At 44.0% G+C, this 71915-nt stretch overlaps 1 protein-coding gene across 1 annotated transcript; it reads left to right on the top strand.

The window, feature by feature from the left end:
• Window positions 1–19987: 19987 nt before the first annotated feature.
• LOC102270519 (integrin alpha-M) lies at window positions 19988–58660 on the top strand. Its single transcript, XM_005886967.3, has 30 exons — window positions 19988–20122; window positions 22630–22735; window positions 25786–25889; window positions 26402–26472; window positions 26619–26736; window positions 27404–27534; window positions 27954–28099; window positions 29086–29239; window positions 30253–30403; window positions 31836–31909; window positions 34004–34133; window positions 34658–34800; window positions 42583–42723; window positions 42815–43024; window positions 47491–47621; window positions 47704–47867; window positions 50409–50563; window positions 50650–50781; window positions 51013–51086; window positions 51300–51441; window positions 51537–51659; window positions 53050–53129; window positions 54212–54295; window positions 54622–54697; window positions 55748–55855; window positions 56037–56120; window positions 56275–56388; window positions 56477–56578; window positions 56805–56915; window positions 57551–58660. The coding sequence occupies exons 1-30, from the start codon at window positions 20095–20097 to the stop codon at window positions 57620–57622; spliced, it is 3459 nt and encodes a 1152-aa protein (XP_005887029.1). The 5' UTR covers window positions 19988–20094; the 3' UTR covers window positions 57623–58660.
• Window positions 58661–71915: the final 13255 nt, after the last annotated feature.

Raw genomic sequence — 71915 nt, 5'->3', positions numbered from 1 at the left:
CTAAGCCTGAGGAAGATAAAAAGTTTTTTGAACAGTGGAGCTTTTAAAACAGACTGCGTGCACAATATGCAGAGCGTGCTCCTTGGAGAAAACCCCCTCAGGGGGGTCTCATCCAGGCTAAGAGAAAAGCGGAATGGTAATGGGATTTAGCAATAATATTAACCCCTGATGTGCTGGTTGCTCCGATTCCAATGGGAGTGGCTGGCCCCCTACCTGAGGGCATTGTAGGACTTGTGCTAGGGCATAGCTCGCTTTCTTTTCAAGGAATTTCGGTGGTGCATGGTGTAGTAGATTCTGATTATATTGAGAAATTAAAGTTTTTGATCTCACCGCCTACTAAAACTGTGCAAATTAATAAAGGTCAAAGAGTAACACAGCTTTTGCTTTTACCTTACTATCAGACAAGAAAAACCTTGACTTCTCAAGCTAAGAGCCACAGAACATTTAGATCTAGTGATCTAGCCTTTTGGGTGCAGGAAATTACAGCTCCAAGGCCTTTAAAAGATCTTTTAATTCAAGAAAGTAAAATGTCAGGGCTACTAGACACAGGAACAGACGTCTCTTAACATTTCTGGGAAAGACTGACCCAGCTCCTGGCCAACACATACTACTGAAAATGAGTTGGTGGAATTAGAGAAACTGGTATGTGGGGTGGGAATGCTGTAGAGAAAAAGGTGAGGGAGAGTTTAAAACCTTGAAGAGTAGTGAGTTCCCCGTTGCTGGAAATAGTCAAGCAAAGATTAGATGGTTGCTTGTCATCTAAAAAGCTACAGATCAGATTTAGGTTACAAAATGATAACTGGAGAAGCTTATAAAGATGTGCAACACCTCTTTACTTGCTTCTCATATCTAGGTCTGCCAAAAGTTTTAAAAACTGATAATGCCACTTTGAAGCTGCGGAGAGATTGTTTACTAACTTTAAATGATTTCCAAAAATTATTAGAGGACATTAATTGGATACGCCCACATTTAAAACTGACTACTGCAGATTTAAAGCCTTTGTTTGATTGCTTAAAAAGCGATCCTAATTCCAGTTCTAAGAAAAAGTTGACTAATGAGACAGAGTCGGCTCTTGTTAAAGTAGATGAGACTTTAAATGATCAGTTAATTAGGATTAATATTACCAAAAGATGAGATTAAATTATTCTTGCCACAAAACATACACCTACAAGGTGCTTGTGACAAAAAGGCCCATTGGTTCCATCTACCAGTGACCTCAAGAAAAATAGTTTTATCTTATCCCAGCTTGGTGGCACAATTAATTATAAAAGGACGAAAAAAGAAGTGTGGAACTTTTTAGAAAAGAAGTAGCAAATATAATAATTCCATTCAATAAGGATCAACTACAAGTCTTTTACAAAATAGTAATGATTGGCAAGTTGCCCTGATAGATTTCAGGGGTCAAATTTTGTTTCATTTGCCCTCAAGCCCCCACAGTAGTTAAAAGTTCAAAAATGTTGGATTGGCAGTTTGAGGATACCTGTGGAACTTTCCAACCCTATGTAGTTCCCATGTTCCCCTTTACCCTATGGGGGAGGGACGTGCTGTCTCAAATAGGAGATACTCAGAGAAAGGTTTTCTCAATTTCTTAGTTATCAACAGGCGGTACAATTAACAATACTTTATATATTGTTATAAATACATAATATAAATATATTTGCCAAATTACAGTTTGCCTAATTAGGTATGGGTATAAATAAAATATAATAAAGGTATACCTAATTCTATTTATAGATCTATACTTAATCATTTTGTATATAAATTAATGTGTATACTATATATGCATATTATATATATACTGTATAATTAAATATATATTGCAGTAATGTAATGTGTGTGTGGCTGATATTAATTGGTATAGATTGATGTGCTGTGATGATATATGTTCTATATACTGTATAATTATATATGTGTGACATGTATTATTGCAGTGCATTGGTTTGTGTTGGTTGGTATTAGCTGTGTACATGTTGTATTGCTGTAATATATATATTAATTATAAAGATTAATTGAAGTATATTGATTTATATATATTATATGTCAATAAGTTTATACTTGTTGCCATCTATAAATACATATATAAATACATTTTGCATTTAGGTATATCTGTATATCAAAATGAGATAAGGAGGTTATACATTTATTATTTAAATTTATAGAGACCTAAACTAAACATTAGACCTAAATTAACATATCTCTAAATTTGTGTTGTTAAAATGTAAATTTTAAAAATTTAAAAAATTAAATTGACAACTGCTTACAATTCCTTTGCCATAAAACCCCCATAGGTGTAATTGGGGTAGCCAGACAAAAAATTGGTTTTATGGTAAAACGGCCCCCTAGAGTGGGTCCATCTTCCCGCTCAAACTAAAAAAGTAGCGGCTTCTTATCCAGGATTGATAGCTACTTTGATATTAAAGGAAAAAAGTGGAGCATTGAATTATTTGGTAAAGAGCTATCAGAAATTGTAATTCCATATAATAAGGAACAACTTGATGCCCTTCTGGTGTTTGATGAAAATTGGCAGATTGCTATAGGAGACTATTTTGGTCAAATTTTTGCATCATTTACCTTCACATGTTTTGCTGTGTCCAAACATCCAGTTATTTTTCCCGTCAGATGCAAATAGCCTCCTATTCCAAATGCTCAGATAGCCTTTACTGACGGGTCAGCAAACAGTAAAGCCTCCATAGTTACTAAAAATCACCAAAAGGTTTTAGAAACACAGGAAACCAGCTCAAAGAGCTGAAATAACAGCAGTCATAGAGGCTTTTGCTATGTTTGCAGATGAGGAATTTAACCTTTATTCTTATTCTCAATATGTAGTCAAGCTGTTTCCACACATTGAAACTGCGGTTTTGCCTGAAAATAAAACTATCGTATTTCATTTGTTAACTAAATTACAGCAACAAATTTGGAAAAGAAATAAAATATTTTTCAACGGACACATTCGGGCTCATTCCGGATTGCCCAGCCCTTTAAATGCCTTTAATGATTTGGCTGACTCACTAACCAGAAATACAGTGGCTACTGTGATTGAGGAGGCCAGAGCCTCTCATTTACTTCATCAACGAAATGCTCCTGCCTTAAGATATCAATTCCAAATTCCCAGAGAGACTGCTCGAGAGATTGTGCGTTCTTGCTTATATTGCCCCACTGTTTATAATAGTCTACCTATGGGAGTTAATCCTCGTTGTCTCAAACCTAACGTACTCTGGCAAATGAATGTAACTCATGTTTCTTCATTTGGAGAACTGTCCTTTGTTCATATAACTGTAGATACCTTTTCTCACGTTATTATTGCAACTGCTCGTACTGGAGAGGCAGTTAAAGATGTGATACAACATCTCTTTACTTGTTTTTCATATTTGGGCCTGCCAAAAGCTCTGAAAACTGACAATGCTCCTGCTTACACTTCTAAGTCTTTTCAGGAATTTTGTGTAAAGTTTCAAATTAAACATAATATAGGCATCCCTTATAATCCACAGGGACAAGCCATTGTGGAAAGAGCACATCAAACATTAAAAATACAAATTCAAAAAATTAAAGGAAGGGGAATTTAAGTATAGTTTTCCCCATCAAATCTTGCAACATGCTCTTTTCGTAATAAATATTTTAAATACTGATTCAGCTGGAACTACTGCAATGCTTCGTCATTGGTGCCCGGAGCACTTGAATGCAAAACCATTAGTCAAATGGAAGGATCTCCTCTCAGGACAGTGGAAGGCTCCTGACTCATTATTAACTAGCGGTCAAGGACGCGCTTGCATTTTTCCACAGGATGCAGATTCTCCAATTTAGATCCGGGACAGGCTGATTCGCCATGTTGCAGTCCCCCAGACATCCGGTCCCCCCATTGCTTCGATCACAAAAGAGGAGCCCGCCAGAAGGGGAGGCAAGATAAACATCGAGATCCCGGGGAGACCAATGGGGCTGCTGCAGCGCGAACTCCAACCAGAAAATACTTCTACTTATTCTGTTTTGGCTTGTCTACCCTCTCCTTATAATGTACATATGACTTTCACTGGTGGACCCAATGTAGTGACTTGTGAACAATGTATGCTCTCATCTTGTTTAAACCCTCAATATAATGTTTGCTCCTTTGTAGTGTTACAATGTCCACCTTATCTTATGATGTAACCACTTATTGATATGTTAATTTTGGTCTTGCTGTATTACAACAACTACAGGATTTAATGCGATCGCGATGGTTTGTGGGCTTGCTTATCCTGGGAATAGCAGCTTTAATAACCACAATTGCTTCTGTTACTGCGGCAGCAATATCATTGACTCAACAAGTGCATACTGCCCAATATATTGATACCATGTCTAAAAATGTTTCACTAACTCTAGCAACACAGGAGGCTATAGATAGAAAGTTGGAGATGAGGGTAGATGCCTTGGAGGAGGCAATAATGCATATTGGGACTGAGTTACAGGCTTTAAAAGTGAAAATGGCTCTGTCTTGCCACGCTGATTACTGGTGGATATGTGTGATATCTTTAAAGGTTAAAGAGACAGATTATGAATGGGAAAAAATCAAAAATCATATCTCAGGTGTTTGGAACAGCTCTGACATTGGCCTGGACTTAGGGAAACTTCGTAATCAAATACAGACCCTGGAACACTCTCGACTGGATTTTACCGCCGCTGGAGCAGCTAATGACTTTTTTCACACCTTCTCTAACTTTATTTATGGAAAAAACATTCTGTCTAATCTTCTCATATGCATTCTTCCTTGTATTGTCAGGATTCTTCGGCAGAACATTCAGAAGCTGGCGACTGAGCTGCATCTGGCTGTTTTAAGAAATCAAAAAGGGGGAGATGTCAGGAGCAGGAGCTCCGCCCGTGGCAAAGGTCATGAGGAAGGAGGCTTGGCATACGCAAAGGCGGGATCGAGCCTCAGGAGTCCCCCTGGAAATTCTTGAGCATCTACCCCCAAAACAAGAGTCTGCCTACTTTCTGCTTTGTGCTCTCACCTACACCTCTGACTTTAGGGGGGGCTGTCCCCCACTACCTCTCTCTGAAAACAGAGTTAACTTACAGCTCCAGTTAATAAAGTTCCTGGGTGTGATAGTGTTTCAACCTACAAACTCCTTTGAAAGTCCTCCAGCCTGCCTGAATAGGTTTTTCCGGCCACATGTGATTGCTCAGAGCCTCCCAACTGTGAGAGGCATGAGATGTTCTAAACTGTCTAAATACAGATTCCTTTGAGCAGTTAAAAGATTGATTAGAAATTGTATTGGTGAAGGGTTTTTCACTTCTTGGGTCAATGTTTGCTGCTAAGTTTCCATATCCCTTACCTGCTGTGTCCCTGGCAGTGTATTGATTAATATAATTGGTGTAAGTAGTCGCTTTCATGTTTGTAATCTTGGATCCTTGAGTTAATTCTTTTTCTTGTTATAGCCCACCACACCTTTGCCCTATAGGAATGCAACTTTAATGCTTTTGGAGGGTGGCACCTGACTAATCACCTTTAGAGAAAAATAAGTTTTCTGAAGAAAGGGTCTTAAAATGTTAACAGGCCTCCGGGCCAGAAGATGATGCAAATCACCTAAACTTTTGCATATGATGTTTGCAGAAGAAAGCCTGGCTTACTGCATGACTCTACCCCTTCCCCCATTATCCTCTATGCACAACTTAAGGTATAAAAACTACTTTGAAAAATAAAGTGCGGACCTTGTTCACCGAAACTTGGTCTCCCCATGTCATTCTTTCTCTCACCTTCTGGCTGAATTATTCAGCCTCTTTTCTCCACTGAATTTCTTCACTGAGCTATTCTTATTTAACCACTCTTTATATCCTTAATTAATGTTTAATTAAGCAATTGTTTCCTGATCCTTGCCAATGCCGTCTCCCCTTTGAAACCCCTGGATCCACTGGGGCTGGACCCCGGCACCTGGTGGCTCAGATGGTAAAGAATCAGCCTGCAATGTGGGAGACCTGGGTTTGATCCCTGGGTTGGGAAGATCCCCTGGAAGAGGGCATGGCAACTCACTTCAGTAATCTTGCCTGGAGAATGCCATCAACAGAGGAATCTGGTAGCTACAGTCCATGGGGTTGCAGAGTTGGACGTGACTGAGCGACTAGGCACAGCATAGAGCAGTTGAACCTCATCCTCAGCTAATACAGTTACCATATATCAGTCACACCCTACCTGCCACGCACTGTGCGAAGCTTTTCACATACATTATTTAGCTTAATCTTAAATTTTTTTTTTTTTTTTGGTTGTTGTTGTTAAGCAGTGCATCAGTTAGGGCATTTGGGGCAAAAATAACAGAAACAGACTTGGCTAACAATTAGAGACTGGAATTTTCTGCAAGGAAATAGAATGGCTTAAAGAATGTAAGAGTGGGCTGAAAGACAGACTCGGAGGACAGAAACCATGACTTTGGAAGTCCTGACAAGAGAGAAATAAAGCAAATGTTAGTTTTCTACCCTTGCATCATTGTGCTTAGAATTCAAATTAAGAGTAGAGTCCACTTGACCTAACTTTGGGCAAGAGGCTACCCATTTAGTTAAGGAAGGGTAAGGCACTCTGGGGGCTTCCCAGGTGGTTCTGACAGTAAAGAATCTGTCCACAGTTGGGGAGACCTGGGTTCGATACCTCAGTTGGGAAGATCCCCTGAAGAAGGGAATGGCAACCCATTCCAGTATTCTTGTCTGGAGAATCCCATGGACAGAGAAGCCTCGAGGGCTACAGTCCATGGGGTTGTGAAGAGTTGGACACACCTGAGCAACTAACACTTGGGAAGTTTCCACAGGCCTAAGCCCACGTGTGAGTGCTCTGAGGCCCACGAGTCACTACTACTGAGTCCCTGGGCAGCAACTACTGAAGCCCATGTGCCTAGAGCCCATGCTCCGCAACAAGAGAAGCCACTGCAGTGAGAAGCCCATGCACGGCAACTAGAGAGCAGCCCCTGTCTGCTGCAACTAGAGAAAACTGGCACACAGCAACAGAGACCCAATGCAACCAAAAATTTTAAAAAATAATAAATAATTTAAATAATGTCCTATGGAGCTTGGAATGAACATACACACAATACTATATATAAGATAGGTAACCAATAAGGTGCTTCCCTTGTGGCTCAGCTGGTAAAGAATCCGCCTGCAATATGGGAGACCTGGGTTCAATCCCTTAGTTGGGACGATCCCCTGGAGAAGGGAAACGTTACCCACTCCAGTATTCTGGCCTGGAGAATTCCATGGCCTGTATAGTCCGTGGGATCGCAAAGAGTTGGACACAACTGAGCGACTTACTTTCACTTTCTTTCAACCAACAAGGACCTACTGTATAGCATAGCGAACTCTACTCTGCTCTGTGATAACCTATATGAGAAAAGAATCTAAAAATAATGAATATGTGTACATGCTTACTGAATCACTTTGCTATACATATGAAACTAACACAGCATTGTAAATCAACTATACTCTACTAAAATTTTAAAAATAAAGTCCTCTAAAGCTACATGAAACATTTGTGCTAAGATGTTATATGACAAAATCACAAAATGTAACCAAACCTATCCTATCATGACAAACTTGTAAACAGTATCTGTGCAGGAAAGCTGATATATTATGGTGCTGGGACTTTGTGTTGTTTTTTCTCATTTTCTTTAATATTGTCACCCTATTGTTTGCATAGTTCACACAACTTGGAGATACAATTATAGTGGCTTCTTAGGTGTTGTTCTTTGGGTTGAGCAATCAGGTATCTTGGGACATAGCTGATGTGATCATGCTACAGAAAAGACCTGTCCTGGGACTTCCCTTTGTGGTCCAGTGGTTAAGAATCCACCTGGCAATGGACAAGATGCAAGTTTGATCCCTGGTCTGGGAATTAATATCCCATACGCCAGGGAGTAATTAAGCCAGCACATCGCAACTAAAACACCTGTGTGCCACAGCTAAAGATCCTGCATGATGCGAGGAAGATTCTTCTTGCCGCAATTAAGATCTGAGGCAGCCAAACAAATAAATATTAAAAAAAAAAAAAGACCTGTCCTTTGGGGTTGGGGAGGTCTTTGCTCTCTGACATTTGCCTCCACTTCCCTGGAAGCCAAAGAAGCCTCATAAAAGAGTTTCTGGTTCTTCTCCAGTGACTCAAGCACAACTTCCTTTCTGACTGATTCCAAGAACTAGTAGTTTTCGCCTTCTGTTTGCTCAGGTCAGGTCCTGAGCCACTTCTGCTTTCAAGGATGGAGGGGGTGGAGAAGTATTTCAGGGACTGTGGCAGTGAACATCTGTCCCTGCCCTGCGATTGACCGGCCAACTATGCTCTCAGTGTGATTTTGGTGGAAATGCTCAAAACTCTCATCAAGCTTACGGTAAGAATTTTTCTCAGAATCTGCCAGACATTTGGCTTCCTGCTTGGACAACTGAGAGAGCAGGTGGAAAAGTCTAGAACTGGGCTTTCAACTGGGCAATAGGCAACTCTGAGGCCAATATACCCTTTATGTGTCATTGGGGCCATGAGAGCTATATCATGATAAACCCAAGACCCAGCAGGTAGAATAATTACAGCTCATATTGACTAAATATTCCCTAGGTACACATTGATATCTATTATCTTATTTAATCATCACAACAACCCTTAGGAGTGAGTACCATTATTACCATCATTTTCCAGTTGAGTGAGGACAATGGAGTCCAGAGAAGAACTTGCTCAAGGTTGCAGGCTTATAGACCTAGAATTTAACTCCCCAGACTAGCCCCAGACATCAAAGGCTCAAACAACTTGTTGAAGATGATGTTCAAGTGGAACTTTCCTTGGCAATTCAGTGTAATGAAAAAAAAATCATTTTTTTTAAACCTTTTTGTAATTCTCATCTCTGTGAGGTTTCCATCTATTCTTTTTTTAAAAATTTACATTTATTTATTTGGCTGCACTGGGTCTTAGTTGCAGCACATGGGATCTTTAGGTGCAGCATGCAAACTCTTAGTTGTGGCATGGGGGATCTAGTTCCCTGACCAGAGATTGGACCTGGGCCCCAGTGGGAGCACAGGCTCTTAGCCGCTGGATGGGTCTCCAGGAAAGTCCCCCCACCAAACACAATATTCTGTTGTTGGTTCTTGCCAGAACCTTCTTGGGAGGGTAGATCCTGTGAGGCCAGTTCCTTTGAAGGTGGTATGTCAGGTAAATTGGAGGGGTTTCGACAGAGGTAAATTGTCTGAGTAGGTGAGGGGAGAGAGATTTGGAGAGACTAGTCTGAGAAGTTGTGTTGGGAAGGGAAGAGGCATGATCCTGGGTGCTTTGTGAGGCAACGGGAGACGGAGACCCTGCTATCTTCATTCTCTTGGGAGCAAAGCCAGAAAAGCTTGGGAGATGAAACAAAGCAAAGAGGATTTGTAAAGTTGAGTATGGAGAGTCATGTGATACCAAACCCACTTGTTTGAAAGAGAATGGAGTGAGTCATGCAGATATCTGGGGGAAAAATTCTCCAATCAGAGGGAACAGCTAGTGTGCGGGTCTTGAGGTGGAAGTGTGTCCGGCGTGCTTGAAGAGCAGCAAGGAGGCCACTGTGGCTGCAGTGGAAGGAGCAAGGGGTCAATGAAAAGGAGAAGAGCTTAGAGTGGTAAGCGGGGGTGGGGGGCGCTGGGACAACAGATGACTCAGGGCCTGGTTGGTAATGGGAAGGACTGGCTTGGGCTACCAGCGAGGTGAGGAGCCTTTGTAAGCTTATGAGCAGAGGAATAATATATGCTTTTTTATATAGTAATAATATATCCTTTTGAAAGGATCTCTCTAGCTGCGATGTTGAAAACTGACTTTGGGGTGTTGGGAGGAAGTAGAGAAGCAGTGGGGCAGAGACAAAGTCTAATGCTACAGTGCAGATGGGATGGTGGTGGCTTCCACTGTTTTGGTAACAGTGAGCTGGTAAAAAAGGGTCATATTTTTGAACATGTTTGAAGGTAGACCTGTAGGATTTCCTTGTGATTTTCAATCTGAGCAACTGGAAGTGGTTATTGAGTAGAGTTCTCAGTCTTCCCCAATCAACCGAGATTGAGAAGAGGCCAGTCAGGAAACTCAGGCGAAGCTTTACTAGGGCTCCTGTGGCCACAGGAGGGATCGAAAACAAGGGACAGTTTTCCCTGCTCACTCCTTGAGGGAGCAGGTGAGCTGGTTTCTTATATGGGATGAGGGTAGGGGTGTGTCCAGGGGTCAGGCCAGAGGGGTCAGGCTTAGGTGTTTTGCCCACCCCTCTGGTGGTGTTGAGTGCGGGGTGCATGTGCAGTACCCTGCTTTCTTTTGCTCCCAACACTTCGTTTTTGCTCCTAGCTCTTCAGAAGTGGCAGTTGGGTTTTTTTTTTTTTTTTTTTCAGTCTTTTGTTCAGAATTTGCCCCAGCCATGCAAGCAGTTATTTTTAGGCCCGTATAGATTCTTCGTATTTTGTTGCTCGAGGGGATGTTTGCACAGGTGGAAGCTTTGCAGCACTGCAGCAAAGGATGCCAGACCCCATCCTATCTAGAAGGACATTGCTGCTGTCAGTTGAAAGTGGGGGAACAGCTCCACCATGGTGCCCCAGCCACCTGGTACTACCACATGGGCCACATAGGCAAAGGCTTGAACCACAGCTCATCTGAGTTTCTGCAGGACATCTGTGATCTTCCTGGAACAGAGGATAAGGAGCTGCTCTGCGGCCACATCTGCCTGCCTTCTTTCCACTCTTGGGCTCTCTCTCAAGCGTCATGACTCATGTCCCAAGTTTTGGCTATGTGTGGGCTTTCTGCCTCACCCACCACCCTCTGCCTGCCAAGAGAGCCCCAGATTAAAACTGCTTTGTCTGTTAGTCTAGGATATAGCCTTCCTTGTTTTTGAAGTATCATCTTTTTTGATGTGTGGGACAACAACCATGGAGTGATTGGTTTTGCTGTCTGAAAGTGTTAGTTGCTCAGTCATGTCCGACTCTTTGCAACTTCATAGACTAAAGACTGCTAGGCTCCTCTGTTCATGAGATTTTCCAGTCAAGAATACTGGAGTGGGTTGCCTTTCCCTTCTCCAGGGGATCTTCCTGACCCATTATCAAATGCAGGTCTCCCGCACTGCAGGCAGATTCTTTACTGTCTGAGCCACCAGGGAAGCCCTAAGTTTGCTGTCTATGTAGGTAATAAACTGTCCGAATCTGACAGTGGCTCACTGTATCTTTACTGGTGGCCTTGGCCTGGCCTAGACTTGTCTTGTTTGCCGGAGGCTGAGATGGGCCCAGATGCAGCAGCATGATCAAGAATGATCAGGAGTTCAGGTCTAGATGTACATGTTTTACGGACTTGTTAGACAGGGGTCAAGCAGTTGGCCACCTGAGTCTGGAGTTCAGGAGAGGTCTGGGATGGAGACAGAAACATAGGAACATTGGCATATGATGATATTTAGAGCCCTGAGCCCACTTAAGGACAGTGTGTGTTAGTCGCTCAGTGGTGTCTGACTCTTTTGCAACTCTATGGACTGTGGCCCCCCAGATTCCTCTGTCCATGGGATTTCCCAGGCAAGAATACTGGAGTGGGTTGCCATTTCCATTTCCTCCTTCAGGGGATCTTCCCCCCTCCCCCCACCCCCCACCAGGGATCGAACCTGTGTCTCTTATGTCTTCTGCATTGGCAGGCAGGTTTTTTACCACTAGTGCCACCTGGGAAGCCCCCAGGGGATTCTTTACTGTCTGCGCCACCAGATGTGGCACTTAAGGACAGATTGTAGGTAAAAAAGAGGCCCAAGGACTGAGCTCTGGACTCCTTCTACAAGGTTGGGGAGAGAAGGAGGGACTGGTCAAAGAACCTGGGGGGAGTGATGGAGGTGAAGGAAGAACAGACAGGGCCCTGGAGGCCAATATGCAAATTAGTTCCTGGAAGGAGTGGTTGTTGTTCAGTCTCTCGACCGTGTCCGACTCTTTGTGACTTCATGGACTGCAACACACCAGGCCTCCCTGTCCTTCACCATCTCCTGGAGCTTGCTCAAACTCATGTCCATTGAGTTGGTGATGCCAGCCAACCATCTCATCCTCTGTTGTCCCCTTCTCTTCCTGCCTTCAGTCTTTCCCAGCATCAGGGTCTTTTCTAATGAGTCAGCTCTTTGCATCAGGTGGCCAAAATATTGCAGCTTCAGCTTCAGCATCAATCCTTCCAATGAATATTCAGGACTGATTTCCTTTAGGATGCACTGGTTGGATCTCCTCGCAGTCCAAGGGACTCTCAAGAGTCTTTTCCAACACCCTAGTTCAAAAGCATCAATTCTTTGGCACTCAGCCTTCTTTTATGGTCCAATTCTCACATTCATGGAGAAGGGAATGGCAAATCACTTCAACATTCTTGCCTTGACATCCCATGAACAGTATGAAAAGGAAGGAGTGGGTGAAGCTCAAAAGCTGCTGCAGAATCCCTTAAGATGAAGATCGCAAACCCACTCCCTGAGTCAATCAGGTATCCTTGGTGTTGAAAACAGTTTTGGTGCAGTGAAAGATGGGGTGGAGCAACCGCTGCATTGGAACCGGTTCAAGGGTGAGTGGGAGGGGCAAACCCAGGCACAGCGAAAAAATACAGACACATGTTTTGGAACCTGTTTTGCAAAAGGGAAGCAAAAAAAAAGAAACAAACTGGGGCAGTGGTTGGTGAGGAAAGTGGGATCAGATAAAGTTTGTTTGCTTTTTTGTTGAGAAACACGGTAGCCTGATGGATATCAGATTTCTATATAAACACCCAATATTCATTCCATTGGTCTTACGTATTTTCTTCCAGAACCAACACCTTTAACTTTTGCTTATCTGATTTTAGGGTAGTACTGTGATAGGGCATGTTTGGCTATGGAACAGAGTTATGTAAATAGGTTATGCTTCATAATTTTCTAGGCTATTCTTGTCTGTTTTCTCTTTGAGGTGAAGTTTATTTATTTAAATTTTTATTTTAAAAAGGAATTTATTTATTTATTTGGCTGCATTGGGTCTTAGTGTTGGCACTCAGGATCTTTGTTGCTTCATGTGGAGTCTTTCATTGCGGCACATGGACTCTAGTTGTCATGAGCAGGCTTAGTGGTTGTGGCTCGATGGCTTAGTTGCCTGGAGGCATGTGGGACCTAGTTCCCCAACCAGTGATTATACTGGCATCTCCTGCATAGCCAGGTGAATCCTTAGTCACTGGACTACCAGGGAAGTCCCTAGGTGAATTTTAGAATTAGCTCATTAATTGATAATAATCCTGTTGGGTGAGGTTACAGTGAATTGCTGAGTAATCTGATGGAGAACTGATATCTTTATAATGTTAAGCCTTATCACCCAGGAATATGGCATCTCTCTCTATTCTGTGTCTTTCAGGAAAGACTAACAGTTAAAAAAATACATATATGGTTTCACCTATTTCGCCTTACTCCTTGGAAGAAAAGTTATGACCAACCTAGATAGCATATTGAAAAGCAGAGACATTACTTTGCCAACAAAGGTCCGTCTAGTCAAGGCTATGGTTTTTCCAGTGGTCATGTATGGATGTGAGAGTTGGACTGTGAAGAAAGCTGAGCGCCAAAGAATTGATGCTTTTGAACTATGGTGTTGGAGAAGACTCTTGAGAGTTCCTTGGACTGCAAGGAGATCCAACCAGTCCATTCTGAAGGAGATCAGCCCTGGAATTTCTTTGGAAGGAATGATGCTAAAGCTGAAACTCCGGTACTTTGGCCACCTCATGTGAAGAGTTGATTCATTGGAAAAGACTCTGATGCTGGGAGGGATTGGGGTAGGAGGAGAAGGGGACGACAGAGGATGAGTTGGCTAGATAGCATCATTGACTCAATGGACGTGGGTCTGAGTGAACTCCGGGAGTTGGTGATGGACAGGGAGGCCTGGCGTGCTGCGATTCATGGGGTCTCAGAGTCGGACACGACTGAGTGACTGAACTGAACTGATTTTGCCTTAGATTTATGCTTAGGTGTTTTATAGCTTTTTGGTGTTACAAATGGTGTCTTTCCTATTATCTTTTCTAATTAGATAATTAATCAGTCTTAGATGAATAAGAAATAAATAAGACTTTTATATGTTGATTTTGCTCAATAAGATTAAGTTCAAGTTATCAGTGAATGGTCCTGGGTTTTCATACTTTCTGCACATGATGACTTTTTTGCCCATTGACTCTTCTTCCTCTTTAGTAGGAAATAGAATTTTGACTGGATGTTCCTCCTGCCAATCGTTTTTGCTCTTGGAGAGGCAAGAAAAGTTTTTTCTCTTTGAAATGGTTTCCACAGAGTTGGGCTGTGGGTTCTGGATACCTCAATTTACTCAGACTCACAGAGAAAATAATTGCATGGGGTTGATATATAATACTGGAATCTTGCATTATATTCACTTGAATAGAAAATAGATGAGCAGTAAAAGAAAAACTTGCCAAATATAGGAAATTCAGATTTCCTTCTAAAAGCTTATTTTAGATCTTTGGCCCATTTTTTGATTGGGTCATTTATTTTTCTAGAGTTGAGCTGTAGGAGTTGCTTGTATATTTTTGAGATTAGTTGTTTGTCGGTTGCTTCATTTGCTATTATTTTCTCCCATTCTGAAGGCTGTCTTTTCACCTTGCTAATAGTTTCCTTTGATGTGCAGAAGCTTTTAAGTTTAATTAGGTCCCATTTGTTTATTTTTGCTTTTATTTCCAATATTCTGGGAGGTGGGTCATAGAGGATCCTGCTGTGATGTATGTCAGAGAGTGTTTTGCCTATGTTCTCCTCTAGGAGTTTTATAGTTTCTGGTCTTACGTTGAGATCTTTAATCCATTTTGAGTTTATTTTTGTGTATGGTGTTAGAAAGTGTTCTAGTTTCATTCTTTTACAAGTGGTTGACCAGATTTTCCAGTACCACTTGTTAAAGAGATTGTCTTTAATCCATTGTATATTCTTGCCTCCTTTGTCAAAGATAAGGTGTCCATATGTGCATGGGAATGCAAACTAGTACAGCCACTATGGAGAACAGTGTGGAGATTCCTTAAAAAACTGGAAAAAGAACTGCCGTATGATCCAGCAATCCCACTGCTGGGCATACACACTGAGGAAACCAGAAGGGAAAGAGACACGTGTACCCCAATGTTCATCGCAGCACTGTTTATAATAGCCAGGACATGGAAACAACCTAGATGTCCATCAGCAGATGAATGGATAAGAAAGCTGTGGTACATATACACAATGGAGTATTACTCAGCCATTAAAAAGAATACATTTGAATCAGTTCTAATGAGGTGGATGAAACTGGAGCCTATTATACAGAGTGAAGTAAGCCAGAAGGACAAACACCAATACAGTATACTAACGCATATATATGGAATTTAGAAAGATGGTAACGATAACCCTGTATACGAGACAGCAAAAAGAGACACTGATGTATAGAACAGGCTTATGGACTCTGTGGGAGAGGGAGAGGGTGGGAAGATTTGGGAGAATGGCATTGAAACATGTGAAATGTCATGTATGAAACGAGATGCCAGTCCAGGTTCAATGCACGATGCTGGATGCTTGGGGTTGGTGCACTGGGACGACCCAGAGGGATGGTATGGGGAGGGAGGAGGGAGGAGGGTTCAGGATGGGGAACACATGTATAATTTTTTAAATTAAAATTGAAAAATAAATAAATAAATAAATTCTAAAAAAATAAATAAAAGAGTTCACCTGAAAAAAAAAAAAAAAAAGCTTATTTTAAGCTCTTTTCAATAAGTGGAACTGGAGGGACATCTCTGGTGGTCCAGTGATCAGGAATCCACTTTCCAATGCAAGAGATGCAAATTCGATGGTTGCTGGTTAGGGAACTAAGATCCCACATGCTGTGGGGCAACTAAGCCCACAGGCAGCAATTATTGAGGCATCAAGCCACAACAAAGACCCAGCACCGCCAAAAAACAAAAACAAAAAAAGGAACTGGAAAATTATTTGTTCATATGGACAAAATGAAATTGGATTTCCTATTTCACCTATGTAAAAAAAATTCAACTCTACACAAAGTAAGAAATTAAGTAACAGAAGTAAAAGAAGTATTTCAGAAGAATATATAGATAAAAAAAGGAACTGGGAAATTTTTTGTTCATCTGGACAAAAATGAAATCAGGCTTCCTATTTCACACTGCACACAAAAAATTCAACTCTACATAAAGTAGGAGATTAAATGACAGAAGTAAAAGAAGTATTTGAGAAGAATATATAGATAAAAAAGAGGAAACAAAATTATTACTAGTGACAAAACTGAAATTGGTTTTCCTATTTCACACTGCCCACAAAAAATTCAACTCTACACAAAGTAAGAAATTAAATAACAGAAGAAGTATATGAGAAGAATATATTGATGAAAATAAGTTTTTCTAACTCTGGAGATTTCTTAAGCAAGTCACAGAAAAGGCTAATAATAAATTTGGTTGCATCAAACATAAGAATTTCTTCACAAGAGAAATGACAGTTATAATTAATAATAACTCATAGTTTGAATGTGAGTATCAGAAGAGATTATGTCTGTGAAAGTGACCTGTGAATCACCAGGCAAACGGTGGTTGTTTTTATTCTATCCCTTGAGTGAATGGAACATCCATTTACTCAAATTATTTCAAGTTTTGAAGCTTTGGTAATTAGATTCCATGATAGGCATTATCAATGGACGGGTTCTTAACATTCACCTTGGTTCCTAATGGTTGTACACAACCTGCTCCTGGGAAGCTTGCAAAGGGCCTGAAGGGTTGTTGGTGAAGGGTTGATGGCTCAGACAGTAAAGAATCTGCCCGCAATGAGGGAGGCCTGGGTTTGATCCCTGGGTGGGAAAGAACCCCTGGAGAAGGGAATGGCAACCCATTCCAGTATTCTTGTCTGGAGAATCCCATGGACAGAGGAGCCTGGTGGACTGTAGTCCATGGGTTTGCAAAGGGTTGGACACAACTGGTACAACTACACTTTGGTAGCTGCTACGGTGCTAAGAGCTGAAGTACACTGAAGTGAAGCACAGGTCTTTGAATAGACTCTAGAGCTCCTAAATAGTTACATTAGCAAGATTCTGCTGGCACAATTGCTATCTCGATGGGGAGGAAGGATTCTTGGTGCTTCCTACTCTTCCCTCTTCCCAGAATTCTCTCCCTGGTCAAATCAATTTCCTAGCGGGAAGACCTCATATGAACCAGAGTGATTAGCAAGACACACAAGAATCTCTGCTCTCTGGAGCTTTTACATTCTAGCTGGGGAGTCAGAGAGTAGATAAACTAAATAAATATATAATTTAATATAGTGATGAATGTTAATGAAAAAACATCTGAGTATCTGTAGCAGATGCTGCAATTGCTCCATTCACATCCCATCAGCGCTTATCATTCTCATGCAAGCTGCCCAGGTTTCTAGCTGCCAGCACCTGCCTGCCGACAGGCTCTCTGTGGCTCCTGGAACCTTCTCTGTCTTGGGGCAGGGCAGGTTGGATGCACTAGAGAAGTAAGGCTTTCCCAGACAGCGGTTCTCCACTAATAGCTGATGTGGGTTGTGGATAAGAATATGGTCCTGTCTCCTCTTAAAAAAAAAAAATGTGTTTTGGCTACATCTCAGGGCATGTGGAATCTTAGTTCCCCAGCCAGGAAGGGAGCCTGAAACCCCTGCATTGAAAGTAAAGTCTTAACCTCTGGACCACAAGGGAAGTCCTGCAATCGCCCCCTTTTCTCAAGTGGATAACTCTGAGGCATGTTCTACTCTGGATTTCAGATTTCCTCAGTATATTAAACTCTGATTGTTCACAGAGGGAACTTGTTTTGTCTCACCACTTTTATGAGTTCTTTTCCCATCCCCATTTCTTCACCAGTGTTTCCTAGATCACCTTTCAAATAAATTACTTGCACTCGAATCCTTGTCTCAGGGTCTGTTTACGGCGGAACCAAGCTAAGATTTTGTCAAGAGTAGGACTAGGGGATGGGTGGGAGGGAATGGATAAAAGCCTATGTCTCTAGATGCCCACCTATGATCACCTGGTCAGGTGCACATCTACATGGGTCATTAAGAAAGGCTCTGGGAGTTGGACAATCTTTATGTGATTTTTCCATTGGCCTTTAAAGTGGTCCCTTGGCCACTGTTCTGGGAAAGGAGGGTCTGTGATGGCCGAGCAACTTCCTGTGGTAATCAGAGTATGAAAGCCTTTCACGAAAAATAAACCCAGCTTATTTATTAAACTATGTCCCCACACCCTTGCTGGTATTTTCTCATCCTGAGCCAATGGCCATATTTGTTTTTCCTCAGCTCCCTTTCCTGCTAAAAAGTTCAGGCATGGTGTCATTTATTTATTGGTGTTTTTCTTTTCTTTCTGATTTTAAACATCATTCTTTTTTTGGTATGAAAGTTTTAAGTACAAAAATATATAGAGAAGAAAATGAAAATCACCCTGTGGCAGATTAAAAGTTGATCACAATTTCTGTAACACATTGAGAGGTGAGATCTGTGCTCCCTCTCTTGGAGGTTGAGGTCCATGACTGCTTGACTAATAGAATATGGTGGAAGTGATTCTGTGACAGTTTCCAGATCAACACCTTAAGAGACTGGAAACTTTCCATTTTTATCTCTTGGAATATTTACCCTTAAAGTCTAACCACTCTGCTGTGAGTAGCCCGAGCCACATAGAGAAGCCACATGGAGGTCCTACAGCTGACAGCCCCGACCAAGCTCCGTGCCTGCAGCCAGCACCAACTTCCAGCCATGGGAGTGATCTATTTTGAAAGTCCAGCCCAGCTGAGCCTTCAAGGACTCCAGCCCCACTCACGATCTGACTGCAGCTATCTGAGATTCCCTAGTGGGAAATACTGGGGCTAGACAATCCACAGCACCATGATACAATGAGAGGATGCTGTTTCAGACTTGTGGTTGCCAATGGGGAGGGGGTAGAGGGAAGGAAATGGACTGGAGCTTCGGGATTAGCAGATGCAAGCTATTCTATGTATGTAAAACTGGGTCACTTTGCTGTTCACCAGAAGCAAATACAACATTGTAAATCAACTATATTTCAATTAAACAAATTTTAAAAAGAGAAGTTGCTGTTTGAAGTTGCTAAGATTTGGAGTAGTTTGCTGTGTGACAATAGAGAAGAACAGACTCATTGTCCTGTGATCAGGCAACAAATGCCGTTAATGTTTTGGTTTTCCTACACACATGAATCTAAAAATTTTTTTTAATGATTTAATTAATTAATTAATTTTTGGCTGTGCTGTGTATGGGCTGTGTATGGGCTTTCTCTGGGCTTCCCTGATAGCTCAGTTGGTAAAGAATCCTCCTGCAATGTGGGAGACCTGGGTTTGATCCCTGGGTTGGGAAGATCCCCTGGAGAAGGAAAAGGCTACCCACTCTAGTATTCTGGCCTAGAGAATTCCATGGACTGTATAGGAGTCCATAGGGTCACAAAAAGTTGGATACAACTGAGCGACTTTCACTTCAGGGACTTTCTCTAGTTGCAGCGCACAACTAGAGATTTATTTATTTGGCTGTGCCGGGTCTTACTTGCAGCACACATTTCCTTAGTTGAGGCATGTGTGATCTAGTCCCCTTACCAGGGATCAAACCTGGCCCCTCTGCATCATTGTATGTGCAGAGTCATAGCCACTGGACCAGCATGAAAGTCCCAAGATAAATTTTTGGAAGTGAAAATTCCTGGGCAAAAGCGTTTGAGACTTTTTTTTTTCAAAGCAAAATAATATTCAAATATCACCGGATGTCCCTGTACCTGAGTTGTCCTTATTGATGGCCACACCTGAAGACAGCTCCTTGGGCAGGAAGGAGGGACATTTTGCAAACTGTGCTTCAGGGAGACACATTCTGGGAGGCAGGTCCTCAGTCTATTCTTTGTTTTTCATAATGTTTTGGCCAACTCTAGAAGCAGGTGGGCAAACAAAGATAACTTTGGGATATTGACCTTGATGGTTTGGGCCAGGGAGCTGGGTAGGGAAGCAGCCCAAGCTGTGCGCACACAGCCTGGAGAGGAAGGTCAGGCGGGACTGAGTGCTCACTGAGCCTCCGCCCTCTTCCTTTGAGTCTGACAGACTTCTGCCTCCTACTTCTCTTTTTCTGTCCTTCCTAGCTTTGGTGGCTTCCTTGAAGTGGCTCAGTGGTGCCTGCAGCCTCACGGTTCCTGCTGCCTCCAGCTATGAATCACAGAATCCTTCTATTAACAGGTGTGCCTGGAGCTGGGGGTCCTCCGGGGAGGTGGAGGGGAGTTTTTGAGTTTGTGAGTGGAGACAAAGGGTCCCGAATACTTAGGAGTGAGACTGGGGAAAGCCAAAGGGGATTGGAGAAAGGTGAAGGGATTCATGAAGTAGAGCTAGCTAGAATGAAATGGGATGACCACAGAAGCTTGGATAAATGACTCAGTTCACAGAGTATGCCCTGGATTTGGTTGGTCCCATCTTCACGGATGAGGAGACTGAGGTGTAGAAAGGTGAAAAGACATATTGAAGAGTACACAGTAGATCTTGGCTTCTCTTCTCAGAGTGATTTTTTCTTGGATTCTACCTCACCTCCTATTTGTCTCCTCTTTTCCAAGGATCCAGATATAAATGTTTGTCGAATGACTGACTGACTGAAATGATTCAAGTTCGTTTTCCTTTCTTTTCTGTGTTTTGTGGCATGTGAGTCAAAGAGGGGAAAGAAATGCTTGTGAGTTGCACAGGGAGGAAATTACCTAGTGGAGTCTTTAGGAACTTACTGTTGGGCAAATCAGTGGAGTGGGAACCTAGGGTGGGGCTCAGAGAGGGGCTGAATGTACCTGTTGATGGAAATAATCAATAAACAAGAAAAGAGGTTTTTTTTTGGTTTGTTTTTTGAGTTAAACTGAGAACTATAGCCCAGGAGACAGCTTCCTGAGAACTTGGAGGAACTGTTCCAGAGAAGCAGGGTTTAGGGCATAGTTTTATATCTTGTCAGAGGAAACCACATCAGACAAGTCAGGGATGCATTCTTTCGAGGTTTCAAAAGACATGAAAGCCAAACAGATCATCAGGTACACAGAAAGCTGGTATGGCCTTGGCACCTGGGAAGGAAGTCTTACCATCAAAGCAGGAACAGCATTGGCGTCCCAGGAAAGGAGGCATTTCATCTTTGTTTTTTTTTAATTTTTTTAAAATTTTCAAATTTTTATTTAGTTTTGGCTTTGCTGGGTCTTCACTGCTGCATGCAGACTTTCTCTAGCTGTGGCAAGCAGGGGCTACTCTTTGGTTGTGGTGCGAGAGCTTCTCATTGTGGTGGTTTCTCTTGAGGCAGAGCACTGGCTCTAGGGCACATGGCTTCTGTGGTTGCAGCGCATGGGCTTAGCTGCCCCGCAGCATGTGGGATCTTTCCGGACCAGGGGTCAAATCTGTGTCTCCTGGATCAAACCTCCTACTGGAAGATCTCCTGGAGGAGGACATAGCAACCTACTCCAGTATCCTTGCAAGAATCCCACGGACATAGGAGCCTGGTGGGCTACAGTCCATGGGATCACAAAGAGTTGGACACGACTCAAGTGACTTAGCATGCACAGAAGCCAGAATGACTTCCCATAGCTCACGATATCAAAATTTCTTCTGTTATACCCGATATTGGTGTCCTAAGGCCAGGAGTCAGCATAACGTAGTCTGGGGCGTAATGTGAGGACTCATCATGTGTTTTTGTACACGGGCAGATGACTGTTTGGAGCCATGAGATCTAGATGAATATTTATAACTGATGACAAGGAACACTAACTTTAAATCTTGCAAAATTCCATCTGTCTCATCAGCAAAATTGTATTAAAAGAACTTTTACTCAATTATTCTGTTTTGAATTTCCTTCATGAAAAACGCATTTTTTCTTTTCTTGAAAGTGAAAGTGTAGTTGCTCAGTTGTGTCCAACTCTTTGTGACCCCTTGGACTGTAGCCAGCCAGGCTCCTCTGTCCATGGAACTTTCCAAGCAAGAATACTTGAGTGGGTTGCCGTTCCCTTCTCCAGGGGATCTTCCTGACCCAGGGATCAAACCCGGGTCTCCCACATTGTGGACAGATTCTTTACTGTCTGAGACACCAGGGAAGCCCCTTCTTTTCTTATATAAATACATACATAATTAGATTCCATTTGCCTCTTGGTCCACAAAGCCTAAAATATTTACTATTGAGCCCTTTATAGAAGGCTTCTCAAGTGGCGCTAGTGGTAAAGAACTTGTTTGTCAGTACAAGGTCCCTGCTTCAGAAAGATCCCTTGAATAAGGACATGGCAACCCACTCCAGTATTCTTGCCTGGAGAATCCCATGGACAGAGGGGCCTGGTGGGCTATAGTCCATGGGGTTACAAAGAACTGGAGGGACTTAGCATGTACCCCTTTATAGAAAGAGTGTGGTGACCTCTGCTCCAGGCTGGGACCTGGGGGGGACCCATCTCCATGTAGGGTTAGGGTGAATCCTGACAGGAATATTCTTGGGGCAAGAGAGCAGGCTGCTTTCTTTTTTAAATCTTTCTTATTTTTTTTTTAATCTTTCTTATTTTTAAATTTTATGTTTTTGGCCAAGTTCTGTGGCATGTGGGATTTTAGTTCTTCAACCGGGGATGGAACCGGTGCCCCTGCCTTGGAAGCTCAGAGTCTTAACCACGGGATCACTAGGGAAGTCCCAGGCTGCTTTCTTAGCTGTTTCCACATCACCTCCTGACTTCCACCCCTTGTTCTCCCTCCAGCCTTGGCCTTATGTCATGGGTTCAACCTGGACACGGAAAAAGCAGTCATCTTCCAAAACAACGCAAGGGGCTTCGGGCAGAGCGTGGTCCAGATTCAGGGATCCCGGTAAGAGCTGCAGGGGCACTCCCTGCCCACACACTTTCCCTCCAAGATTTAACATACCTAGCTAGGACATGGAAGCAACCTAGATGTCCATCAATTGATGAATGGATAAAGAAGATGTGGTAAATGTATACAATGGAATATTACCTAGAGCCTATTATACAGAGTGAAGTAAGTGAGAGGAACACATATCTTATATTAGCACATACATATATGGAATCTAGAGAGACAGTTACTGATGAACTTATTTGCAGGGCAGCGAAGGAGATGAAGACATAAAGAACAGACTTGCGGACACAGTGAGGGAGGCTAGAGTGGGATGATTAAGAGAGTAACGCTGAAACATGTGCATTACCATATGTAAGATAGACAGTGGGGATTTGCTGTGTGACTCAGGGAACTCAAACCAGGGCTCTGTGACCACCTAGAGTGATGGGATGTGCTGGGAGGTGGCAGGGAGGTTAAAGAGGGAGGGGACATATGTATACTTATGGCGGATTCATGTTGATGTATGGCAGAAACCAACAAAATAATATAAAGTAATTATCCTCCAATTAAAAAAAAAGCAACATATGTGAAAAAAATAGAAATTTCCTTGATTTGCTTTTTTTCTTAATTTGTCAGAGTCATAAATTCAAAAGATATGAAAGAGTGTGATAGAAAACCTCTTCCTCCCTCTCATCCCCCAGTTCCCTCCCCAGCAGGGTCCCTGGTAAGTGGTTTCTTGTGTGTTCTTTCAGAGGTGTTATACACTGCATAAACCACATTTTTCTAACATTTTATTGACAATCTGCCACTCCACCCCCTACTTGCCATTTATTACTATTACTATTATTGTGACTATTATTTTCTAATACTTAAATTTTCTATTGGAGTATAGCTGATTTACAATGTTGTGCTGGTTTCAGATGTACAGCAAAGTGGTTTGGTTATACATGTACATATATTCATTATTTTTGAGATTCTTTCCCCATATAGGTTATTACAGAAAATTGAGTAGAGTTCATTGTACTATATACCATAGGTCCCTGTTTTGGTTATCTAATTTATATACAGCAGTGTATGTGTGTTAATAGTAAATTCCTAATTTATCTCTCCTGCTTACATTTCCCCTTTGGTAACATAAGTTTGTTTTTGAAATCAGTGAGTCTGTGTCTGTTTTGTAAGTTCATTTTTATACCTTTTTTTTTTTAACTGGATTCCACATATGAGTGATACTGTATTTTTTTTTCCTGACATACTTCACTTAGTAAAACAATCTGTAGTCATTTATTATTTATGGCAGCTCTGGAGCACAGTAGCAGAACAGGGAGGCTGGGACACAGACACTAGAGCCTGCAAAGCCTAAAATATTTACTTTTACAAAAATAATATTTATGAAAATAATGTCATTTTTCGAGAAAAAATTTGCCAGCTTCTGCTCTAAACTGTCTTCTGCAGTTTTTTAAAAAAATTAGCAGAGCTTGCTGATTTTACTGAGTAAGTATATAAAGAGCTTCCTTGTTCTTTTTTATGCTGACATCATATTCTATTTTTATTATTATCTATTATTTGGAAATACTGTAATTTACTTTTTTGTTACCTTTAAATCTCTTCTGAGCAGACATTGGATTGTTTCCAAACTTTTGCTCTATAAACAATGCTGGCATTTTGTATGTGAGCAAGTATATTTCGGAAGTAAATTCCTAAAACTAGGATCGCTGGATCCAAGGGTACATGTGCATATGTAATTTTAATAGATTTTTCCAGATTACCTTCTATGATGGTGGCAACACTTCGCATTCACACCAGAAATTTGTGCAAACACTTACTTCCCCACCAATTAGCCAACCCAAAGTGTTAGCAAACTTAACGATCTTTGTAAATCAAATAGGGAAGAAATGGTATCTCAATTTAGTTTTAAATTGCATTTCTTCTTTTAAGAGAGATTTATTTCCTTTTCTGTGAACACTTTTTTTCCTCCTTATCTGTGGCCCATTTTTTTTTTTTTTTTTTTCCCTTCTTGATTTGTGGGAGATGTGACTACTGAGGAAATAGTCTGGGTGTTCATCTCCCTCCCCCAGTTGATCATTTATTTTTTGACTTTGTTTTTGGTAGTAGATCACATACAGAAATTTATTTTAAATGCCTGTTGGCGGGACTTCCCTGGCAGTCCAGTGGTTAGGACTCTGAGCTTCTGTGGCAGGGGCACGGGTTTGGCCCTTGGCTGGTGAACTAGGATCTCAAATGCCTTGTAGCATGATCAAAAAAATAAAAATAAAAACAAAAAACTTGTGGGGTTGACTGTATTCATTTAAAAATGACTTCTGGATATATTATGTCCTCCTTAGAGGGACTCTTCTCACTCCAAGATTAAACATTTTCTTATTTAAAAAAATTGGAAAAAAAATTTTGGCTGTGCCATATTGCAGGCAGAATCTTAGTTCCCTGACCAGGAATTGAAGCCATGCCCTCTACAGTGGAAGTGCAGAATTTTAACCACTGCACTGCCAGGGAAGTCCCCAGACATTTTCCTGTTTGGGAACTGTACATGGACTAACTCATTTAATCATGATAATAACTTTGAGGTAGGTACTACTGTTCTCTGTATTTTAGAGGTGAGAACATTGAAGAATAATAAGGTAATTAAATCAGTCCTTCAAGGTCACACAGGAAGTAAGGGTGGGACTAAATTTTTATTTTAGACAGTAAAACTCCAAGGCCTCTATTCCTTTCCACTCTGCAATATTGCATCCTTGCCTGACACAGGAAGAGGGAAGTGCTTTCAAGTTAGGAAAGTAGACTGTCTACCTTCACAATTTAGAAATTCTTGAACTTACTGAAGTGACCCTTGGGACCATAAATTCAAATGACTGGATTACGAGAATATTCACAATAAACAAACAATGGGTAAAAATAAATTCTTCATTTTTTCTTTGCTGAGTCTTCTTCCTGTTGGGGGAGGTGGGGAATCCCTGCAAGGGTGGCTCCCCACTTATCCTCTGAGTGGCAGAACTTCCATCATTGGTCTCCTCCCCAGTTGTCATCGTGTCCTCTTATCCGTTTCCCTCCAGGCTGGTGGTTGGAGCCCCCCAGGAGGTAAAGGCTGCTAATCAAACAGGCGGCCTCTACCACTGTGACTACAGCACGGGCAGGTGTGAGGCCATCCCCCTGCAGGGTGAGTCATCGCTGCCCCGGCCGGGCCCAGGGCTAGGACTCCACCTCTGCACACACCTGGACTTGTCAGGCCTTTGTCCTGGGGTCTGTGGCGGGGGGCTCAGGGGGGCAGCTCTTCGGCCTCTGAGCTGTATGCAATCACTCTCAGGCTCCCCGCTCCTTGTCCCTTTCTATGACCTACGTGCCTCTTTGGATCTGTCAGACCTCAGAATCTGCCAGGTTGAGGTGACCCCTGTCCAACTCTTGTTTAGTCACTAAGTCATGTCCAACTCTTGGAGACCCCATGGACTGTAGCCTGCCAGGCTCCTCTGTCCATGGAATTTCCCAAGCAGGCATACTGGAGTGTGTTGCCATTTAGTCCTCCAGGGGATCTTCCTGACCCAGGGATCAAACCCCAGTCTCCAGCATTGGCAGGCAGACTCTTTACCACTGAGCCGCCAGGGAAGCCCATGGAGCTCTTACAGAGCCCCTTCCATCCCCCAAGGCTGACCATGTGTATATCTGTCCTCTCAGTTCCCCCAGAGGCTGTGAACATGTCCCTGGGCTTGTCTCTTGCATTTGCTGCCAACCCTTTCCGGCTGCTGGTGAGTTGCCTTGGGTCATGGGAGTGTTCCAAGGGAAGGAGTTGAGGGCCCAAGGCTGCTGGGCCTGGGGTCTTGATGGGTGGAGAGGCTGGGTTGAAAGGACAGGGAGCAGAGACAGCCCCTCCCACTGTTTCCCTGCCCCCTAGGCCTGTGGCCCCACAGTGCACCAAATTTGCAAGGAGAACACCTATGCAAATGGCCTCTGCTTCTCGTTTGGATCCAATCTACTCCAGCAACCCAGGAGGATCCCAAGGGCCCTCAGAGGTGGGTACAGAGAAGCAGTGTGAGACTGGAGGGCCCTGGGCAGGACTGGGCTGAGGGACTCATAGTCTGGGGGGTTATTTACAAATCTTGGTGCAGAAGGGTGAGGAAACTGGGTTCCAGTGTTTCTCTTCAATTTTCACTCTTAAATATTCCAGAAGAAAATTATTTATTTTTGGCTGTGCTGGGTCTTCATTGCTGGTCAGTGGTTTTTTCCTAGCTGCAGTGAGTGAGGGCTAGTCTCTAATTGTGGGGCTCAGGCTTCTCATTCTCGCGGATTCTCTTGTTTCGGAGTATGGGCTCTAGCGCACGTGGGCTTAGTAGTCGTGGCGTATGGGCTTGCTTGCCCCACAGCATGTGGAAACTTCCTGCCCCAGGGTTCGAACCCATGTCCCACTGGGAGGTCGGATTCTTAACCACTGGACCACCAGGGAGTCTGCAAATTATTTCTTATTCTTCTATGAGGTAGCTGTGATAACTCCTTTCCCTGCCTTGAGCAGAATGAACTAAAGTTTCCCATGCCACTTTGTCCCATGTTTTTCTTTAGCCAGGTGCATGGTTGTCATCTTGTCTACCTTTCATTCTCATTGCTCAGCAGACAGCTGATTTAAAAAAAAAAAAAATGAACCCGAGTCTCTTGTACTTACAGTTTCTTTTCCTTTTCCCCCAGGGTGCCCTGAGCAAGACAGTGACATTGCCTTTTTGATTGATGGCTCTGGTAGCATCGACCCAGTAGACTTTGAGCGGATGAAGAGGTTTGTCTCAACTGTGATGAGTCAATTCCAAAAGTCCAAAACCTTGGTGAGTGCAAATGGGTAGGTTAGGGAACAGCCTGCCTATAGCGGGTCCTGTCCTACTTCCTGTCCAGATGGTGCCAAATTGCCACTTGATCAGCATTTTCTTTCATGATTTGCTGTCTTGCTCTGACTGGATGCAGCTTCAGCCTTCTTCCAGCCCTCTGTAAAGTAGGCACAGTAATCGATAGGGGTTGGCATGGGACATGAAACCCATATGTCATCTCTGGCTAAGTTCTAGTGCTGAGAAGTGGGAGCTGATGGCCAATCGCTGTCCTCCTGGTGAGGCAGAAGGGCTGGGATGGGGCAGAATTTGGAGGAATTTGGAGCCTGGAGTATTTCAGGATTTATGGAGAACTTTCTGGGAGATAGCTAAGTGGGAGGAGGGGTGCCTGCTCCAGTTTAACACCAGGTGCCTGTTCCCAGTTCTCTCTGATGCAGTACTCGGACGACTTCCAGACTCACTTCACCTTCAATGATTTCAAGAGAAACCCTGTCCCGGAATTACTGGTGGGGCCAATAAGACAGCTGTTTGGGAGGACGCACACGGCCACGGGGATCCGCAAAGTAGTGTAAGCTCTTCCCTCTTTGCTTAGGATGAAAGGAGGAGGTTTTTTTTTTTTTGGCTGAGCTTTGCAGGATAAAGGGGTATTGTTCAGAAAGGGCTGGGGTAGAGGGTATTTCCAGTGGATGGGGCGGTTTGAGTTAGGTGTGGAGAAGGGACTGTGCCTGGTATGTTCATGACATACAAATTGTGAGTAAAGGTGAGAGTAAGGGCTTCTCTGGTGGCTCAGTGGTAAAGAATCCGCCTGCCAATGCAGGAGGCATGGGTTCCATCCCTGGGTCAGGAAGATCCCCTAGAGAAGGAAATGGCAACCCACTCCAGTGTTCTTGCCTAGGAAACCCCTGGACAGAGGAGCCTGGCGGGCTATGGTCTGTGGGGTTGCAAAGAGCTGGACACAACTGAGCGACTAAGCAACAACAACAAGGCAGGGGTTAGGGGGAGAGAGGGCAAGGCTGGAGGGAGTGTAGAAAGATCAGATGAGGCCAGATTAGCAAGGCAACTGAAAAGCCAATGGATCCATTGATGTTTTCAGCAGTGGGGAGATGTACCCATATCTTGTTTTGGAAAGTTCCCTCTGATCTGTATATGTGTGTGTGTGTGTGTGTGTGTGTGTGTGTGTGTGTGTTTAGAGGCAAGGGTAGGGGTTGAGACAAAAGTGCAGGAAGATGAGCTGGACAGCCAGCAGGAGAGGTGTGATGAAGGCATAAATAAGCTATGAACTTTTTAATTTAGAAGGAATAATACTCAATTTAAAAAATCAGCCTATGCCAAAGAATATAAAAGCAATGAAGGCTTCTTTTCCTTCCACTTTCCTGTTCTTCTGCTTCCCTTCCAGATCTTGGGGCATCTACAGCTCAGTGTTTGTCCCAGGGGAGCCCAGGCACCTTCTAGACAGAGTCCAGTTGCATCTGTAACTGCTGTTGTTCCTTCCTGGTATTAGGCGCATCTCTCTGTCTGCTCGAATTTGACTTTTCTCTCCTTTACCCTGGATAGAAGAGAACTGTTTCACAGCAGCAGTGGAGCCCGGAATCATGCCATTAAGATCATGATTGTCATCACAGATGGGGAAAAATATCTCGATCCTTTGGAGTATAGTGATGTCATCCCTGAAGCTGATAGAAAAAAGATCATTCGCTACGTCATTGGGGTAGGAAATGTGGCTCTCTGACTTGATACTTGGTGTGGGTTTCTACTCAAACACACCCTCCCTTGAACTTGCAAGCATCAATAAAGTCAAAATGAGGCCAGGGTAATCTCTGCTAGCACAGATGCACCTGTCTCAGCGAACTACTGTTGCAATGATGCTGTATAACAAATGATCCCAACATTCAGTGGCTTAAAACTGTAAGTGAGTCTGTCGGTCAGGCTGGGCAGTTTTTCTGGTCCCAGCTGGACTCACTCACGTGTCTGTAGTCAGCTGCAGGCTGGTTGGTGGCTCTGCTGATCTTGACTGGGCTCTCTCCATGTCTGAGCGTTGCCATGTTTGTCTCCTGGGGCCGGGGTAACTTGATGCTTCTGTTCCATGTGTCTCTTCCTCCAGTGGGCTAGCCTGGGCATGTTCTCATGGTGAAAGCAGAGGGAAAAAAGAGCAAGTAGAAATGTTGCAAGCATTTTTTCAAGCTTCTGTTTGTATCACATGGGATAACATCCAAGAGCTAAAGCAATACATGTGGCAGAGCCCAGAGACAATGAATGGAGCAGAACACTCTTTCAGGAGGAGGAGGGCACAGCAAAGCTTTGGGGAAAGGGCTTGGATACAGGAAGGGGTAAAGGGTTGGGAGCATCAGTGTCATCAAACTACTACAGTATCTTGCATGACATAGAAAGATGTATTATCTGGGGTCCCTGGCTTGGCAAGTGGGAAACAACTTCATATGAAGGAGAAAGCTCCCTGCCCTCTAAAGAGAGGTCAGTTCCATGCCAGGAGGCATGGCACAGCAAATGGGCCAAAGGCTGAATTTCAGCCCCAATTTCCCCCTTGACAGAATGTAGAGTGTACAACCTGCTCCACCGTACCTGGCAGCCCTGTCCCAGGGGCCTTCTGGTACATTCCTTCCTTGGACAGATATTTTCAAATTCTTTTCCTGTAGAATTTTCTTTGCTGGTGGAGAGTGCTACTTCCAGAAATTGTCTGATTCGACCTCTGTTTTTTGGTGACAGGTGGGAGATGCTTTTAGGAGTAGGAAATCTCGACAGGAGCTCGATACTATTGCATCTAAGCCCCCTGCTGACCACGTGTTCCAGGTGAATAACTTCGAAGCTCTGAAGACCATTCAGAACCAGCTTCAGGAAAAGATCTTTGCGATTGAGGGTAAGCTAAGGTTTTGTAGTCCTAGAGCAGCTCCAAAGGCAGCCCCTTACCCCCAAACACGTATTTCCCTCTAGAAACAAGGACCTCCTAGCCCTTGGCATTCTGACCCTCATCATCAACTCTCTTCTTCCTCCAGTTCTCAACAACTCTGGCCTCTCGCTCCATTTCTTTGAAAGATCTAATTTTGCAAGTCTTGGCTACAGGCTGCAAAATTAGAGGGTAGGGGAGACAAATCCCATATGGTATTTTCCCCAACTTTGGATGTGTTGCCAACATTTGTCTGTTTGATTCACTGCTGTATCTCCAGTGCTTAGAATAATGCCTGGTGCATGAAGCATGTTCAATAAATGTTTGTTGAAGGAAAGAATTTAAAAATTGGGGGAATGTTCACATACAGTCTGAATTTATGGTTTCTCTTGAAAATTTGGAAGATTAGACACCTTGAGGACTGTATACCCACTGGACAAAAAATAGTTGGAACCAAATAGCCACCATCCCTTTAAAAGGGGCATATGCGGCCTTCCCTGGTGGTCTAGTGGTTAAGACTCCATGTTCCCAATCTTGGGAGCCAGGGTTTGATCCCTGGTCAGGGAACTGGATCCTGCATCCATATCTAAGACCCAGTGCAGCTGAATAAATAAAAATAAATATTAAAAAGGGGCCACATGCCAACAATGGTCCATATAGTCAAAGCTATGGTTTTTCTAGTAATCATGTGAGAGTTGGATCATAAAGAAGGCTGACCACCAAAGAATTGATGCTTTTGAATTGTGGTGCTAGAGAAGACTCTTGGGAGTCCCTTAGACAGCAAGGAGATCAAACCAGTCAATCCTAGAGGGAATCAACTCTGAAAATTCACTGAAGGATTGATACTGAAGCTGAAACGCTAATACTTTGACCACCTGAGGCGAAGAGCTGACTCATTGGAAAGACCCTGATGCTGGGGAAGATTGAGGGCAGGAGAAAGGAGTGACAGGGGATAAGATGGTTGGAGGGCATCACAGACTCAATGGACATGAATTTGAGCAAACTCCAGGAGATAGTGAAGGACAGGGAAACCATAAATTGTGGTGCAATTTATGGGGGTGCAAAGAATTGGACACAACTTAGTGACTGAACAACAGCAATATGGCTAGATAAGCAACAAAGATATAAATTATAGCTATTATCTTGTAATAACCTATAAAGGAGTATAATCCACGAAAATACTGAATCACTATGCTGTTCACCTGAAACTGACATTAATACTGTAGATTAACTGTAACTTAAATGAAAAACAAAAGCATAACAGAGGAAATGTAAAAATAAGGGGAGTGGGTTGTATGGCTCTCATCTGAGGCTCCTTTTGTCTGGTTGCTATAGCATTTGAGTTTCCAGCCCCTGTTCTTGGTTCTTCTGCTTTCTTTAATGTAGAGTGTTCTTTTCTTCACAGGTACGCAGACAGGAAGTACCAGTTCCTTTGAGCATGAGATGTCTCAGGAAGGTTTCAGTGCTGCCTTCACCTCCGTAAGTGGCCTTTTGTTTAATTGAAGTTGAGGGGTGAGACAAAGCAGGAGAAGTGGTGCAAAGGTTTGGGGGCTATTCTCTGTGATGGGTACCTGTTGGGAGGTACATCTTTTTTTCTTTTTTAAAAATTGAAGTATGGTTAATTTACAGTGTTGTAGTAATTTCTGGTGTACAGCAAAGTGATTCAGTTCTCTCTCTCATATATATATATATATATATTTATATTCTTTTTCATATTCTTTTCCATTATAGGCTATAATAAGATATTGAATACAGTTCCGTGTGCTATACAGTAGGACCTTGTTGTTCATCTGTTTTATATATAGTAGTGTGTATCTGTAAATCCCGATTTCCTAATTTATCCCTTCTCCCTCTTTCCTCTTTGGTAATCATAAATTGGTTTTCTATGTCTGTGAGTCTGTTTCTGCTTTGGAAACAAGTTCAGTAGTATCAGTTAAAAGCTAATTTCTTTATGTTTGATTGTGCTGGGGCTTCATTGCTGCACACGGGCTTTCTCTACTTGTGGCGAGTGGGGCTACTCTGAAAGCAGGGGCTACTCTCTGGTCGCAGTGCACAGGCTTCTCATGGCAGTGGCTTCTCTCGTTGCAGAGCATGGGCTCTAGGCGCATGGGCTTCAGTACTTGAGGTGCACAGGCTTAGTTGCTCTACAGTATGAGGGACTTCCCCAGACCAGGGATTGAACTTGTGTCCCCTACATTGGCAGGAGGATTCTTAACCACTGCACCACCAGGGAAGTCCCAGATACCTTTTCCAGTTAGTATTTTCATTTCTTTTGGATATTTACCCAGAAGTATGATTGCTGGGATCATAGTAGTTTTAATTTAAAAATTTTGAGGAGCCTCCTTACTCTTTTCCATAGTGGCTGTACCAATTACTTTTCCACCAACTGTGTATAAGTTTTCCTTTTTCTTCACATCCTCAGCAACACTTATTTCTTCTGTTTGTGATGACAGCCATTCCAACAGGTGTGAAGTGATAGCTCATTGTGATTTTGGTTTGCATTTCCTTGATGATTAGTGATGTTGAGCATTTTTTTCATGTACGTCTTAGCCATCTGTATGTCTTCCTTGGAAAAATGTCTTTTCAGATCTTCTTCTCATTTTAAAGTCAGGTTTTAAAACAAACTTTTGAGTTGTATGAGTTCTTTATATATTTCGGTATTAACCCAAATATGGATATATGATATATGATTTGAAAATATTTTCTCCTGCTCTATAGGTTACCTTTTAATTTTGTTGTTGGTTTCCTTTGCTATGCAGAAGCTTTTTAGTTAATGTAGTCTCACTGCTTATTTTGTTTTTGGTGTTAAGTTCAAATAATCATCACCAAGACTGATGTCAAGGAGATTACTACCTATGTTTTCTTCTTGGCGTTTTATGATTTCTGACCTTATGTTCAAGTCTTTTATCCATTTTGAATTGATCTTTATGAATAGTGTAAAATAGTGGCCCAGGTTCATTCTTTTGCATGTGGCTGTCTAATTTTCCCAAAACCATTTATTGAAGAGACTATCCTTTTCCCTCTGTATATTATTCTCTCCTTTGTTGTAAATTCACTAAGTCATGTCCAACTCTTTTGTGACCCCATGGACTTTAGCCTACCAGGCTCCTCTGTCCATGAGATTTCCCAGATAAGAATATGGGAGTGGATTGCCATTTCCTTCTCTAGAGGATCTTCCCAACTCAGGGATTGAACCCATGTCTCCTGCATTGCAGGCAGACTCTTTACCGCTGAGCTGTCAGGGAAGCCCACAATACATAAGTACAACATATGTATGGGTTTATATACATACATATATAAATGGCTCTCTATTCTGTTCCATTGACTTATGTGTCTATTTTTATGACAATATTATACTGTTTTGATTACTATAGCTTTGCCATATAGTTTGAACCCAGGAAGTGTGATGCCTCTAACTTGTTCTTTTTCTCAAAATGCTTTGGTTATTTGGGATCTTTTGTGATTCCATACAAATTTTAGGATTGTTTGTTCTATTTCTGTGAAATATGCCATTGGGATTTTGATGGCACTGAAGCTCTAGATTTCTTAATCTTATTCTACCTTCTTTCCCAGGATGGTCCCTTGCTGGGTGCTGTGGGGAGCTTTGACTGGGCTGGTGGAGCCTTTCTGCATACATCAAATGATAAAATCACCTTCATCAATACAACCAGGATAGATTCAGACATGAATGATGCTTACTTGGGTAAGTAGAGAGGGCAGAGTTACTCTAAAAAGGGGTCAGGATATGGCATAATTCAACCAGTGTAGATGTCCTTGGATCTTTCACAGGCTCTTGGGATAGGTTTAAAGACAGAAATATCAAAACTTCATTTTAATTATGCTAATGAAGAGGAATGGGCTTCCCTGGTGACTCAGAGGTAAAGAATCTGCCAATGCAGGAAACTCGGGTCCAATCCCTGGGTTGGGAAGATCCCCTGGAGAAGAAAATGGCAACCCACTCCAGTATTCTTGCTTGGAGAATCCCATGGACAGAGGAGCCTGGCGGACTACAGTTCATGGAGTCAAAAACAGTTGGATATGACTTAGTGACTAAGCAATAACACCACTACCAACTACAACAAATGAAGAGGAATAGAGTGCTGGGTTCAGTTACCCCAACCTCACAACCATGGGCAGCCCCATTGCCCCTACTCACGGGACAGTCCTGCTGGTGGGGGCAGAGTCTCTGAGGGAAAGCACTTTCTCCTTTTAATTCATCATCTTCAGGTTATGCTGCCGAAGTCACCTTGCGGAACCGGGTGCAACACCTGTTTCTGGGAGCACCTCGATATCAGCACATCGGCCTGGTGGTGATATTCAGACAGAATGCAGGTGTTTGGCAGAAAAACACTGAAATCAAGGGAAGCCAGGTGAGTGCCGAGTGTGTGGGGTATGGATGTACCAACAGAAGTACCCTGGGGACTGAGGGCTTCCAGGATGGGCATCACCAGGTGCCAATGGGGCAGAGTTTTTTTTTTTTTATTAAACTTTTTATTTTGTATTGGAGTATAGCTGATTATCAATATTGTGATAGTTTCAGGTGGACAGCAAAGGGACTCAGCCATACATATAAGGTGTAGCAGAGGTTTGTAAAGCAGATTTCAGAGGACTTTAAGCTAGAGAGCAGTGGGACCAACTTTGGGACAAACTTGCATTTGAGAATATCATGTCCTCACTTTTCTGATAATAGTAAATACCAACACTTGACCTGTCCAGAGCTCCCTACAAGTCTATCTGTACACAAAACTGGCATTTGACCAGTCCATAACCAGGATGAGCTTCCCTGATGGCTCAGACGGTAAAGAATCTGCCTGTAATGCGGGAGACCCAAGTTCGATCCTTGGGGTTGCAAAGAGTGGAACATGACTGAGTGATTAACACTTTCACTTTTTCTAACAAGTAAACCATATTAGTTATTAAAATATTGAAATAATTCTATATCTGTCAATAAATAGCTGCTTTGTTGAGACGTCCTCCCCCTTCTCTCTCCCCACCCCCACCATGCACTCTGGTCCCCTCACCCTGTACTCTTTGAACTTCGCCATAATCTAGCAACTATGACGTCAGATACGACCTGACTCAGAAGACATCTAGGACCCACTTCAGCTAAGCCTGTGGTTGGTGCCTGAGCAGTCCTAGGAATTCAATATTTTGAATATCACCCCTGCAAAAACTGTTTTTAAGAAAGTGTTAGCAACTTGAATTCAGCAATCTATAAAAAGAATAATACATCATGACCAAGTGTGGTTTATCCCAAGAACATAGGGCTTGTTCAACAATGTTGCAGAAATGGGCCAACTGATTCTAAAGTTCATATGAAAATGCAAGAGACTCACAGTAGCCAAAATAATCTTGAAAAAGAAGAATTAAGTTGGAGGAGTCACAGTTTCCAATTTGAGGCTTACTTTAAAGTTACAGTAATCAAGACAGGATGGTACAGCTAAGGACAGACCTATAGATCAATGGAATAGAACTGAGAGTCCAGAAATAAGCCCATATAACTATGGCCAGTTGATTTTCAACAAAGGTATCAAGTTCATTCACTAAGGAAAAAAAGATTTTCAACAAAGATGTTGGGTTAACTGGATATCCACATGCAAATGGATAAATTTGGATCCTTACCTTACAATATACAAAAATTAATTTAAAATGGATCAAAAACCGAAATGTAAGAATAAAAGCTTTGAACCTCTTAGAGGGATTCTTAGGTGAATTTCTGTAACCTTAGATTTGGCAATGAGTTTTTGAACATTCCACCATAAACACAAGCAAATATAAAATAGGTAAGCTGGACTTCATAAAATTAAAAACCTTTGAGCATCAAATAACACTGTAAAGAAAATGAAAAGAATGGGAGAAACTATTTGTAAGTCATATATCTGATAAAGATCTGGTATTTAGAATATATAAAGAACTTTTACAATTCAACGATAAAAAGACAACCTCATTTAAAAAAGGGCAAAGGATTCAGATAGATATTTCTTCAGATAAGCTATACAAATGGCCAATAAGAACATGAAAAGATGCTTGACATTACTAGTCATTGGGGAAATGAAAGTCAAAACCACAACAGAGACAGCACTAGAAAGGCTATTTAAAAAAAAAAAAAAACATGAAAAATAACATATGTGGGTGAGAATGTGGAGAAATTGAGACCTTCGTACTTTGCTGCTGGGAATGTAAAGTAATACAGCTCCTACGGAACACAGTTTGGCGGTTTAGTTAACTTTAGATTTACCATTGCTGTTGCTGTTGAGTTGTTTAGTTGCTCAGTCATGCCTGACTCTTTTGCGACCCCATGGACTGTAGCCTGCCAGGTTTCTCTGTCCATGGGATTTCCCAGGCAAGAATACTGGAGTGGGTTACCATCTCCTTCAGGGGTTCCTCTCAACACAGGGATTGAATCCCCGTCTCCTGCATTGGCAGGTGGATTCTTTACCACCGAGCCACTGGGGAAGCCCCCAGATTTACAATATGACTCAGAAATTTTGCTCCTAGGTGTATACCCTTTCCCAGGATGAAAACAGTTGTTCAAACTAAAGCTTATACATGAATGTTCATAGCAGCATTATTCATAATAGTTAAAATGTGGAAGGAACCTAGATGTTCATCAACTCATGAATAGATAAACAAAATGTGGTGTATCATGTAGTGGAATACTATTTAGCCATAAAAAGTATGAAGTGTTGATACATGCTACAACATGGATAAACTTTGAAAATGTTATGCTAAATTTAAAAACCCAGCCACAAAAGACCACATATTGTATGATTTAATTCACCTGAAATGTCCAGAGTAGATAAATTCATTGAGCCAGAAAGTAGATTAGTGGTTGCCTGGATATAGAGGGAGGGGGGAGCAGATTGGGAGTGACTTTTAACAGGTATAGGGCTTCTTCCTAGGGTGATGAAAATGTTTTGGAATTCGTGGCGATGGTTACATAACATTGTGAATATACTAGAACCCACTAAATTTTATACTTTAAAATGATGAATTTTGTAATGTAAATTTTATCTCAATTTAAAAGAGCCATTCTGGAAAAAAAAATCAATGTAATTCACCATAACAACAGACTAGAGAAGAAAAATGTAATAATCTTAACAGATATGGAAAAGAATTTGACAAAATACATGCTTTCATGATGTTCCCAGCAAATTAGGAATTAAAAGGAACTTCCTTAACCTGAGAAAGAGCATTTAAAACAACAATAATAACAACCTACAACTGCATCTTATTTAAAAGTAAAAGAGAATTTTTTTCCTAATTGGGAACAAGGCAAGAATATCCACTTTCACCACTCCTATTCGATATCATACTGGAAGACACAGCAGTGCAATAAGGCAAGAAAAGAAAAGAAAAAAGAGCATGCAGAATGGAAGGGAAAAAATAAAGCTGTCTCTATTTACCAATGACATGACTGTTTGCCTGGGAAGTCCCAAAAAATCTATTTAAAAAAATTATGTAACTAATAAGTTATTTCAGTAATTTCTCAGGATACAAGATCAACATGTAAAAATCAGCTGTGTTTCTAGGCCTGCAATGAATATTTGGAAATTTAAATTAAAAAAACGGCATCATTTACAGTAGCACCAAAGACCATGAAATGCGTGCGTGCGTGCTAAGTTGCTTGAGTCATGTACGGCTCTTTGAGACCCTGTGGACTGTAGCCCGCCAGGCTCCTCTGTCTATGGGATTCTCCAGGCAAGAATACTGGAGTGGGTTGCCATTTACTTCTCCGCAGGATCTTCCCAACCCAGGGATTGAACCTGTGTCTCTTGAATCTCCTCCACTGGCAGGTGGATTCTTTACTATTAGCACCACCTGGGAAGCCCAGACCATGAAATCCTTAGGTATAAATCTAATAAAATGTGTACAATATCTTTATCCTGAAATGTACAAAACACTGATGAGAGAAATCAAAGACCTAAATAAATGGAAAGATACACTGTGTTCATGGATTGGAAGACTCAATATTGCTAAGATGTTACTTCTCAAACTGATCTATAGATGCAACACAATGCCAATCAAAATTCTAACTTATTTGTAGAATTAATGAGCTGGTTCTAAGATTTATATGAAAAAATCAAAGAAAGTAAATATTCAAAACAGGTTTGAAAAAGATCTTGGGTAAATACTCGTAGGTATTTAGTGGAAGATTCATAGCCTACCTGAATTTTCAGACTTCCTGTAAAAGTTGCAGTAAGCAGAACAGTGTGGCAGGAATATCGGGGAAACAGAATAGGCCTCAAGTAAACTGACATTGCTTGTCAATAAAGACACAAAGGTAATTCAATGGAGAGCTCAGAGGTGCTGAAGCAATTGAACACCCATAGTAAGAAAACAAAACCAAACCTTCTACACGTATCTTGTCAACTGATCCATGTTAAGATTAATTCAAAATAGATTATAGAGCTGAATGTACAATCTGAAACTATTATACTTGTGAAAGAAAACATTAGGAGAAAATTTCTGTGACCTTGCATTAGTCGAAGAATTCTTAGATATAACACTGGAAACATGGCCCATAAAAAAAAAAAAAAAAGATAACTAAGAAAAGTTTTGCTCTGTTTATTAAGAGAATGAGCAGATAAGCTATGGACTGGAAGAAAATATTTGCAAATTTTCCTTCCTTTTTCTTTTTTTTTTCTTTTTTTTGTCTTCCTTTTTAAAAATGACATATTTGAAATAAAATAAAATTACATATCTGACAAAAGACTTATATCCAGAATACATAAAGGAGTCTCAAAACTCAACAACAAGAAGTCAAATAATTCAATTAAAAAATAAGCAGAATATTTGAACAGACACTTAACCAAAGAAGATATGTGAATGGCAAATAAGCACATGAAAGAATGTCCCATATCATTAAATCATCAGATCAGATCAGATCAGTCGCTCAGTCGTGTCCGACTCTTTGCGACCCCAAGAATCGCAGCACTCCAGGCCTCCCTGTCCATCACCAACTCCCGGAGTTCACTGAGACTCACGTCCATCGAGTCAGTGATGCCATCTAACCATCTCATCCTCTGTCGTCCCCTTCTCCTCCTGCCTCCAATCCCCCCCAGCATCAGAGTCTTTTCCAATGAGTCAACTCTTCACATGAGGTGGCCAAAGTACTGGAGTTTCAGCTTTAGCATCATTCCTTCCAAAGAAATCCCAGGGCTGATCTCCTTCAGAATGGACTGGTTGGATCTCCTTGCAGTCCAAGGAACTCTCAAGAGTCTTCTCCAACACCACAGTTCAAAAGCATCAATTCTTCGGCGCTCAGCCTTCTTCACAGTCCAACTCTCACATCCATACATGACCACAGGAAAAACCATAGCCTTGACTAGACGAACCTTTGTTGGCAAAGTAATGTCTCTGCTTTCATAGCTTGAATATGCTATCTAGGTTGGTCATAACTTTCCTTCCAAGGAGTAAGCGTCTTTTAATTTCATGGCTGCAGTCACCATCTGTAGTGATTTTGGAGCCAGAAAAATAAAGTCTGACACTGTTTCCACTGTTTCCCCATCTATTTCCCATGAAGTGGTGGAGTGCAAATTAAAAATATAGTGAGATACAATAGCACACCTATTAATATGATTAACATAAAAAAGAAATGAACTTGCAATATCAAGTACTGGCAAGGATGTGTGGCAACTAAAACACCCATACATTGCTGTCAGAATAGAAAAATGTCATTGGAAAAATGACTACTTTGGAAAAGTTCATCAGTATCTTACAAAGTTCAATATGCAGTTGCCATAACACTCTTAGGTAGTTATCCAGGAGAAATAAAAATAGACATTTACATGAAAACCTATATTTAAATGTTTTTAGTGGCTTTATTCTGGAGAAGGCAATGGCACCCCACTCCAGTACTCTTGCCTGGAAAATCCCATGTACGGAGGAGCCTGGAAGGCTGCAGACCATGGAGTCGCTGAGGGTCAGAGACGACTAAGCAACTTCACTTTCACTTTTCACTTTCATGCATTGGAGGAGGAAATGGCAACCCACTCCAGTGTTCTTGCCTGGAGAATCCCAGGGACGGGGGAGCCTGGTGGGCTGCCGTCTATGGGGTCACACAGACATGACTGAAGTGACTTAGCAGCAGCAGCAGCAGTGGTTTTATTTATAAATGCCCCAAATTGGAATCAACCCGAATATCCCTCAACTGGGAATGGATAAACAAACTGTGGTACATCTGTACAATGGAATACTTGTCAGAAATAAATCAGAACAAATTAATGATACATGCAACAACATGGATGAAGCCCAAATGCTTACTCTAGTTGAAAGAAGCCAGATCTGAAAAGCTACCTATTGTATAATTCCCTTTATATAACATTCTGGAAAAGGCAAAACTATAGGGACAGAAAACAGGTCAGTGGTTGCCAGGGGCTGATGACTGAGGAAAGAGGTTGATTACAGCGAAAGGGAATATTTTGGGGGTGAGGAAACTGTCCTGAATCTTGACCATCGTGGTTAATTACATGACTTTGTGTGTTTGTCAAAACTCATAAAACTGTAGTAAAAAGGTTGAATTTTATTATGTGGAAATTATACCCAATAAACTTGACCTAAAAGCAAAAAAAAAATCCTATTGACTTTATGATGAAGCTTAAATGCCTTTATTGAACTATGGGGGAGGAGGCGGGGGAAGAGGCGGGGGTGGGGTGCGGGGGGCGGGGTGGGGGGGGCTTCCCCGATGGCTCAGCAGTAAAGAATCCTCCTGCAGTGCAAGAAACTCAGGAGACATGGGTTCGATCCCTGAGTGGAGAAGATCCCCTGGAGGAGGGCCTGGCAACCCACTCCAGTATTCTTGCCTGAGAAATCCAGGCAAGAATCTATTAAGATCTCCTGGGGAATTCAGGCAAGAGTGTCCTCTGCATGGAGAGAGGAGCGTGGCGAGCTGCAATCCATACAGTCGCAAAGAGTCGGACACAATTGAAGCGACTTAGCACTCCAGTGTTCTTGCCTGGAGAATCCCAGGGACGGGTAAGCCTGGTGGACTGCCGTCTATGGGGTCACACAGAGTCGGACACGACTGAAGTGACTTAGCAGCAGCAGCAGCAGCATGCACATGCCCGGACTATTAGGAGGCTTCCCTCAGAGGCGTGTGAGGCAGAAATCAGACAGTAGTGAGTCACTGTCTTGATGCTATCTGCACTTTTCCTTCCTTGAACTTGCCCCACAAATTAGAAATTTCCGTATACATCTCCCTTTTATCTGGTACTGTTCTCCCTTCCAACCTCCTGAACTAAAAGCCTTGAAGGCACCATCTCTACTACCCAGCCTCACACTCAGCAAAGAGCAACCCTTTGTTTGTTGAATGAATGAATGAATGAATGAATGACTAAACGGGTGATTTCTATGGATGAAGTCTACCCATTTACAGAGAACATATCTTGATATTTTTTGAACATATTTTAAAATTCTTTTAAAACGTAAACATTATTTCTCAATATCATGCAAAAAAATTCCTGTAACAATAGTTATTTTTCATCCAAGCCAGTTGATTCCCTATTAGCCAGACTGCCAACTTCGATTTACCCTCTAAAGACTTCCAACATATTGAAAGGATATCCTGTGTGGTCTTCCAGGCTTTTCTCTCGATATTTTCTTTTTCTTTTTAATAAAAAAAAATATTTATTTTATTTTTGGCTGCTCTGGGGCTTAGTTGCAGTGCGTGGACTATTTCATAGCCGCTCGAGGACTCTTTGTCGCGGGTGCAGGCTTCTCTCTAGTTGTGGTGTGCAGTAGTTATGGTACTCAGTAGTTATGGTACTCAGGCTCAGTTGTCCTGCAGCATGTGGGACCTTGGTTCCCCAGCCAAGGATGGAACCTGCTTTCTCTGCATTGGCAGGTGGATTCTTAACCACTGGACTATCAGGGAAGCCCCTGTCTGTATTTTCAAATCCAACTTCTTTGCTACCTTAATCATCTCCCTGGAACACGGTTTAGGGTGAATCCTCACCACCGCCCATCAACTCTATAACAGGCTCTTCAGCTGGCAGTACATTCAAACAAGGATTGATCATGAAACAGGGAGAGGATCTCATCCACTCCAAAGGGCCTTCCTCGGCAGGCGTGATTCTACGTCCCAGGGAGAAAACCCCCATGCCCTGTTTTAGGTGGGAAGAGGTATGTGATCTTGGCCTTATCTCTTTCAGATTGGCTCCTACTTTGGGGCCTCCCTCTGCTCCGTGGATGTCAACAGAGATGGCAGCTCCGACCTGGTCCTCATCGGGGCTCCCCATTTTTATGAGCAGATGCGAGGGGGCCAGGTGTCCGTGTGCCCCTTTCCCCGGGGGGTGAGTAGTGATGAGACCCGGGCTGGGTGAGGTCTGGCTGTGGGATGGAGGGGTCGCCTGGGGTGGGCCTGACACTATTTTTGTTCTGCAGAGAGCTAAGTGGCACTGTGATGCTGTCCTGCGAGGGGAGCTGGGCCACCCCTGGGGCCGCTTTGGGGCAGCCCTGACAGCGCTGGGGGATGTGAATGGGGACAGGCTGGTGGATGTGGCCATTGGGGCCCCGGGAGAGCAGGAGAACCAGGGTGCTGTCTACCTGTTCCATGGAACCTCAAAACTGGGCATCAGCCCCTCTCACAGCCAGGTGAGGCCGGATCATCTGTCCCTTTCTAAATCAACATTCCCTCAGCTGCCAGGTCAGTTCTCCCAGAAGCCCTTTTCAGAACCTTCAAAAATAATACACACTTCACAGAAAAGATTCATTCTGCCCACAACTAGAGGAGGTGCACAGGGTCAGCATCACTGCTGCCCCTTTACAGGAGGGAAGATGAAGGCTCAGAGGTAATAAATGGTGAGCCGGGAGTGTTGGATGTAGACATTCTTCTCCTCTGAATCTCAGTCTTCATAGGATGACCAATAGATCTGGTTTGCCCCACATCTGTCCTGGTTTGGGGCTTCCCTGTTGGCTCAAATGGTAAAGAATTTGTCTGCAATGCAGGAGACCCGACTTGGGAAGATCCCCTGGAGGAGGAAATGGCAATCCACTCCAGTATTCTTGCTTGGAGAATTCCATGGACAGAGGAGCCTGGTGGGCTACAGTCCGTGGGGTTGCAAAGAGTCAGACACGACTGAGCAACTAACAGTAACTAACTAACCTGATTTTAGCAGTGGAAGTCTCACAACACAGGAAGCCCTATGGTTGGCCATTCTACCAGGACTGCATGCGTCATGGGTGTGTGACCTGTGTGGCCACTCAGGGCTCCTCTCTCAGAAGGGTGCTGTGCTTAGATTAATGCTCTGCTCCGGCCATCTTGAAATTCTTAACTTTTGAATAAGGAGTCCTACAGTGTTTTCCCCCCATGGGGTCCTGCAAATTGTGTAGCTGATCCTGATGGCTGGTCATTTGAAATGTTGATTGCCACAACTGGTTTCCTCCTGAAGAGGCTCCCTCTTTCCTGCCAGATGAAGACCACTGTCTAAAGAGACCCCCACAGTCTGGCTTTCTCCCTTACAGCCCACTGAGGCCATCCAGTCTTCTGGTCTCTGACTTTTTTCCAGCATTTTTCCCCCAAAATTTTTCTTATGTCCTTTCTCTGTTCCTTCATCACTCCTGCCAAATCCCTCACAAGGTTCAACCCTACTAACATCACCTGAAATTCTTAAAAAATGGGTGCATAGGCCCTGCCAGTACGGGGTCTGATTTAATTGGCCTGAGGTCAGGGCTCCAGGGGCTTCCCAAGTGGCACCAGCAGTAAAGAACCCATCTGCCAATGCAGGAGACATGGGTTTCATCCCTGGGTCGGGAAGATCTCTTGCAAGAGGGCATGGCAAACCACTCCAGTATTCTTGCCTGGAGTATCCCATGGACATAAGGGCCTGGTAGGCTACAGTCCATAGGGTGGCAGAGTCAGACATGACTGAAGCACGTATGTACAGAGCCCCAGGCATCAGTAAAAATTTCCATTTTATTAAGAAAAATTTCAATGTATAGTGAACACCCATGTATTTATAAGCTAAAATCTACTATGAATATTTTACTAGATTTACTTTTTCACATCTCCATCCTTATATTCATCCTTTTCTACTTGTTCATCAGTTCAACACATTTTAAAATGCATTTCAAAGTAATTTGCAACACCAGTCCAACTTCACCCCTAAATGCCTCACCATGTATATCATTAATTAGAATTTAATATTTGCTTACCATTATTTTTAAAATAAAATGTATAGACAGGAAATGCACAGATCTTTGGCCAGTTGATGAATTTTGAAAAATATAACCCACAATCCTGGGAATTCTCTGGCGGTCCAGCGGTTATGACTCAGTGCTTTCACTGCCATGGCCTGGGTTCAATCCCTGATTGGGGAACTAAGACCCTGAAAGCTGTGTGGTGACTAGACAAACAAAAACCAAACAAACAACCCCCAATAATTCTATGAAGGTACATGCCTGTAAAATTCCATGGACAGAGGAGCCTGGCAGGCTACAGTCCATGGGGTTGCAAACAGTCGGACCCAACTGAGCAATTTCACTTACTGTACCGAACATCATGATCACTTTAGAAAGTTCCCACCTGTCCCCTCCCAGTCAATTTCTGACCCCACTCCATCCTAGAGGAAGCTACTGTTCCAATTATTTTCCACCATAGATCAATTTTGCCCATTCTAGTGTATGGACTATGATGCTATGTCAGCCCTAGTATTTTTCACACACTCCTTTGAAAAAAATAATTCTACTTGTTTATCTATGGCTGCACTGAATCTTCATTGCTTTTCCGGTTTTTCTCTAGTTGTGGCCAGCAGGGGTTATTCTCTAGTTGCGATGCTCAGGCTTCTCATTGCAGTGGCTTCTCTTGTTGCAGAGCACAGGCTTCTAGGGCTCGAGGTCGTCAGTAGTCACATGTTCTTTAGTTACAGCCCAGCACTCCTCACATTCTTCCCTCTGTGTCACGGAACCTCTTTCCGCAATTTTATGAATATTATAGTTAAGCCTTTTTCTCATTGGCATCTGTTGTTTCTTTGTGTAAATGGGATTTGAAGGCTGTGGTTTTACTCTATTTTTATTACAACACTTTACATGCTTGTATAAGTTAAAAGATCTAAAGTAAACAGCAAAAGCCCTAGCTCCTTCTGCCCTTTATCTTTACCAGAACTTGGCCTGGAAAGGAAAACAAGGGTAAAGGGAGGGTCCACACATTCACCCACTCTCACCCACACCCCCGTACACCCATCCCCACCCATGCCCACACCCACTCACACCCACACTCAGACGCACCCACAGCCCCCATACACCCACATCCACTCACACCCATACACACACTCCCACTCCACTCACATTCTCCTCTCCCACACCACAGACTTTGGAATTAAAAATAAATGCAAAAACGATCATGCAAGCTTATTGTTCTACTGTTTGTAATTTTTACTTGTTCTTTTTCTATTACTGGAACTGTGGTGCTCAGTATTTCAACAAGCAAGTGTCCTATGGATCTCCCAACTACCATATTATATAATTTCAAAACAAAGCTTCCTCCCAATAGGATATAATAATTTTTTCTCAAAAAAATTTGCAGTATAATATATGTTCAGTGAACACACAAATCTTAAGTGTTGAATTTTCACATCTGTGAACCCAAGTAAGCACCACCCAGATGAAGATATAGCACATTTCCAGCGTCCTGCACTTCCTCATTCTTCTTTCCAGTTGACAACTTCACTTAAAAAATGGCAGTAAAATACACATGACCTAAAACTCACCCCCTTAACCATTTTTAAGTGTACACACTTCAGCGGCATTAAGTACGTGACAAAGTCACTTTTAAAATTTCTTAATATATTTGGCTGTTATCCTTTCAGTTAGACTTTATTTTTTGGGGGGGGGGTCCAAAATCACTGCAGATGGTGACTGCAGCCATGAAATTAAAAGATGTTTGCTCCTTGGAAGAAAACCTATGACCAACCTAGACAGCATATTAAAAAGCAGAGACACTACTTCACCAACAAAGATGTATATAGTCAAAGCTATGATCTTTCCAGTAGTCATGCATGGATGTGAGAATTGGACTATAAAGAAGGCTGAGCACCAAAGAATTGATGCTTTTGAACTGTGGTGTTGGTGAAGACTCTTGAGAGTCCCTTGGACTGGAGATCCAACCAGTCCATCCTAAAGGAAATCAGTCCTGAATATTCATTGGAAGGACTGATGCTGAAGCTGAAACTCCAATACTTTGGCCACCTGATGTGAAGAACTGACTCACTGGAAAAGACCCTGATGCTGGGAAAGATTGAAGGCAGGAGGAGAAGGGAGCAACAGAGGATGAGATGGTTGGATGGCATCACTGACTCTATGGACATGAGTTTGAGTAAGCTTCAGGAGTTGGTGATGGACAGGAAAGCCTGGTGTGTTGCAGTCCATGGGGTTGCAAAGAGTCAGACACGACTGAGTGACTGAACTGAACTGATCCTTTCAGTATTAATTTTCCACATAGATTGAAGAGTCAAAATTGTTCCTAACAGCTTATTATGAAAAGTAACAATTTTCATACCCACACTGTGATTTCCTCTTTGTTTTTCCTCCTCTTGAGGAAACCACTTTCAGCTCTTTCAATGATTCTCTGTACTTGCCAAGGACACAATTATATTGCTGCTGCTTGATTTTTGTTTTTGCGTTGACTTCCTACTATGGAAGGTGAGGACTGAGCTCTCTTTGAGGCCTCTCTTTTCAGATATTCACATGCTTTGCATCCCACCCCCACATTAAATTTATATGATAAATTTGGTTAGGTCAATACAGAGTGTTTGCATTTTCCTGACCACGTAAGAGAGATCCAGCTGAATCAAGAGATTCAGCTGAGTCAAATAGTATACTGTCTCTTCTTTCCTGTGAAGCTTCTTATTTTCTCTGGAAAACCCAGCAATTATGGAAATTTTTTATATCATCTCAAGGTTGTGGTTTAAAGCTGAATAGTTACCCTAATTTTTAAAGAAATTGTGGGAGGTGTGACTTGAGTGGAGCCCAGACAGTCTCTCCTTGGGTCACCCTGGGAGACTGAGTTACTCTCTTCTCTGTTCTTTCCCACCTCTTTCTCGCCTCCTCTTTTCCACCGTCAGCGGATCACAGGCTCACAGATCTCCCCCAAGCTTCAGTATTTTGGGCAGTCACTGAGCGGGGGCCAGGACCTCACAATGGATGGATTGGTAGACTTGGCTGTCGGGGCTCAGGGGCATGTGCTGCTGCTCAGGTGAGAGCATACCAGGTATCTTCTTTTTAAGGAGTGTGTTTGCTGTACGATGGCCCCTGATGGCCCTCTGGCTTCCCCCCAGGTCACAGCCTGTGCTGAAAGTTGAGGCGACGATGGAGTTCACACCCAAGGAAGTGAAGAGGAATGTGTATGAGTGTCGTGACCCAGTGGTAAAAGGCCAGATTGCTGGGCAGGTCAAAGTCTGCCTCCAAGTTCGCAAGAGCACATGGGACCGACTGGGAGAAGGTGAGGCTGAGTGGGTGAATTTCAAGAGGTTAAAATGACTGGGGACATTGATGGGCTCTGATAGCCTTCTTCAAGCTTGGATGGAGTAAGCAGATGGTTCCCCTGCTAGAGCATGGGTGGGGAGGCCCAGAAAACACCACCAAAGAAGTAAGTCTCTGGCACTTCTTTACAGTCTCAGTTCTCTATAGAATGAAGGGCCCCACCCTGTGAACTAACCAGATATATTTTTTTAACTGAGAGGTGGGCAGAGGAGCTTGGCAAGCTCCATAGTCCATGGGGTTGCAAAGAGTTGGACATGACTTAGCAACTAAACAGCAACAATAATTTGTTCAAAGGGGAGACTGAGTTGATGAAGCAAAGCACAAACTCGCAAAGCATTCAGACATGTATTTTATCACAACTAACTTGACTCCCTCCCTTGTCTCTATTCTGAGTGGCATTGTGCTTGGGGTGAGAAAGAGTAACGGTGGTCCTAGAGAGAAACAAGGGGAGGAGATAAAATTAGTTTTCTAGCAATAATCTTACTGGACTGAGGAGATAGCAGTCAGGGTTCGGGGCAAACAAGATGGCTAGAAATTGAGAGTGAAGTCTTGGAGAGGAGAGAATTACAGAGAAGATCCCCCAAAATCTACATGGAAATTCCATACAAAGTCATTGGCTGACTTCTAAGTCATGCATGTCCAGGTCAATACTTCCAGAAACTCAGTGGAAGACAGCAACTGAAGAGCTAATGAGTTGAAAAGAAATCCAGCTGCTGGGGAAGCAGAGATTTGAGTGGGGCATTGAAAAACACCTTGGTCCTTCTATTGGGAAAATGTCCATTGAGACCTGCAAGCAAGAGAAACAACAGACAATAGATATAGACCCACAGATGATTCAAATATTAGAATTATCAAATCAGAATTTAAAATATAACTAAAATTAATATCTTCAAGAATAAAGAGGAAAGGATGGAGAACGTCATAAAAAAAATCTGGATTTCCTAAGAGTTCAATGGAAACAACTAGCACTGAAAAACAAATGGAATGGAATTGAGAATTCAATACATTTAATAGCAGATTAGGAGCAGAACAAACAGATATACATCACTATATATAAAATAGGTAAACAAGGATTTACTGTATGGCACAGATAATTATATTCAATCAATATCTTGTTTAACCTATAATGGAAAAGGAGCTGAAAAATATGTATATGTATAACTGAATCACTTTGCTGTATACTTGAAACTAAAACAACACTGTTAATCAGCTATACTTCAATATAAAATAGAATTTAAAAAAGAAATGGTGGTAAAGACTTTTCTAAAACTGGTGAAAGACATCAAGATTCTCTACCAAGTCAGAGCAAGATAAATATAAAAGGAACCATAAATTGTTACATTATACCAATGCCCACAACACCAGACACTGTACCATCCCAAGGTACAAACTGCTGAAGAGCAAAGACAAAGAGAAAAAAGTGAAAAGCAATATACTTTAAAAATATACTTAATTTTCTGTCTTGTAACAGAATAGGTATTAATTACTGAGCATTTATTATGTGGCAGGCACTATGCTAAATGCTTCATAGGCACAATTTTATTTTCACTGTTGGAAAGAAACAATTATTATCTTCAATTTAAAAATAAGGAGGAACTTCCATGTTTGTCCAGTGGTTAGGGCACTGCACTTCCAATGCAGAAGCCAGGGTTCGATCCCTGGTCAGGGAAGTAGATCCCGCATGCTGCAAAAAGACCCCATGTTGTTGTTCAGTCACTAAGTTGTATCTGACTCTTTGTGACCCCATGAACTGCAGCATGCCAAGCTTCCCTGTCTCTCACCATCTCCCGTAGTTTGCTTAAATTCATGTCCATTGAGTTGGTGATGCCCTCCGAACATCTTATCCTCAGTTGCCCCATTCTCCTCCTGTCCTCAATCTTTCCCAGCATCAGGGTCTTTTCCAATGAGTTGGTTCTTTGCATCAGGTGGCCGAAGTGTGGGAGCTTCAGCTTCAGCATCAGTCCTTCCAATGACTATTCAGGGTTGATTTCCTTTAGGAATGACTGGTTTGATCTCCTTGCAGTCCAAGGGACTGTCAAGAGTCTTCTCCAGCACCACAGTTCAAAAGCATCAGTTCTTCAGTGCTCTGCTTTCTTTGTGGTCCGAGTCTCACATCCATACATGACTACTGGAAAAATCATAGCTTTGGCTAGATGGACCTTTGTCAGCAGAGTGATGTCTCTGCTTTTTAATATGCTTTCTAGGTTTCTTCCAAGGAGCAAGCATCTTTTAATTTCATGGCTGCAGTGATCTTGAAGCCCAGGAAAATAAAATTTGCCACTGTTTCCACAACTATAAGATCCTGTGTGCTGCAATTAAGACCTGGCTCAGCCAAATCAATACAGAAATAATTTTTTAAAATAAGGAATTGAGAGACACAGGGAGGTCAACTAATGTGGCCAAAGTTGGACAGTTGGGGAGCAGAGGAACAGGGCCGCCACCTCTTGCCAGTCTGACTCCAAAGCCAGGCTCCTTACCGCCATTCTTCCCACCCCTTCAGGAGATACCCAGAGCACTATCACCTATGACCTGGCCCTGGACCCAGGTCGCCCCCATTCCGTGGCCATCTTTGATGAGACACAGAACAGCACACGCAGACGTGTAGAGACGCTGAGGCTGAGTCAGAAATGCGAGACCCTGAAGCTCCGGTTACTGGTGAGCAGGGGGTGACCATCCTCCAAGCAGGGGGTGGGCTTGTGAAGCTGAGAAGGCTGGACCACCGACCCCTCACTGTCTCTCAGGATTGTGTGGAGGACTCAGTGACCCCCATTGCTCTGCGCCTCAACTTCTCTCTGGTGGGGGAGCCTGCACACAATTATGGGGGCCTCAGGCCAGTGTTGGCTGTGGATGCTCTGAGACTCTTCACAGCCTCGGTGAGTCGGGAAGATCCCCTGGAGCTGGAAAGGGCAACTCACTCCAGTATTCTTGCCTGGAGAATCCCACAGGCAAGAAGAGCCTGGCGGGCTGCAGTCCATGGGGTCCCAAAGAGTCGGACACGACTGAGCAACTAACACTTTCACTTTATTTTGAGATTTCACTTTGCTGTTTCTTTTTACATCCTGTCCCGATTTCCTTTTGTTTTTCTCATATTCCGTGTTTGGCAGCTTCCCTTTGAGAAGAACTGTGGCAATGACACCGTCTGCCAGGATGACCTTAGCATCACCTTCAGTTTTATGGAGTGAGTTCCCTGTCCTCTTTTTTACCCCCAAAACTGCACCATGACCTGGCACTCTGTTCTCCTCCTGGCCCCCAAGGGAGCCTGGCGCAGAGCAGCTGCTACCGCCTCATCCACTATATTCTCTCTCCCAGTGTCTGCGCCTCCTTCCCTCCAGAGCACATTCGCGGCAGGGAAGCCCCCAGCCTCTCATGGCCTGGCTTCTTCCTTCCACAGCCTGGACACCCTGGTGGTGGGTGGACCCCGGGACTTGAACGTGACGGTGACTGTGAGAAACGAGGGCGAGGACTCCTACAGAACTCAGGTCACCTTCTTCTACCCGTCTGGCTTGTCCTACCGGAGGGTGTCAAGCAGCCAGGTAGCCAAACCCTTCTCAGGCTCCGTCTGACTTTACTTGCCCCATCCCCGTGGCTGCCAGCTGACTTCACCAGCTCTGCCTCCCTTGCCTTCCAGAACCAGCGCTCACAACGGTTCTGGCGCCTGACCTGTGAGTCTGATGTCTCCACCGAAGGGTCTGGAATCTTGAAGAGAACCAGCTGTGGCATAAACCACCCCATTTTCCTAGACAACTCGGAGGTCAGACTGCTGGCTCCTCCTCCCTTTTTCTCCTTTGTTTTCTTCTGAATTCTTCCCTAGTTCTTCTCCTTCTTCCCACACTGCATGGCTTGTGGGATTTTAGTTCCTGGACCAGGTATTGAACTCAGGCCCTTGGCAATGAAAATGTGAAATCTTAACCACTGAACCATCAGGGAATTCCCTTCTCCTTCTTCTTTTTAAAAGTAGATCTTTCTTTCTCTCTCTCTCTCTTTTTTTTTTTTTTGAAAAAAAGTTTTGCTGAGATAAAAATCCATCTACCATTACAATACACCCATTGGGCTTCCCTGGAAGCTCGGACAATAAAGAATCTGCTTGCAATGCAGGAGACCTGGGTTTGATTCCTGGGTTGGGAAGATTCCCTGGAGAAGTGAATGGCAACCCACTCCAGTATTCTTGCCTGGAGAATTCCATGGACAGAGGAGCCTAACAGGCTATATAGTCCATGGTGTCACAAAGAGTCAGACATGACTGAATGACTAACACAAACATTTAAAGTATATGATCCAGGGACTTCTCTGATGGTCAAGTGGTTGAGAATCTGACTTGGAATGTAGGGGACACGGGCTTGATCCTGGGTTAGGGAACTAAGATCCTATGCCACATGCCACTGGGCAATCTAAGCTCAAGTGCCACAATCTAAGCTAGAGAGCCCACACACCCCAAGACCTCATGCAGTCAAAAATGAATAAATAAATAAACTGAGAAAAGTATACAATCCACTGGCTTTTGAAATGTTCACAGAGTTGTGCATTCATCAGCGTGATCAATTTTAGAGTATTATATTTTTAATTTAATGTTTAAAATATTACTTATTTGTTTGGCTGCATTGGGTCTTAGATGCAGGATCTTTCACTGCAGCTCATGAACTCTTTAGTTGTGGTCCACAGGCTCAGTAGTTGTAGCACTCGGGCTTAGTTGCTCCAAGGCATGTGGGATCTTAGTTCCCCGACCAGGTATTGAATTCGAGTCCCCTGCATTGCAAGGCAGATTCTTAACCCCTGGACAGCCTGGGAAGTCCTAGAGTATTTTATAAACCCCCAAAACACCTTACTCCCTTTGGCCATCAGCCTATGTCTTCCCATCTGTCCCAGTTCTAGGCAACCACTAATCTATTTTCTATCTTGAGATTCACCTATTCTGGGTATTTCATATGAATAGAATCATACAATATGATGGCTTCTTTGAGCATCACGCTTTCAAGGGTTACCCATGTTGCAAGATGTATTAATACTCTGATTCTTTTTATTGCTGAATAACACTATGTTGTATGGATGTACCACATTTTATTTACCCATTCTTCAGCTGATGAACATCTGGGATGTTTCTTCTCTCTTCCTTTTGTCACTGTCTCTCCTTTCTCCAACTCCAGATCACCTTTAATGTCACATTTGACGTGAATCCTGATACTTACTTTGGAAACAAGCTACTTCTCAAGGCCAATGTTACCAGGTGAGCTATGCCTGGCTTCCCACCACATCATCAGTTTTGAGGTCCCAGCCCCGTGCTGATGGTGGACCATTGCCCTCTCCCCACTGGTTCTCCCTTCAGCTCATTCATTCACTCAAGAAATGCCAACTGAGCACCCACCCCATGCCAGGCATGTTGCCCAGGGCTGATGGGATAGCAACAGACAAGATGGCTGTGGTTCCTGGCTCATGGAGGTTATAATTTAGTGGCAAGAATGGACAGGAAAGTTGATGATTACCATGAAATAAATGGTGTCCAGTGTTGTTGGGAGTTTGGTGTTCAGAGAGGAAGATTCATTTGGGCTGTGAGTTAGCCAGAAAAAGTGAAAGAAAGTGTTAGTCTTTCAGTCATGTCCGACTGTTTGTGACCCCATGGACTATAGCCCACCAGGCTCCTCTGTCCATGGAATTCTCCAGCCAAGAATACTGGAGCAGGTAGCCATTCCCTTCTCCAGGGGATCTTCCCAACCCAGGGATCAAACCCGGGTCTCCTGCATTGCAGGCAGATTCTTTCCATTTGAGCCACGAGGGAAGCCCAGCAAAGGCACAAATTGAAGGTGGGCATGAATACAGAGAGAAGGAAGTGTGGACCAAGCCATGCTGGGATATGGCAAATGTCAGGCTAAGTTTGAGCTCAGGAGGCAGAGTTGAAGGACTTGGTTAGATATGGCCCATTTCATGTAATGACCGACAGGTGCTATTAAGGAGTTTGCCGTTGAACTTGGGAGGGACAGGATGTGATCACCTTTGCATGCTAGAAAGATCTCTCTCCAGGAGGGCAGGGGATTAGGGCAGGAGTGGTTTTGAGTTCAGGGGACCAGTGAGAAAAAGAAGGTGCTCCAGGCATCCATCCTGCTGAGTTGGGATGGGCCTGAACTCCACGGGGCAGCCCTGGGCTTCCCTACAATCTCTATTTCCTCTGTTGGATTTAAAGGACAGTGTTTAAGATGCTGAGAGCACAGGACTCAATGGTTGGTTGGTGCTAGAGGGTAAAGGAGAAATAGGAGAAGGAAAGGCTGATTCTCAATTCTCAAGAGCTGGTCAGAGCTCTCTGTTTCCCTTCAGTGAGAACAACATGCCGGGGAACAACAAAACTCAATTCCAGCTGGAGCTGCCTGTGAAATACGCTGTGTATATGGTGGTCACCAGGTACTGGCTTCCGGGGCTTTTTGCTCTGCCTTCACCCCTGGGCTGGACATGGCGCATCGAGCATCTGTGCGCGAGTCTGTGCGCGGGTGCTTGTGTGTGTCTGAAGTTATGTGTGCACACGTGTGCATTTGTGTGTGTGTGTTGGGGGCCAAACTGGCACACGATGCGGGTCCCCCGACACGGTCCTCGCACACCGTCGTGCTCTCGCTCTCTCAGTTGCATTTCCTGTGTGCCTGTTCACCCCTTAACACCCTTAGCCCGAGACCCCCTCCCAGAACTCCCCTGATGTTCTGTCACTTCCTGCCCCTTCTTCTTTCTCCCATCAGCCTTGAGGCCTCCACCAAATATCTCAACTTCACAGCCTCAGAGAAGACCATACACGCTATGGAGCATCAGTATCAGGTGGGGAGTGGAGAAGGAGCCTGGGGAGGGAAACCAGGATGACAGGAAAGAACAATGGGGAGGGACTTCCCTGGGGTCCAGTGGTTAAGACTCCGTGCTTTGACTGCATGGGACACAAGTTTGATCCCTAGTCAGGAAACTAAGATCCCACATGCCTCAGGGCAAAAAACCCAAATGTAAATCAGAAGCGGTATTTTAACAGATTCAATAAAGACTTTTTAAAATGTTCCACATCAAAAAGTCTTTTTAAAAAGTTCCACTCTTCCACTTCAGGGCACACGGGTTCGGTCCTTGTCAGGGAACAAAGACCTCACGTGTTGCGTTGTCAAAAAAAAAAAAAAGAATGATGGGAAACATGCATGAGGTGCCTGCTTTGGGCCAGGCTCTCTTCTAAGCTTGCTCTGACTCCTCACACACACACAAGCATGTGCATCACACATGCACACACACACATGTATATACACGGGACTTCCTCGGTGGCTCCGCAGTAAAGAATCTGCCTGCAATGGAGGAGACCAGGTTCAATCCCTGGGTCGGAAAGATCCCCTGGAGGAGGGCACGGCAACCCTCTCCAGTATTCTTGCCTGGAGAATCCCCATGGATAGAAGAGCCTGTCAGGTTACAGTCGATAGGGTCACAGAGAGACTGAAGTGACTGAGCATGCCTGTGTATACACCATGTATGTAATTACTTTTTTCTTCATCTTCCTAATGACTCTGTGATGGAGGCATTGTCGTCTCCCCCAGTTTATAGATGCAGAAACTGGGGCTCAGAGAGGTTAACAGAACACGCCCCTGGTGTCACCCTTAGTAAGTGGAAGAGCTGCTGCTTACAACAGCCTGCTTGGCTCAGGAGTGGAATTTAACCACTACACTCTCCTACCTCTCAGAAAGCATCAGAAGGCAGGGTGCTTGGGTCTGTGAGGCCTTATTCAGTCCTGGGCCCCTTCCCAGGACTCCCCTGATGTTTGGGAGTGGGAAACCTGATTCTAGTTGCTGGTGGGGGTGGAAAAGCCAGAGCCCTGATACCCACCCTTCCCCCATCATGCAGTTCAACAACCTGGGCAGGAAGAAACTGCCCATCAGTGTGGTCTTCTGGATCCCCATCCGGCTGAACAAGGTGCCTGTGTGGTCCCAGCCCCAGGTCACCTTCTCCCAGGTAAGCCCAGACGGCTCTGAGGAGTGGGCCCAGCTCCTCCCTCCACAGCCCCCTGGTCTTTCCTAAAATCGTTTCTGCTTCTTCTGTTGGTTGTGGAGCCATTCCCGACCCTCTCCTGACCTGGAGGGTGGACCTGGGAGCCTCACTTCAATCCCTTCCTCATCGTGTCCCTTTTCCTCAGGACGTGTCCAGTGGATGTAACACCACGGAGGTTGCCCCTCGTCACTCTGACTTCCTGGCGGAGCTTAAGAAGAGCCCGGTGCTGGTGAGACTAAGCCCCGGCCTCAGGGCTGCACGCAGACTATGTGCCACCCCCTCACCGTGCCCAGTACTACCTCTCAACTGAGCAGCCTGGGCTCACAGGGCAAGTCCTGCATCCAGCTTTCCTGCTCACCTATCTCTTCTCCTCCCTTCCCCAGAACTGCTCCGTTGCTGTCTGCCAGAGAATCCAGTGTGCCATCCCATCCTTTGGCATTCAGGAGGAGTTCAAGGTCACCCTCAAGAGCAACTTCTCGTTTGACTGGTACATCAAGGTCTGTGGGGGCCCGAGGCTCGGCTGGGCATGAGTCATGATCCTTCAGGGCCTAGGGGTCCAGTTCCCATCCTCTCTCTCTCCCACAGACTTCACACAACCACCTTCAAGTTGTGAGCAAAGCGGAGATCTTATTTGATGAGTCAGAGTTCACCCTGCTTCCAGGGCAGGATGCGTTTGTGATGGCCCAGGTATGTGTCTGGGACACAGCGCGACCATTAGAGGCAGGAGAGGAGGCTGGGCTTGTGGGGGAGAGAGAAGAATGGGCAGGAGGAGTGAGCGCTGGGCCTGGAGGGGACAGGGGACAGGGAGGGGTTAGTCATGGTGTTCAGGGAGCACACAAGGTCTGACTGGGGAACCCCCAGAAACCCAGAGTCTTTCTCCTCTGATGTACCCCTTCCCCTCTCCCTGCTCCAGACAGGGACCAAGGTGGAGTCCTACGAAGTACATAACCCTATCCCGCTGATCGTGGGCAGCTCGGTAGGGGGGCTTGTGCTCCTGGCCCTCATCTCTGCCGGTCTGTACAAGGTAACTCCCCCGGGACCCTCTCCCTGCCCGCTCCCCTCCCCCACCCCACTGCTTCTCACTCAGCACTGTCAACTCCCACTTCTGCTGCCAGTTGGGTGACCTGGGTGGGGTGTCACAGAACCTCAGTTTCTTCAGCTGTACAATGAGACTAAGTGTAAGTGAAAGTCGCTCAGTCTTGTCCGATTCTTTGCCACCCCATGGATTGTAGCCCACCAGGCTTCTCTGTCCATGGAATTCTCCAGGCAAGAATACTGGAGTGGGTGGCCATTTCCTTCTCCTTCCTGACCCAGGGATTGAACCTGGGTCTCCTGTATTGCAGGCAGATTCTTTACCATCTGAGTCACTAGGGAAACACCCATTTTGTGGAGGTCATTGGCTTCATAACTCTAGAGAACTTAGAATGGTCTCTGGTACAATTGCTATATAAGGAGTAGTCCTGCTTATGCTTTCTCTTTCTTTCCTTTCCCAGTAGCAATGCCCTTCCTGTTCCACTTTCCCCAGGGCTATTCTACACCCTGCCGTGTTTTTTCTTTGCATCTCTTGGTCCCGCAGTCTCCCTGCCTGTCCTGCACGGCTTTCACCCACCCCCTTCCCCCAGCCTGGGTGCCCTCACTCACTCGCTTCTGCCTCCACAGCTCGGCTTCTTCAAACGACAGTACAAGGACATGATGACTGAACCTGGTCCCGAAGTGGATACCCCCCAGTAACAGCTCCTTCCCCACAAGTGGCCTCCCTTGCAGCAGACAGGATGTGATGGGACCAAAGAGTGGGTGCCCAGGCTGCTGGATGGACACCTCTGTTAGGAAATCGGGGCTGTGACGTTTCACTCAGGAGCGACCTGCTTGGGTTGCCATTCTCATCCGTGTGCACAGGCATGGCATGTGTGTGTGTGTGTGTGTGTGTGTGTGCACATGCATGAGTGTGAGTTGTGTGTGTGGCTTAGATTGCTCTTGAACCAAGATAAGTGCCTTCAGCACAAGGTCTGGGGCCAAAGGGGGTTGCTTGGGCTTCCTTGTGTGTGGGTGAAGATGCCACTGGTTCTTCCTTGGGGGCAGAGGTGATGGCAGCTCTTGCGGGTGAACACAAAGGGAAGGCCAACAAATCCTCCCGCGCTTTCCCCTGAAGAAGTAGGACCTACTTTGGTGGGTGAGCCTGCAGGCTGGCAGGAGCCCAAGCAGCTGGGGCTGAGCCCACCGGCAGGAGCCTGTCTGACCATTCCACACTAGAGCTGATATGTTCAGTGCACAATGGTGTACCTCTCTTTGTGTATTCACTTATTTATTATTTTAATGGTACTTTTATTTTTTGAATAGATGAACCTGTCTGTAGTATCAAAGTCAAAAAATGTGTAAAGGTGTATGATGAAAAGGTTCTCCTTTCCACCCTGATCTCCCAGCCATTCAGGTCTCTTGTAAAGGGTAGTCCAGGTTATGTGTTTGGAGGTCTCCTTTGCTAAGATTTTTTTTTTATCTCTTTTTATACAATGATTCTAGGGATATGCAAACACACACACAAATTTTTTACACGAATGGCAGCATGCATTATTTATACTGTTCTACATCTTGCTTTTTTCATGAATATGGCTCTGACATTGTTTTTTTTTGTCAAGATACAAAGTACTTTCTCATTCTTTTATATAGTGGCTCTGTATTCTACTATGTGGGTGGATCCTAAGCCTGGGAGGTATATTGTTTCCAATCTCACAGTGACAAAAATGGTGGATTAATAAATTGAATATATGTGGTTTTTGCGTATGTGTAGGCTAATTTATAGGATACATTCGCAGAAATTTGAGTTCTCTGAGAGGCAATCCCAAGAGAAGAATTTGAGTGAAAGATGCTTATTTAAGAGAGACCCCAGGGAATACCAGTAGGGAAGGAACGTGAGCTGGGAGGGAAAGGCAGGCAGTAAAGGGTGTATTATCAACAGAGGTACCACTACGAGCTTGTCGAGTGTAACTCGGCTGGGGAGGTCTGGGAGATAAAGTAGAACCCCCACCTGACGCTTCTTACCTGTGCAGAGAAGGTACACAGACAGATACACCGTGTTGTTCAGTTGCTACGTTGTGTCTGATTCTTTGCAACCTCATGGGTTGCAGCACACCAGGATTTTTCTGTCCTTCACTGTCTCCCGGAGTTTGCTCAAATTCATGTCCATTGAGTCAGTGATGCCGTCCACCCGTCTCGTCCTCTGTTATCCCCTTCTCTTCCTGCCTTCAATCTTTCCCGGCATCAGGGTCTTTTTCAGTGGTTATACCATGCCGCATAGTTATTGGCTTAGAGTTGCTCTTAGTGGAGAAGGAAGTGTTAATTCCCTGACACTTCCAGCCAGCCCTGAATGGAGGCAGAGCGGGCTCTGGTGGCCAGAGAAAGGGCTGCAGATGCTGCCGGTTGGAAGTCCACCAAGGGAGCATAGCCGTGCCCTGGCACGGCCTGCAGGGATCGGGGCAGGGCACCAATAGCACTTGCTTACCTGAGTGTGTACAGGTGAAGTTTTGTTACCTGTTTCTAGTTAGCCTTCCCTCCTCTGGGGAGTTCTCCTGCTGCCTTTCTCCCAACCTTCGCCAATGCAGCACCTACCACTCTGCCCTTAGCACCCGCCCTACTTGTCATGCCAGTCTTGCTAAGTGGCCATATCTTGGTATTTACTCTGAATTTCACTTTCGAGGAAGCTGAGGCTTTGCAAGATTATCCTAATTGCTTGAGGTCATACGCTAAGTGGGGCTTCCCTGGTGGCTCAGATGGTAAAGAATCTGCCTACCATGTAGAAGACCCAGGTTCGATCCCTGGGTCAGGAAGGTCCCCTGGAGAAGAGAATGGCTACCCACTCCAGCATTCCAGCCTGGAGAATCCCATGGACAGAGGAGCCTGGCAGGTTACAGTCCATGGGGTCACAAAGGGTCAGACAGGATTGAGCAACTAACACTTTCACTTTTGATACAGATAAGGAAGGGGTGGAGGTGGAATTCAAACCTGGCTCAGTCTGGTTCCATAGCTTTTCTCTTTTGCTGTCCTGATGGCCTCAGAGGAATGGCCTGCAGCAGGCGTGAGGGAGGTTAATAAAAATGGCAAGTACATGCAGTTCATTGAGAGACAAGGAAGTTATGGCTTAGATGGACATCTGCTCCGGATGATTTAGGATGGAGGGCAGGTGAGGGAAGATTCCTGGGGGAGGCGACCCCTGACTCAAGTAGGGGCAGGAGCCTTCCAGTCAGAGGGCAGCAGAGTCGGGGCTGGAAGAGTGGGTGGGAGCCTGGGCATATGTGCTTTGTGAGCCAGAGTGAGGAGTTTCAGTTTTATTCAAAATGCAGTAAGATGTCATCGAAGGGTGACCCATAAGACAATGGCCCTTTGTATCTTTGTTGCTATTCAGTCGTTAAATCATGTCTGACTCTTCGCAACCCCATGGACTACAGCCCTCCAGGATTCTTTTTCCATAGGATTTCCCAGGCAAAAATACTGGAGTGGGTTGCCATTTCCTTCTTCAGGGAATCTTCCTGACCCAGGGATTGAACCCACGTCTCCTGCATTGACAGGCAAATTCTTCACCACTGAGCTACCAGGGAAGTCTACCTTGAAATGGTTCTACACAATTTCTTTTCTGACTTCAGAACCCTTAAAATGACTTTCTTCCTCCTTAAATTGAAAGAAAAAAGACCTCAAGATCTCCAGAGTCCTTAACTGACCCAGGAAAGGAGAGGGCCTCTATACCGCCAGGCAGCAGTCCTTGGACAAGCAATCAAGGCTCAAAGTCCACATAGCCTCTTTGTGTTGGAAGCTTGTGTTGATTCAGCCTGCTAGGAGCTTAATGGTGGGTTAAAAAGTAAATTATTTCTAGTGACAAATTACCCTAGCATGACCCCAAAGTTACTAATAAACAGGGCCATAAATCTCTAGTGAAGAAGCAGATAAACCTGGGAAAGTCTGTCCTTGGTTTTACTTTTGGGGATCCCTTGGTTCAGAATAAATCTCTGCAACCTCCAGCCTTCTTTTCTTACTTAGCTGTTGTTTAGTTGCTAAGTCTGACTTTTTGTGACCCCTCTAGTATGCCAGGAGAAGGCAATGGCACCCCACTCCAGTACTCTTGCCTGGTACGCTGGTACGCTGCAGTCCATGGGGTCACAAAGAGTCGGACGTGACTGAGCGACTTCACTTTCACTTTTCACTTTCATGCATTGGAGAAGGAAATGGCAACCCACTCCAGTGTTCTTGCCTGGAGAATCCCAGGGATGGGGGAGCCTGGTGGGCTGCCGTCTATGGGGTCACACAGAGTCGGACACGACTGAAGCGACTTAGCAGCAGCAGCAGCAGTAGTATGCCAGGCTCCTCCGTCCTCCAGTATCTCCCGGAGTTTGCTCAAATTCATGCCCATTGAGTCAGTGATGGCATCTAACCATCTCATCCTTTGTCGCCCCCTTCTCCTCCTGCCCTCAGTCTTTCCCAACATCAAGGTCTTTTCGAACGAGTTGGCTCTCTGCATCAGGTGGCCACAATACGGGAGCTTCAGCTTCAGCATCAGTCCTTCCAAGGAAGGAATATTCAGGGTTGATTTCCTTGAGGATTGACTGATTTATCTCCTTGCAGTCCAAGGGACTCTCAAGAGTCTTCTCCAGCACCACACTTCGAAAGCATCAATTCCTTGTTGCTTAGCCTTCTTTATGGTCCACCTCTCACATACATACATCATTACTGGAAGAAACATAGCTTTGACTATATGGACCTTTGTCAGCAGTGATGTCTCTGCTTTTTAACACGCCATCTAGGTTTGTCATAGCTTTCCTTCCAAGGAGCAAGTGTTTTTTAATTTCATGGCTGTAGTCACTGTCCATGATTTTGTGATTTTGCAGCCCAAGAAAATAAAATCTGTCTCTGCTTCTACATTTTCCCCATCCATTTGCCATGAAGTGATGGGACCAGATACCATGATCTTAGTTTTCTGGATGCTGAGTTTCAAACCAGGTTTTTTACTCTCCTCTTTCACCGTCATCAAGAGGGTATTCATCTTTAGTTCCTCTTCCCTTCCTGCCATTAGAGTAGTATCACCTGCATATCTGAGGTTGTAGATATTTCTCCTGGCAATCTTAATTCTAGCTTGTGATATTAATACTTACAGTTTAGAAAAGAGATTTCTAACTGACAATCCTTGGGGCAAATCCAGCCTTCAGGTTTTATTTAGCACTCATGGTTTTGTTTGTTTTTGATTAGTTCCTGACCTTTTAAAAGGGAGAGGTTTCTCAGGGAAATTCAGATTTATGGTTTCTCTTGGAAAATGGGAAATGTTTGACAAAACAAGGTGACAGCTTGGCAGAGTCACCCTGTCAGCAGGGCAGCTCACTCCATGGACCACTCGTGCCTCTGAGGCCCAGCCTGTTATATTTAAGGGGACCTCTGAGGCCCTGTGTGCACTGGCCTCTGCTTACCTCTATAGCTCACCTGCTCCTGCCCTCCCCTCTCAACCTCATGTTTCTCAGAGGCACCATATTTAGGCTGAGCAACTAGGACCCTTTTGAAAGTGAAGTGTGTTAGTTGCTCAGTCGTGTCTGACTCTTTGCAACCCCATGGACTATAGTCCAACAGGCTCCTCTGTCCATGGAATTCTCCAGGCAAGGATACTAGAGTGTGTTGTCATTCCCTTCTCCAGGGGATCTTTCCAAACCAGAGATTGAACTCAGGTCTCCTGCATTGCAGGCAGATTCTTTACTATCTGAGTCACCAGGCAAGACTTGAAAATGAAAGGGAATGTGATTAGTAATTACATTGGGACTGAGGCCTCAACATGATCTACTGGGACAGATCAGCATGTACCTGTGTTCCCCCATACTCTCTCTCAATCCCAGTCTTTGCCTACACGGCACCAGACTCACTTCATTAGGACAAGATCTGGAACCTGGAACAATTGCTAAATATATGTGTTGAGTAAATGAACGAATAGGCTTGGATTACCCAGCTTTCTGTTCTCAAGCTCTCTACCAGAAGACAGAGCTCTCAAAAAATCTGTTCCCCAGACTTTACTGGTGGTCCAGTGGTTAAGTGGCCTGCCAATGCAGGGGACACGGGTTCCACCCCTGCTGCAGGAAGATTCCACATGCCGCAGGGCAACTAAGCCTGTGTGCTACAACTGCTGAAGCCTGTGTGCCTTAGAGCTTGTGCTCTGCAACAAGAGAAGCCACAGAAATGAGAAGCCCACGCACCACAACTAGGGAATCACCCTGGCTCACTGCAACCAGAGGAAGCCTGCATGCATCAGTGAAGACACAAAACAGCCAAAAGCAAGTAAAACCTGTTTTCCTGCATTCTAATACATTTCTTCAGGCTCGTATAGTATCTGACTATATGCGTGTGCGCATGTGCTTAGTCGCTCAGTCGTGTCCAACTCTTTGCAACCCAATGGGACTACAGCCCACCAGGCTCCTCTGTCCATGGGAATCTCCAGGCAAGAAAACTGGAGTGGGTTGCCATTCCCTTCTCCAGGGGATCTTCCCCAGCAAGGATCAAACTCAGTTGTCCTGCACTGCAGGTGGATTCTTGACCATCTGAGCCACCAGGGAAACCCTACTATATGTGACCACTTCACATTTGCTAAACAGAGAGACTGAATTCACAAATGGACAGTGGGTAGACAGAACTCTGACCCCACAATCTGTAGCAACCAGCTCAAAAAACTCACCCATCATCTAGGGGAACCAGTTCAGGAAGCCAGCCTGCTACCTGTCCATCAGACTAGACAGCCATGCCGTCTCACCTCTGTGGGCTGCAGCCATGGCTGGGAACTGAGAGCTGACCGTGGAGCATCTAGATGGGAGTTGGAATGGTCTCTTGAAGAGAAATCCAGGAGATAAGGCTTATCACCAACACTTCAGACCCAACCCCTCTTACTCAAACCACCTCATTTCTGCTCTTTCTTGTTTCCCAATGACAGGTTTTCATTTCCCCCCCTTTTTTTTCACAGAATTTAGCTATAAATGAAATATGAAGATTTTGTTTTTATTCCAGCGAAATCTCTTGTCAGCTGTGAAAGTTTGAGCAAAGACAATCCTTTTGCTTTCTCTGTTTTTTTTTTTTTTTTGCCAATGCTTGAGTGCCCAGCTTCTTCCTCTTTCTTCACTCATCCTTATCTTTCTGGCACTTTCCTCCTCCACCAGGTGCGTGTTTGCTGTGTCCCCTAACATCCTTCTATTCCTCCACTTAATTGCTGCAGCCTTAACTCAGCCTAAACATATTGCTGTTTTATCCCAAGTTTGCCCCCAAATTCAAGTTAGTCTGCTTCCTGGAAAGGCTGCTTCTGGCTTGTTCAGAGGCAGCTTTCTGATTTTTTCAATTACTGGGCAGGCTTCAGGGGGATCTGGGCTGAGCACTCAGTCCATGGACTTCAAATCTGTGCAGATGCCCCTGGTGTGCACACACCCCCATCCATCCATGGGCAAATTACCTGCCCTTCCATTACCCATCCATCCACACAGCCAACAGTAGGGCCTCCTCCAGTTTTGATGCCCATCCTTGGTGAGACATGGAGAAAGAGCATCTTCTCTTAGTTCCCAGCCAGAGGGCATCACCTTTAATTCTCCACAAAGGAAGACAGACTGGGAACCCTCCCCTCCCCATCAGCTGATAGCAACTGCAGCATCAGAGGGAGGCAGTGCTATTTTCCTCCCACATAGCTGAGCTGCAGCAGTGACTAGGATGAAAGTGAGAGAATGAGTGAAAGTCGCTGAGTCATGTCCGACTCTTTGCGACCCAATGGACTATACGGTCCATGGAATTCTCCAGGCCAGAATATTGGAGTGGGTAGCCTTTCCCTTCTCCAGGGGATCTTCCCAGCCCAGGGATCAAACCCAGGTCCCCTGAATTGCAGGCAGATTCTTTACCAGTTGAGCCACAAGGGAAGCCCAGAATGGGAACTGCTACAAATTCTTTTCAAGGGAACACATTCGCTTTCCCTTACCCAGAATCAGTGCTGCCATTTCTTCTTTTTAATGATTTTTTGATGTGGACCATTTTAAAAATCTCTTTATTGAATTTGTTATAATATTGCTTCTGTTTTGGTTTTTTGGCTACCAAGCATGTGGGATCTTAGCCCCCTGGCCAGTGATCAGACCCGCACCCTCTGCACTGCAAGGTGAGGCTTAACCACTGGAACGCTGGGCAAGGCCCAGCACTGCTTTTCTTTAACTTCGTGCATGCATCAGATATTGATGGGGTACTTCCTTGAAGAGCACAATCCCTACATTGAAGAGGCCTAAAGTCCCCATTTCAGTCCCCGGCCCACCAAATTATTCCTTTTTTTGTTTGTTTTGATCTAAGCTTCTTCTTCTGAGACCCACCAAAGCAGAACTAACCACTTTCTCCAGGTCACTCTGAAGTCTAGCAAAACTTGTATTTGAATGCATCAGACTATTGTCTCCCCTGTAGGGTATGATCTCCCTGAAGGCTGGCTCCCTTTCCTGTGTGTTTTGCTTCCCCAGCAGCCGGCCTGCAGCCTGAATCACATGAGCAGCTCCGATGAATGGGATGAATGGTTGAGTGAAACAATGCTACCAGGCTGGAGGTAGGGGAGAGAGAAGGGAAATGACATTATCAGCAACGTGGGGAAACCTTCAGCATCTTGAAACCTGTCTTCACCTTGTACTAGCTGGGCAAACAGACGCAAATGACTCAGCTTCTCTCTGCCTCACTTCTGCATCTGTGAAATGGAATAATAGCAGCCCCATTCCCCTAGGACTGCTGTGAAGATTCAATGAACTAATAGATGGAAAGTGCTCAGTGGTATAAATAACCCATTGGAAAACTGCACAGAAGACCTAAATAGACATTTTCCCGAAGAAGATATATAAATGGAATACCGGCATGTGGAAAGATAGTCAACATCACTAATAATCAGAAAATGCAAATCAAACCCACAGTGAGATTTCACTTTCCACTTGTCAGAATGGCTGTTACTAAAAAGACAACAATTAAGTGGTGAGGAGGATGTGGAGAAAAGGGAAGCTTCATGCACTGTTTTTGCTGTTATCATCGGTGGTGGGAATGTATATTGACATATGGAAAACAGTATGGAGGTTCCTCAGAAAAGTAAAAACAGAACCACTAGGTGATCCAGAAATTTCACTTCTGGGTATTTATCTGAAGAAAACAAAAACACTAATTAAAAAAATATATGCATCCTTACGTTCATTGAAGCATTATCTACAATAGCCAAGATACGGAAACAATCTGTGTCCACCAACAGATCTATGGATAAAGAAGTGGCATATATATATAATGCCAATGGAATACTACTTAGCCACAAAAATAATGAAATATTGTCATTTGTGACAACACCAATGGACCTAGAAGCTATTATGTTAAGTGGAATAAGTCAAAGACAAATACTTTGTGATTTCACTTGTATGTGGAATCTAAAAAACAAATGAACAAACATAACTAAACAGAAACAGAGTCCTAAATATAGAGGACAAACAGGTGGCTGGCAGAGGGGAAAGAAATGGGAAAGAGAGAAAAATAGGTGAGAAAGGTTAAGAGGTATGAGCTTCCAGTTGCAAACTAAATGAGTCATGGGTATAAAATGTACAGTGTGGGCAATATAATCAATAACCTTATAATATCCTCTCATGGTGACAGATGACAACTAGACTTATCATGGTGATTATTTTGATGTATAGAAATATCAAATCATTATGCTGTGTACCAGGCAGGATAGTATTATAGGTCAATTACACTTCCAAAAACAAACAGATAAACTCAGAAAAAGAGATCAGATTTGTGGCTACTAGAGGCAGGGAGTAGGGGCTGGGGAATCAGATGAAGGTAGTCAAAAGGTACAAACTTTCACATAAGTATTATGGATTTTGTTTTATGGTCCTGCGGCAGGGCATATGAGATCTTAGTTCCCCAAGCAGGGATTGAACCTGTGATGCCTGCATTGGAAATGTGGAGTCTTAACCACTGGACCCAGTCTTAGGGATGTAATGTACAATGTGATAAATATAATTAACACTGCTGTATGTTATAAATGAAAATTGTTGAGAGTAAATCCTAAGAGTTCTCATTACAAGGAAAACATTTTTTCTACATCTTTAATGATGTACGTACATGAGATGATAGATGTTCATTAAGCCTCTAATAGGAAAAGGAGTATGTCAAGGCTGTATATTGTCACCCTGCTTATTTAACTTATATGCAGAGTACATCATGAGAAACGCTGGACTGGAAGAAACACAAGCTGGAATCAAGATTTCCGGGAGAAATATCAATAACCTCAGATATGCAGATGACACCACCCTTTGGCAGAAAGTGAAGAGGAACTCAAAAGCCTCTTGATGAAAGTGAAAGTGGAGAGTGAAAAAGTTGGCTTAAAGCTCAACATTCAGAAAACAAAGATCATGGCATCCGGTCCCATCACTTCATGGGAAATAGATGGGGAAACAGTGGAAACAGTGTCAGACTTTATTTTTCTGGGCTCCAAAATCACTGCAGATGGTGATTGCAGCCATGAAATTAAAAGACACTTACTCCTTGGAAGGAAAGTTATGACCAACCTAGATAGCATATTCAAAAGCAGAGACATTACTTTGCCAACAAAGGTCCATCTAGTCAAGGCTATGGTTTTTCCTGTGGTCATGTATGGATGTTAGAGTTGGACTGTGAAGAAGGCTGAGCGCCGAAGAATTGATGCTTTTGAACTGTGGTGTTGGAGAAGACTCTTGAGAGTCCCTTGGACTGCAAGGAGATCCAACCAGTCCATTCTAAAGGAGATCAGCCCTGGGATTTCTTTGGAACGAATGATACTAAAGCTGAAACTCCAGTACTTTGGCCACCTCATGCGAAGAGTTGACTCACTGGAAAAGACTCTGATGCTGGTGGGGATTGGGGGCAAGAGGAGAAGGGGACGACAGAGGATGAGATGGCTGGATGTCATCACTGACTGGATGGACGTGAGTCTGAGTGAACTCCGGGAGTTGGTGATGGACAGGGAGGCCTGGCGTGCTGCGATTCATGGGGTCGCAAAGAGTCGGACACAACTGAGCGACTGAACTGAACTGAAGCCTCTAACGGTCATCGTTTCATGACGTACATTAGTCAAATCATTACACTGTGTGTCTTAAACTTACACAGTGCTATAGGTCAACTATATATCAATAAAACTGGAAAAAAAGTTCACACTAATAGAAATGTTAGGATTATCACAGTTCCTTTGTTCTGCCATCAAGATGTTATTACCTGGGACTTCCCTGGTGGTTCAGTGGTTAAGAATCCATCTGCCAATGCAGGGCACACGGGTTCTATCCCTGGTCCAGGAAGATTCTGTATGCCGTGGAGCAACTAAGCTTGAGCACCACAACTACTGAGTCCACTCTCTAGAGCCTGAGCTCCGCAACAAGAGAAGCCACACAATGAGAAGCCTGTGTGTACCACAAGGAAGAGTAGACCCCATTCACCGCAACTAGAGAAAGCCCAAGCACAGCAACGGAGACCCAGCGCAGCCCAGATGTTACTACCCTATGCCTGCTTCTCTTTTCCATGTCCTACACTTTGCAGGCATTGGGTAAAATCCTCCATTGATCCCAAATCACCCATCACACCAGAACTCCATGCCCAGGGATCCAGGAGTGTAGGGAGAACCAGAGGCTTTTGAAGAGAAACATCTTCCTGACGGGGCTTCCCAGTTGGCACTAGTGGTGAATCTGCCTGCTAATGCAGGAGACATGGGTTCGATCCCTGGGTCAGGAAGTCCTCTAGAGTAGGAAGTGGCAACCCACTCCAGTATTCTTGCCTGGAAAATTCCACGGACAGAGGAACCTGGTGGGCTTATAGTCTATGGGGTCACAAAGAGCTGGACACGGCTGAGCGATTGAGCATATGCACACACAGACACACCTTCCTGAGTACCTACATGCCCGCGTGTGTTTCTACACTACAGAATTCAAATAAGTTCTGTTTTGAGAAAAGTCAGAGGTAAGGTAGACAGGTGTTCCTTTGAAGACAGAGAAGTGAGATGGATTGTTTGCAGCAAGAGGAAGGGCTGAAATTATGGGAAATCCGGTCAAGCTCTGTGGACAAGCAAAGGGTAGAAACACACAAGAAATCTGAGGGTTTCTGCCCACTAAATTTCTGTTCTCTTATTTCCATGGGGAAAAAAAACAACTCATGCAACAGACTGCAGATTATTCAGTTCCACTTAGCTTGGGCAAACCAGACCTGAATTAAAACAGCTTTTGCCCTAGTTTCTCTAACCCACTCCCCACAACCACCTCCATCCCCCGCCCATACATGGTAGACCAAATGCAGCCCCTCCTACCCTACCATCCTTCTGGAATCTTCTTCAGCCCCTCTGAGCTCAGAGACAGAGCAGAAACTTATGGAGTCAGAAATGTCAGCAGTGGGAAGGCTGGCTGTTCTTCAAACCTCTCCAGACCACCCCTCTGCCCTTGACTGCTTGCCTCAAGTTTGACCAGGACTCTGAACACCCTAGGGGTGCCAAATGGACAAAGCTGGATGTGACTGACTGCACTGAGGAGATGAGTAACTGGGATGTCCGCCCCTTCCTTGTTTATATCATCCCCTTTACTGTCATCCTCTTTTCCGGAAATGTCAAAATCATAAATCACTGAAATGGGGCTTTGAGTTTTAGACACCCTAAGGTCTTGGCTGGAGCCTTATTGGCCTCATCTGTAAAATGGGTGGGTTGAATTAAGGACACATTCTGTTCTAAGTTTTATGATCCAAGTCTTCCTTACCAAAGGCGAGGTACCTTATCTTGACTTTTCTCTGAAGCATCATGGAAGTATGTGAGCAGAGTGAGAGAGGGGATGGAATCTTACTGGTCCAGAATTCTTATCTTATCTGTCCTCACCCATCCAGGGTGAAATCCGTGTCTAAGGAAAGAAAGTGATGGTAAGGCCAGGTTCAAGGTTCTCTGAAGGCTGGTGGCCTCTGTCCATAACACTAGCCCCGAGTCTCCCAGACTTCTGGTTTGAGTTATTTCTGGTTATCTTTTATCATCTTCAGGATCTGGGTTACTTCTCTTTTCTCTTTGTTGGGTTTTTCTGCCACCATTTCCTTCTTGGAATTGAACCCCCACACCCTTGCTCACTTGCTCTCAAATTTCGTTCATGGCAAAAGATTCCAGAGGGCTTCCCTGGTGGCTCAGTGGTAAAGAATCCATGTGCCAATGCTGGAGACTCAGGTTCAGTCCCTAGGTAGGGAAGACCCCATGGAGAAGGAAACAGCTACCCTCTCCAGTATTCTTGCCTGGGAAATCCCATGGACAGAGGAGCCTGGTGGGCTACAGTCTGTGGGGTTGCAAGAGTTGGACACGACTGAGTGAATAAATGACAACAACCCTCACTCACTCACTCTCAAATTTTCTTCATCACCAAGAATTCCAGGGCCCTTCTCCAGCCATATTTTGTCTGAGGTCTCCTCAGGGCTGCACCTCTCTCTGGGTGATATTGCTGCCCCCGGTCCCTCCCCCACTGCCCTGGGACCACTCACTCCAGGGTCACCAACAGCCTCTGTATCCAGATTCAGAGACTTCTTACCTCACTTGACGGCAGCCTGTGATGTTGTTCACACTCCTTCTCTCCAGGCTGCCTTTTCACTGTGTTCTTCTTTCTCTCTCTTTTTTTTCTGAAGATTTTGTTAACATGGACCATTTTAAAAGTCTTTGGAATTTAAGTGCATGTTAGTGACTTACAGACCCTTTTTAACAACAACAACAAAACCCCAAGAACTAATGAGGTAGTAACAGTTCATAAAACAGAACTTACAAAACCACTAATGTACACAGATATTGCATTTTATTCTGATAAAATATCTTTCAACTACAAATTGTCACAGTAAAGGAGAATTTTATTCTTAAACAGGTAAAATGCTTTACATTATTTTTTTACATTTTTCATAACAAACTGATGTTTATTTAAAATGCTATACTTTAATCAAAAAATCTTATTCTTTCCCTTGACTTTAAAAAAATTATTTTAATTGGAGGATAATTGCTTTGCAATGTTGTGATGGTTTTTGCCGTATGTGAGTATGAATCGAACATAGGCGTGCGTGTGTCCCCTCCATCCTGAAACCCCCTCCCACATTTCGCCCCACCCTATTCCTCCAGGTAAAATAAATAAATAAATAAAATAAAAGTCTTCACTGAATTTCTTACAATATTATTTCTGTTTCATTTTGTAAGATTTGTTTATTTATTTATTTATTGGCTGTGCTCGGTCTTCGTTGCTGAGCGGTCTTTTCTCTAGTTGTGGTGCACGCACTTCTCGGGGTGGTGCCTTCTCTCTGGAGTATGCGCGCTCAGTAGCTCAGTACTTGTGGCACATGGGCTTCAGTAGCTGTGGCCCAAGGGGCTCAGGTGCCCTGTGGCATGATCTTCCCAGATCGAACCCGTTGTCCCCTGCATTGGCAGGAGGATTCTTAAACACTGGACCACCAGGAAAGTCCTATTTCTGTTGTTCACATTCTGATCTTTTGGCTGCAAGGCATGTGGCATCTTAGCTCCCTGACCAGGGATTGAATCTGCACCCCTCCATTAAACACTGGACTTCCGGGGAAGTCCCTCTTCTCCTTTTTGGACACTTTCCTTCCCAACCTTCTTGAGCCCTTTGTGGCCATCATGGTTGTTTTCCTGTGACCCAGGCCAGGCCCATTCTTCTACTTCATTTTCATACTCCCGTCAGGATCTCACCCAGCACTTCGCTGATGGTTCCAGAACTTGTTTCCAGCCCAGGCTTTTCTCCCAGATCCAGCCCCACACACCCTTCATGATGTGGCAGCTTCTCCACTTGAGAAGCCCACTAACCTAACACAGTGATCATCATAGCATAGTAAGCTAAGGCTTCCCTGGGGGCGCTAGTGGTAAAGAACCCGCCTGTCAATGCAGGAGACAAAAGAGACGCAGGTTTGATCCCTGGATTGGAAAGATTCCCTGGAGGAGGGCATGGCAACGCACTCCAGTATTCTCATCTGGAGACTCCCCATGGACAGAGGAGCCTGG

The sequence above is a fragment of the Bos mutus genome, chromosome 25, assembly GCF_027580195.1.
Source record: "Bos mutus isolate GX-2022 chromosome 25, NWIPB_WYAK_1.1, whole genome shotgun sequence".
Taxonomy (NCBI): Eukaryota; Metazoa; Chordata; class Mammalia; order Artiodactyla; family Bovidae; genus Bos; species Bos mutus.
This window is presented reverse-complemented; position numbering and strand designations above follow the sequence as displayed.

Excerpts from the sequence above, each read along its gene's own strand:
- LOC102270519 (XM_005886967.3), top strand. The coding sequence starts at position 20,095 with ATGAATCACAGAATCCTTCTATTAACAG. Across the intron at positions 31,910-34,003 it reads TCAGTGCTGCCTTCACCTCC|GATGGTCCCTTGCTGGGTGC; the intron begins GTAAGTGGCCTT and ends CTTCTTTCCCAG. Across the intron at positions 53,130-54,211 it reads CTCAAGGCCAATGTTACCAG|TGAGAACAACATGCCGGGGA; the intron begins GTGAGCTATGCC and ends GTTTCCCTTCAG.